Here is a 72,089-nt window from a genome sequence, read left to right on the forward strand (position 1 = left end):
CCTACACTTTTTACCATTTGCCAATGTTCAGAAATCAAATTTGGAATGTGTTAAAGCCCATTTTCGTGCATTAACATGCACCCCATGCAACTTGAGTGGTTTTTAGCAAAATACCAAAACACTTCATTTAACCAAATTGTGATTACCATTCCACTAACCAAACTTAAGGATGTTAAACAGAGTATATATTGGACATTTTCTGATAGAAAACCCTAGCCACACTTTGCCAAACCAGATCTAAAATTCATTTTTCTCTCAAAAATTCTCATTCTCTACTTGAAACTTTTTCTGAAAATCTTAAAAGAACTCGTGTTCCTGAGCTTTGGTCCATCACCCACCATCATTTTTGAGCCTTTTGCAAGCAACAATCTACAACTGTAGAGCTGTTTTTATGGACTGTTGGAAGAAGCACCTCACATGGCAGTTTTCGATTTGAGCATAACCCAGCATTGTTGAGCTAAAATTCTTCTTCCATTCATCATCTGGAACATCACTAAGCATCTGTTTCAGCTTGTTGTGACCAAAGAACCACTGTTCCATCATTGTTCTTCAAATCTGGTAAGATTTCGAACCTCTTTATTTTCAAAATCATGCTATGCTTTAGAAAGGTATTGCCATGCTGAGTACAATGAAACTTAAATCGTGGAAAATGGTTGAATATTGAGAGAGAAACATCGATTTAAAGTTTGTTGGTTAAATGTGTTTGTGCTTAGTTCTTCCTTGTTAGCTTGAATTAATGAAAATGAATGTTGGAATGTTGATGTACTCTGTTAGATGAACACAATGGTATGTCGATTTTTGATTTTTGTCGCATTTCGTTCTTGCTGAAATCTGGAAAGATGATGATGAACAGTGGCGATAAACCCTAATTTCTTAAACCCAGAAAACGTGTTTTGGTTGCTGGAATTTTTCTTTTTTGCATGCAGTCACTATTCCATTGCCATGAAGCGAATCCCTGGACGCCACCTCACTAAGTGAAACGCGGCGTTTCACTTAGTGAGTCCAATATTTACCCAAATGCCACTGCCGGTTTTATATTTCATTTAATTCAATTTCTTTTTTATATTTATTTCATTTTGTATGTCAAACTTAGAAAATTCATAAGTCACTCATTTTTTATCCAAATTTGATGGGATATTTTGTGAAATGCTCCTCTTGATTTCTAGTTTATTATGATGATTTTTCCAGATTTTTTGCACGTGTAGATTTTTAAATGTGCTAGGGTTTGTTCATGTTGTCAATTTTGTGTGTGCTATGCCAATTTGCTTGTGAAATGTTGATAGATAATCCAATGCCTTTGAAACTTTTTGTGCTTAAACTAGACATGTTCATGGTGATTTTGGTGTAGAGTTTGTGAATTTATCATTGCTGGTTGATGAGATATGATTTTTTGAATAGGGGTGTGACAATTTGTGTCACACCATTCATGTCCAACTTCATGATTTTATTTACCATGCTTATTGAACTCAAATTGGTCTGGGTTTTTGCATGAACATACTTGTGGATGTTGAGAATACATGTGATATTTTCTGGAATTATTGATGGCATTTCCTATTTGATTAGAATTTTCTCCCCTGTTTGGTCATTTGTTGACTTTTTGTGATACATGTTTGTATTTGGTTTGTGAAATTCTAATGCTTAATTGGATGGACTTGAAATTTGACATGTGAATTGTAGACATCTTAAAGTTTGTCATGGTTTTAGTCCCATTCATTTATCATGTTTTATCACTGTTTTATGATTTATTGAAGTTGGTGCATGTTTTGATGCTTTGTATGAGTTTGTTTGAACTTGCTTTGACTTTCTGATTTTCATTGACCTACTTCCTTTGATCCAAATGATCTGAAATTTGTTATGCTTATCATGTTATGGATGATGTTTGGTCATGAATTATTTGAGGATTTATTGAAATGTTTGTGATTGGATTTGACTTGAATCTTTCTGTTGACTTCTTTGAGGTTCTATATGACATGTTTTGACCTAATTTGTTTGTGAAATGATAATGATGAATGATATGAATGTGAAACCACTTGGGTTTGTTTCTTAATTGTTTGAATTTGATTTTGAATAGCTTTCACTTGCTGTTTTGGATTTTTTATCTCCTTTTGACCCTAGGCTTATCCTAGTGGTCTTGTTGCTCATGTTTGAGTTTGGTTTTTCAGGTTAAGAAGCAAATGCCTTAAGGAGACTTATGCAAGTTGATTAAGTTTGATTGATTATCATGAACTAACTTGTTTGTTTTGTAGGATGCTTAGCTCATATGCTTTGAGCTTTGTGCATTGCACATTTGACTGATTGTGTTGACTGTTGATCCTTATCTTATATTGGTTTTGAGTTTGAATTGTATACTGATTTTGTTTGACTGGTTTCAGGTACCATTAGTTGCTCAGTTCTTTTAAGAACTTGCTTTGCTTTGCTTGATAGCATTTTCATTGAGGTAGAATCCTTTTTCTTCATGTAGTCTGGAAGACCTGGCCTGTTACTTGGCCAGGCAACTGTCTGAAGTCCTCCTTAAGAGGCGATGTTTGTGCTTGTTTACTTTTGTCCCAAGCAGGAAAAGTCCTCATTTGAGGCAATTGGTAGACAAAAGAGATATGTAGCCTATCTCCTACTATTCTGTGTGTCACTCACCTTGCTCACACCACATGTGTTGATGCATAGTGAGTAAAAACCCAAGATCTATAGAGTCTAATCTGTGGAGAGAGTTCCTACTTTCTGAACTCCCACACCTTCTATCATTTGAAGCTCTCCCTGACCAGGGATAAGAGCATGAGGCACACCCCTCATATCCTTTCATCTGCTTCACTTTGGCTCTCAATGTCAAGGTTAAGAGCACCATTAACCCTATTCCAATTGGCTTCAATGCCTAACCCTTTGTATGAGCCTCATTGATTGCTTATTTCATATGCACATGTTTGCTTGTATGATTTATGCATTTATCATCATTAATTGCTCATTAGTGCATGATGATTTCATTTGTCTTTGTGACATATCTTTGTTGTTTGCCCATTGAGGACAATTGTAAGACCATTCATTGGCCATTGTTCCTATGATATGGAAGTGAGTATAAGACCATTTCATTGGCCACTCATCTTCTCTTTGCTTGATGCATTTGTTTGTTGTGTGTGAGGATACAATTGTAAGTCCATGTAATTTGGCATTTGTTTTCCCATGATCATATGTTGGAGGTTAGAATAAGCCCAGATAGATTGGCATCTGACATCCAAGTGTTTGCTTTGTTGTTGGAGATTGGTATAAGTCCAGATAGATTGGCATCCGGTATCCACTTTTTATTTCTTTGTTGAGGAGATTGGTATAAGTCCATAGAGTGGCCTCTGATATCCAGTTCTGTTTTAGGAGATTGGTATAAGTCCAGTGATTGGCATCCGGTATCCGCTTTTGTTGATTTCCCTCTTTTGCTTTGCTTGTTTATTACTGCTCATTGCCTATTCCAAAGGACACACTTGAGTCATCTTCTATATGATTTCAAGAGATGAACCTTCTAGGAAGTTTTACACTCCATCTTCATCCATTCATCCCATTTTGTCCTAAACCTTTTCACACATTACTTTTAAAACATGAGATAGATATTGTGCAAACATCTTCATGCTTTCAAATTAAAAACCTGGACCCCAAGTCCTTGACCTTTTTTTCAAACTCCATTTCATAGTACTTCTTTTGAATCAATCTTAATCATACTTTGGCCCTCCTTTTGTGAATAATCATAATCAATTAACTTCACCCATTCAATTGTTTTGTGGCTTTGTCCATTCTTGTTAAGCTTTCATACATTAGCCGTAGGTTTGATTTATCCTAGTTGGTTGATGTTAATCTCACCTATTTGTCCTTAGTTGATTGAATTGTAAGTCTTCCTTGCTTATTATAGGGTTAACCCCTCACTAGCAAGTTGAAGCTTTTCTCACATGGTGGACTTGTTGTTGGTATAAGGTTGAGTTTTCTCCCGTGGATAACGTAAGACCTTAAGGCTTGTGTTTAAAATTGAATCCACTAACTTTTAGAAATCTTTTAGCCGAACTACGACGTTTTGATCCTTACCTTTGATGGAAGGTACGTAGGCAACGGGTTCATCCGTTCGAACACAAAAATAATAAAATTGTATATTCTTTTCTCATCATCCCAATCATGTTTGCACAATAAATATTTCAAAAACAAATAAACATTTTTGTACAACAAGTGTGAAAAGGGCTCCCTAGGAGTACCTAGGACGTTTTGGGTGCCTAACACCTTCCCATTGCGTAATTTACCCCTTACCCAGATTCTCTGATCTTTTTATTAGTTTTCTACGCGTAAAACTTCTTAGGCTTTTGTTCGCTTTTTAGCCAGTCCTTTGGATAAATAAAAGTGCGGTGGCGACTCGATTCATTGTATGCTTTGCTTTTGATTTAATCAATAAATCATATAGCGACGAATACACCGCTACAGAAAAGTGGCGACTCTGCTGGGGAGATCTATCCCTGGTTGTATTGCCTACTTTTCACCCTTGTTGTGTGCTATATTGTTATTTGTTATATGACATATTTTTGTACCATTTGGGATAACTGTATTGATTGTAATGTTTGAATTGCTTGATATACAATTGCTGTTTGCTTTGGTGATCTGTGAGATGAGTTCTATACCCGAACTCGAGTGCACTCTAGGATAGGAGAATGGCATAGTCTTGTTGACTGGTGTGGAGTATTCCTTAGCCAGTTGACTTGCGAGTCCATTCACTTGGTGGAGGTCATGTTGATTTAATAATGTCACACAAGTTATTTGTGGTTAGGCATTATTCTTTCAATCATGTGCCGCAGAAGCCAAGGACCGTAGTTTACCAAACCCATCTTGGCCTATTTTTAGGAACGTAGTGCGGAGGTCGTTCAGATGTAAGTTCTGATGCGATTGTTACGCGATACTACACTCATAAGAGTTTCTCTTGAGAATATTTTTGGAATACGAGTATTCGTTCCTCCGATAATATTCGAAAGATGGAATGATGATTATGGGAACCTCTGATAGAACATGTCTGGCAGGTTTAAACCCTAGTACACTCCATTTGGGTGGTTCTTAACCGAGACTCCATGCTCGTGACTCTCAACAAACCCGTGATTCGTGGTTGAGTCGTTCAGACAACCTTAATATCAATGGAACCTGGGTGTTGATCAGGTGTAAAACCTAAATCCCCCAAAACGGATGGTTGATATTAAGGATGTTTGAGCCGGTTCATGTACCATTAATATCAATGGAACCTGGGGGTCGATAAGGTGAAAACCTAAATCCACCAAAATGGATGATTGATATTAGGGATACAATGAGCTTTCCCATGACCTTTGTTTGGTGTGACTTGTTTGATCCTTGAGCGTGATTGTTGCATTCATGCATTCATGCATTCATGCATTCATCTGCACTTCATGTCATCAGAAAAGAGAAAATTTTCAAGGAACTTAAAAGGGTTTATTTGCAAAATTTTCAGACATGGAAAGACCAAAAAGGCATACGAAGAAGTACAGCTTTAAACAGCCCGATGTAAAAGAGTTAAGGAATCTGACATCTTATGTATTAGATCCCTTGGGTTTCAAAGCTCGCTATGGGAAGCTTCTACCTCTGCTGACTACTCAGGTTGACGAAGGGTTGATGAGTACTCTAGCCCAGTTTTATGATCCGCTGTATCACTGCTTCTCTTTTCCGGACTTCCAGCTGTTGCCAACCTTGGAGGAGTATTCTCATCTCATTGGGATTCCGATTCTGGATCAAGTGCCGTTCAGTGGCCTAGAGAGTATTCCGACTGCTCGAGAGATTGCCAACTTGTTGCACATAGATGAAGATTTGATTAGGGCTAATCTGACTACCAAAGGCGGAATTCAGGGTTTTCCTTCCGAGTTCCTCATTGCTCAAGCTACCTTTTATGGGAAGGCCATGAGTGAGGATGCCTTTGAGGCTTTGTTTGTGCTGCTCATCTATGGATTGGTGTTGTTTCCCAACTTCGACAAGTTCGTGGACATGAACGCCATTAGGATCTTCTCAGTTCTTAATCCCGTTCCGACTTTGTTGGGCGATGCCTATGTCTCTTTGCATCTGAGAAACGCAAAAGGTGGAGGAGTTATTGTCTGCTGTCTACCTCTGCTGTACAAGTGGTTTATTTCGCACTTGCCGCAGACAGTTGCTTTCAAGGAGAACAAGGGATGTCTACGGTGGTCCCAGAGACTCATGTCTCTCACCAATGATGATATCACTTGGTATGATCGCGTGTATGATACCGTCCAGATCATTGACTATTGTGGTGAATTCCCTAATGTGCCTCTTCTTGGCACATGTGGTGGGATTAGCTACAATCCTATTCTCGCACGACGTCAGCTTGGGTTCCCCCTGAAGGATAAACCTCATAACATTCTGTTAGAAGGTGTGTTCTTCCAGGAGGGTAAAGATCCCCAAGGCCTGAAAGCCAGATTTGTCCGTGCTTGGCGCAATATTCACAAGAAGAGTAGGAACGAGTTGGGACCAAAGAACTGCATTGCTTTGGAGCCATACACCTCTTGGGTCAGACAGAGAGCTGCCGTGTACTTGATGCCATATGATCATCCGAGACCTACACCGTTGGATGTGGCTGGGCCTTCAACCCTCCCTACCCAACGTGTAGAGGAGTTGAGAGAAGAAGACCTTTCACGTGCTTGGATTCGTGAAAGAGAAGAATTGCTTCAGCAACTTAAGGAGAAGGACGCTATGATTGAGTTCCTCGAGCATCGAGTGATCGACAATCCGAACGACACTTGGACCTCTCTGCTTCCTCAGTCTTCCAAATTCTGGAAGAGGAGGTATGATCGACTTGCAAAGGAGAAAGCAGACATGGAAGCGGCCTATGAGAGAGAGATCAAGAAGCTGTGTACTTCTCGTTGTCGCATTACGCGAAAAACCGGCGGGAAAAGAAAGAAACAACAGAGCCGCCACCGTGCGTTATTTATCCCAAAAGAGGGAAAGGAAACGCTCGAAGTAAACCTAGGAAAGAACATGGTCTCGCGACCAAAGAGAATGGGTTCAGGAGTCGGTTATGCGAAGGGAAGGTATTAGCACCCCTACGCATCCGTCGTACTCGACGGGATCCACGCACAATAGGAAGGGAAAATGGTTGCTAAAACACTGCTCAAACACACACACACTGGCTGAAAGAGACACAAGAAAAACAGACAAGAAACTGACTCGGCAGGATATCGCATCCTGGGCCTACTTAGTCTATCAGGCATAGACATCAGAGTCGAAGTAGTTCGGACTGGGGAAACGACACGTGCTCGCTAGGATATTGCATCCTATGCATACGTATCTTCTCGGACGAGAGAAGAATCAGAGCATTCGTAGCTCGGCTGACACGCACACAAACAAACAAAGGCAAAGGCAAACGTGGAGCCTGAATGCCAATCGCTGGACTTACATCAGCATCCGAACCAAAACACACCCACACTGGAACCCGAATGCCACTCGATGGTCTTACATCAGCTTCCAAGCACACAACAACACAACAAGTTAATAGGGAGTCGGGGACTCGAGCCTATAACTGTCAAACAACACACAAAAAGCAAAAAAAGCGCCCGGAGAGATCAGCTCAATCTCCTGCCTACATACTTCATCTGGTGTGAAGATCAGGGCGATGTAGTTCCCCTACGCAGGGAAAAAGGACTAGCCTAACCAGATAACAGAGGGAGACACAACACTAGGGAGACTACGACTCGAGCCTAGATGTTGTCATGCAAAGTCGACCCTAAGTTAAGGTTTCTAGCTAAATGGCACAAGGGCCAACCTATCCTAGACATGACTTGCACAGGAAGCAAGCCACACCTAACCTAACTTGCACAGGAAGCAAGGGTCTCGATTGCAACTAGGGCAAGAGAAAGGGGAGGTCTCAATCGCAACGAGGGCGAGAGAAAAGAATTAGTGTTAGTGGTTAGTCAAACTCGACAAGACATCGCATCTCGTGCCTACGTATCTCATCTGAACATGAGAATCAGAGTTGCCGTAGTTCGGCTACGGAGAGACAAAGGTCTCGATTGCAACTAGGGCAAGAGGAAGGGAAAGTCTCGATCGCAACGAGGGCGAGAGAAAGGAAAAGGCTCGATCGCAACGAGGGCGAGAGAAAGGAAAAGGCTCGATCGCAACGAGGGCGAGAGAAAGGATCGCAACGAGGGCGAAAGCAAACGAGGATTAGTCTAAACTAAACCTAACTTGCACAGGAAGCAAGTCAAACAAACATACAAGCACAGGTAGCACACACTATATACACACAAGGGGCTCACACAAGGGTTAGGTTTTAGTCGAGGGGTCATATCAACCTCAACAAACAAACCTCTGGAAATGGGTGATGGTGCTCTTAACCTTGCCATTGAGGGGCTAAGGTGAAGCAGATGAAAGGTGAGTGAAGATGAGACTTCACAGCTTCTATCCCTGGCCTGGGAGAGCTTAAGACAAGAATGTGTGGGTTCAGAAGGTGGGAACCCTTCTACACATTTGATACTGACTCAACTGTACAATTGTACAAGATCTTGGGTTTGTATCTGCAATGCATCAACACAGTGGTGTGAGCAAGGCAGAAGACACACAGAATAGCAGGGGATAGGTTGCTTATCCCTTGGTTCTGCCAATTGACTCTTCACTTAGGAGGTCTTTGACTCTTGTACAAGGACAAATTAAACATACACAAACATTGCCTCTTAAGGAGGACTTCAGACAATTGCCTGGCCAAGTAACAGGCCAGGTCTTCCAGACTACATGAAGAAAAAGGAATTATACCTCAAGCAAGTTGCTAAATAGCAAAGCAAAGCAAGTTCAAAGAACTTAAGCAACTAATGGTACCTGAAATAGTCAAACCAATCAGTTCACAGTCCACAAACAAAACAAAAGGAAACAGACATCGATAGGTAATCAGAAGCAAATGAATGTGCAAGGCACAAGACTTAGGCATGTGAGCCAAGTCACCTACAAAACAAACAAAGTTAAACAATGCTATTCAAGCAAGCTCAATCAAAAGAAATTGATCTCATTGGTCACTTGGTGTTCAACCTGAAAACATAAGCTCAAAAGTGAGTACCAGGACCACTAGGGCAAGCCTAGGGTCAAAAGAGAATGAAAAAGTCAAAACAGCAAATGAAAGTCAACCAAAATCAAGTTCAAACATTTAAGAAGCAAGCTCAATTGGGTTCAAGTTCAAATCATGCATCATCATCAATTCATAAGCAAAAGAAGTCAAAGCATGGCAAGGGAGGGCTCAAAGAAGTCAACAGAATGACTTGCATCAAAAGTCAACTCAAACATTTTCAAAAATCACCAGATAAATCATGATCAATCCTAACACCTAGCATGGTAAGCATGTCAAATTTCATTGCATTTGGACGAGTGGAAGGCAGTCAATGAAAATCATAAAGTCAAAGCAAATTCAAGTATGCACAAAGAAGTCAAACAAACATGGGTCAACTTCAAAAAAACATAACTAAATGAAAACAGATGAGAAATGAATGGGATCAACACCAATGCAAAGCTCAAGATGTCTAGTATGCACATGCAAAATTTCATGATCATACAATAAGGTATGGGAATTTCCCAAATGAAATGGCAAGATGTGTCACACAAAGTCAACAATTGACTAGGCAGGGAAGAAAAATCTCAAATAAATAGGAAATGGCATAATTAAATCCAAGAAAATTCACACACAAACTAGACATATGAGATATGGTTCATGCAAGATTTCACATTAATTGGAGGCCAGGAAGCATGTCAACAAAAATCATGAAATTGCATATCATTGGTGTGACACACATTGTCACACCCTAGTTCAAAAATTCATATCTTAACAACCACATAAGATAAATTCAAGAACTCTACATCAAGACAAACATGAATGAGTGTAGATTAACCACAAAAAATTTCAGATCAAATGGATGCATCATCATCATTTCACAAAAGGATTGGCAAAAGGTACAAAATGAGCATACATGTTAAGAACCCTAATGCCATTAAAAATCCAGCCGACCAAAAATTCAGCAAAAATCATGATAAAATAATAGACATTCATGTGAATATGATGGAAAAAATTTCATGAATTTTGGAGTTGAAATGAGTGAGAAATGATTTTTAGAAGTTGAGTAACAATTTGGAACAAACAAACAAAATGAACATGGAATACTAGGTCAACATGTTGACCGAGTGGCATTCTGGTAATTAACGCCCTCATTAATCAAAACGCATCGTTTAGGGGCGAGGCAACCAAATGTTTTGATTGGCTAGCATGGAATGGAACAGTAAGCAAGCAGAAAATCCAACAACAACAGCCAATAGCATTCACGAGTTCTGGGAAATGGCCATTAGGGTTTAAGGAATCTTAGGGTTTTTAAAACAGCAGCTTCAACTTCATGTTATCACCATAAAAACGAACTTCAAACAGAAATACTCAAACAGCATGGCAATGATATTTGTGCAACATCAAACAAGCAACAAATCAAACACGGTTTCATGTGAATTTCTGGGTTCTTCTAGGGTTTAAACTACAGGGTATTCATCATCTTCTTCAAAATCGTGAAGAACAAGTGTGCCCAGAAATGGAAGTTAAACGTGGCAATGTGATCATCAGACATCATACATACATAATCCAACATCCAAATTCATCAAAACATGTTAACCAAGATGAACTAAGCAAAAACAAGTTTATACACCAAACTTTCAAACAGCATATCTTCCTAAATAACCAACCGTTTGACATGATTCGAAGCTTAAAACAACCAGCTAAGTAGGTACTACATGATGTATAGCAAGATTTGGAAAAATAAAGAAGTCGAAAAACTCACTTGATTTGAAGAACTCAATGAAACAGTGTTGTTTGGATGATGCAAGCTCGAACAGATCCTCCTTATGCTTGATATTGATGGATTCTTGAAGAAATCGAGCTCAGCAAGGCCTGGAAATATTCAAATCAAGATTTGCCATTGTTGTGCTTTGGAGAAAACAGAGCTCGAAAGGGAGTTCCAACTGTGATTTGATGGTTCAAAATGCTTCCAAATGTTGGCCAGATGATGGAAGAATCAATGGATGCTCGAGCTCTTTGAGAGTTTTGGCAAAAAAGTGCAAAGGTGTGAAAATGGAAAAATGAGAGAGTGAGAGTTTTTTTTCTGTTATGGCTGCTCGCTAGGTTTAAATCTCACAGAAAATGACTTATATATGGACTGTTTAGCATTAGTTAATGATGTGCTAAGCTTGGTTAACTCAAATGAATCCAAATGCCAATTTGCTAATTTTCCAATATATGCATATGGGGTGTATGGTTCTGGCCGAGTTTGGGCCTTGAACAAACTTCAAATGTCATCTTAAACAAGTTCCAAATGGCCACAAGTGTTAAAATTGCTTAAATCACAAAGTCCCTTTTTGCACATACTTGAAATTAATGAAGGAAAGTCAAAAAATGCCATTTTGATCCATAGATTTTTGGTACATGAAAATTATATTTTTGGAAAGAGGAGATGAAATGTGGTTTGTAGGAAAAAAACCCCACCAAAATTGGCCAAATGGTTTGAGAGATATGGCCTTTTGAAGTTCAAGATTTTGTGAAAATGATTTGATCATATCTTGACAACCATGCATGGGAATTGAGAGTTCTTGGACTTTTTGGAAATGGGAGAACCAGATCTTCAACTTTCATGTTGGGCAAAAATTCATTTGGAGCTTGTATCATGATGCAAGTTGAGGATCAAGAAGTTTCCATTTTTGGCAGTTAAAATTACAGGTCCAGTTTCTATTTTTGGAAATTTTCTGTTTGGCTTCAAATTCTTCAATGATGTTGATTGCCATGATATATGAGGCCTATTGGGACATGAATAAGCTCTCTCAAACCAAATCCATCCATCAAAACCATAAAATCAACCACAGTTGACCAAGTTTGACTTTCTAGGGTTTCTGACTGACTGTGCATGAACTGATGACTTCTGAACATCCAACCCTTGACTTAAACACTTCAAATGGACCTCCAAGTCATGTGAACATGATGGATAAACCCAAGGGTCTTGGCTCCTTGAGAAACAATCTTGCTTGCTTGGTTGACTGATCTCCTGATCAGTTTGACCTAATTTCTTGACTTGCTTGCACTTGAGGCAAATGGGGCAATGCAATGCTATGCAGTGGACCATGATATGCTATGACCTAATATGAGAATGCATGTACAATGATGGGTGCAAATTTGAGGTGCTACACTCGTCTTCCGGCATCCCGAGCTTCTAGGGATCCATAGGATGTTTATTTCCCTTTTCTCTTTGTAATAATCAAAAATGCTGTACTTCTTTGTCTCGATATATTGAATGAAATATTTTCCATGAGAAATTAAAATGTTTTAACTATTAAAAATATTGCAAATAATACCCTAAGGGTTCCTTGAAAATAAACAAAGCATCTGCACAAGCATTTCATGCATCATTTTTGCATAAGCAGGTACCCTTTGTTTCTGGTCTTCTTGTCCTAACTCTTTGTTCTTCATTTATTTTGAAGACAAGCTGACTCACCGGTATTATACTCGAGTCAATTCTGCGAGAGTTATGGAGCAGCTAGAACAAGAGAACAGAGAACTGAAAGAAGAGGTCGCCAGACTTGGCGCTTTGATGGAGCAACTCCTCGCTGCTCAAAATCAACCTGCTCAACCGCCTGCAATGCCTGCCCAAAGGACGGTCATTTCAGAGGTCTCCACTTCGACTGTGCCAGCCAGTGCTCATATGCCCAATGCTATGCCAGCCGGGTTCCCTTGGGGGATGCCTCCAGGTTTTATGCCTGATCGGCCTGCTCCAACTTTTGCTCACATGCCGGCGTCTAGCCCGGTCCCTGTTCCCGCTCCTCCTGTCGTGCATACCATGCCAAGGGTAGACGACACCATCTATCACTCCGAGTCGTCTGAGGGCCCGGACGTTTATGAAAAGATGGACGCCATGAACGACCAGTTCCTTGAGCTGAGAAAGGAATTGAAGACTCTTCGAGGTAAAGATTTGTTCGGCAAGTCTGCTGCCGAGTTGTGCCTTGTTCCCGGAGTGAAGATTCCGATTAAATTCAAAGTACCTGACTTTGAAAAGTACAAAGGGAACACCTGTCCACTCGCTCACCTGGTCATGTACGCCAGGAAGATGTCTACCCAAACTGATAATGATCAGCTTCTGATTCATTATTTCCAAGACAGTCAGTCTGGTGCCGCGCTCAGATGGTACATGAGCTTAGACAGTGCCAATATCAGATCCTTCAACGACCTTGGCGAAGCCTTCGTCAAGCAGTACAAATATAACATCGATATGGCGCCTGATCGAGATCAACTCAGGTCCATGTCGCAGAAGGACAAGGAAACGTTCAAGGAATACGCCCAGAGATGGCGAGAGCTGGCAGCTCAAATCACTCCACCGCTTGAGGAGAAGGAAATGACCAAGACCTTTTTGAAGACTCTTGGCTCATTCTATTATGAGCGGATGGTAGCAAGCGCTCCCTCTGATTTCACCGAGATGGTGAACATGGGGATGCGTCTTGAAGAAGGTGTCCGTGAAGGACGATTGGCGAAGGATGAGAGCTCTTCCTCTAAACGATATGGAGCGTTTAAGAGGAAGGATGGGGAAGCACATGCTGTGCAATCCCATCCCAAGCACAGAAGACCCTCTGCTCAGAGGAAGCCTGCACGTCGTGCCGGTCATCAGCATCAGGTGGCTCATATAGCACCTGTCTTTAAAGACAATGCTCAGCAACATCAGCAATATCAGCATCAGCAACAATATCAACAGCCTCAGTATCAGCAACAACATCGTCCACAGCAACAGGCTTACCAGCCTCGTTGCAGTACAACCAATCAAGCTAACTTGGGTTATGATAGGAAGAAGATCAGCTTCGATCCAATTCCTATGACATATGCAGAACTTTATCCTTCCTTGTTGGAAAGGAAATTGGTTTCTCCCAGGGATCCTCCTGCCATTCCTGCAAATCCACAATGGTGGTACAAACCAGATCAACATTGTGTTTACCATTCCGGTGCTCCGGGCCACAACATCGAGAACTGCTACCCACTCAAGACTAAGGTTCAAGACCTTATGAGGTGTGGAATCTTGAGTTTTGAAGATTCAGGCCCGAATGTCACCAAGAACCCATTGCCTGCGCATGGGAAATCTGTTAATATGGTTCAGGAATGCCTTGGGAAGTACAAGGTCAGATATATAAGCCACATTAGGTAGTCGTAGGTTGAATTACATCGTTTGCTGTGTCAGTACAGCTACTTGGAGCATAACCACGACAAGTGCCGCGTCTGCTCGGTTAACCGCTTGGGTTACGATCAAGTACGAAGAGAACTCCAAAAGTTGTTGGATGAGGGTACCATTGAGATTCTGCAGAATCGCAATGTTGATAAAGACGAGCCTGAAGTGAATGTTATATCTCCAGTGTTCAAGCTGCCCGAGCATGTTGTTATCCGCTATGATAGCAGCAAGCCGAAGGCTTCCCCTTCTTTGGTCATTAAACCTGCCGGCCCTGTGCCCTATTCATCTGATAAGGCCGTTCCATTCAGATATAACCCTGTTGCCGTGCAAGATGGGGTAGAAGTGCCTTTGCCTTCAACTTCCGTGACCAACATCGCTGATGTAAGTGGGTTGACCCGAAGTGGTCGTGTGTTTTCTGCGCCTCCTAAGGCTGTTGCTTCTGATACGGTTGAGCGTCCGGGTGGGACCGCTGTGAATGTTCAGAATCAGGCACGTGATGTTGCCAAACCATCCTCCTCTGTACAAAAAACTCCCGTTTCTTCAGTTGGCCCGAGTGGCATTGTAGATGAAGAATCTGATGAGATGCTGAGGCTCATCAGAAAGAGTGAGTACAACGTTGTAGACCAGCTTCTACAAACGCCATCCAAGATTTCCATTCTTTCTCTGCTGCTGAATTCGGAACCCCATAGAGAGGCTCTGCAGAAAGTCTTGGATCTGGCGTATGTTGATCACGACGTCACCATTGAGAAATTCGATAGTATTGTTGCAAACATCACCGCTTGCAACACTTTGAGCTTTTGTGACGCTGATCTCCCTGAGGAGGGAAGAGACCACAACATGGCTTTACATATCTCCATGAATTGCAAATCTGATGCAATGTCCAATGTGCTGGTGGACACTGGATCTTCTTTAAATGTATTGCCAAAGACCACACTCTCCAGATTGTCATATCAAGGTCCTCCTATGAGGCAGAGTGGGGTTGTTGTGAAAGCATTTGATGGGTCGCGTAAGACCGTGATTGGGGAAGTCGATCTCCCAATCAAAATTGGACCAAGCGATTTCCAAGTTACCTTCCAGGTAATGGATATCCACCCATCTTATAGTTGTCTCTTAGGCAGACCATGGATTCACGAGGCTGGCGCCGTGACATCCACCCTACACCAGAAGTTGAAATTTGTCAAAAACAAGAAATTGGTTGTAGTAGGGGGAGAAAAGGCTCTCCTGGTTAGCCATCTGTCTTCTTTCTCGTACATTGACGCTGAGGATGAAGTTGGAACGCCATTCCAAGCTTTGTCTATTGATGAACCAATCGAGAAGAAGTCTCCTTCATTCACTTCCTACAAAGATGCGAAGCTGGCCATTGAATGTGGTGCAGTTGCTGGATTAGGGAAGGTGATTGAACTTGAAGACAATAGATCCCGGGCTGGCATTGGCTACTGTTCTGGGGCATGTAATGAGCAAGGTTTGTTCACAAGTGGAGGATTCATCCATGCTGATCAAACTGAGGAGGAAGCTGCTGCTATCTTGGAAGAGGATGCAGAAGACGTGAACAACTTCGTTATTCCTGGTGGTGTCTGCCACAATTGGGTCTCTGTAGATGTTCCTACAGTCATCCATAGATCAGAGTAATTGTTCACTTTGTTTAAAACCCTTCTCCCATGCCAAAAGGAGAAGTGATGACATTGTTGGCAAAGCATATATACAATGATCTTTTCATTCAATTAACGCATTGTTAAACATTTGTTTTTCCTTTGTTTTCACTTTTCGCTTTTTTGCATGAAATCGGTGATCACAAAAAACCCATAAAAAACAAGAATAAAAGCAATCTTTTTCATCTGCATAATGGTTTGCTTGTTTAAATTCTAAAGTTTTTCATTAACCAAAATCATTATGCAGGTTGATCCTAAAACCCATTGAACATAATGATCCAATGCCATCTCCCAATTTTGAATTCCCTGTATTTGAGGCAGAGGAAGATGACGTTGAGGGGATTCCTGATGAGATTACCCGTCTCCTTGAGCACGAAGAGAAGGTCATTCAGCCGCATCTCGAAGACTTGGAAACAGTCAACTTGGGGTCTGAAGAGTGTGTTCGTCTGGTGAAGATTGGGGCACTTCTTGAAGGGTCTGTCAAGGAAGATTTGATTAGTTTGCTACGAGAATATTCAGATATCTTTGCTTGGTCCTATGAAGATATGCCGGGTTTAGATACAGATATTGTGCAACATTTCCTGCCTTTGAAGCCTGAGTGCGTGCCTGTGAAGCAGAAGCTCAGAAGAACTCATCCAGACATGGCAGTAAAGATCAAAGAGGAAGTTCAGAAGCAAATTGATGCGGGGTTTCTGGTGACTTCTACATATCCTCAATGGGTGGCCAATATTGTGCCTGTTCCTAAGAAGGACGGAAAAGTCCGTATGTGCGTTGATTATAGAGATTTGAATAAGGCTAGCCCGAAAGATGATTTTCCTCTACCACACATTGATATGTTGGTAGACAATACAGCTAAATTCAAAGTCTTTTCCTTTATGGACGGATTTTCCGGATATAACCAAATCAAGATGGCACCAGAGGATATGGAGAAGACAACATTCATCACACCTTGGGGAACATTCTGTTATCGAGTGATGCCCTTCGGTTTGAAGAACGCCGGACCCACGTATCAACGAGCTATGACTACCTTGTTTCATGATATGATGCACAAGGAGATAAAGGTCTATGTAGATGATATGATTGCTAAGTCCCGAACGGAAGTTGAGCATATTGAGCATTTGTTGAAGCTTTTTCAGCGTTTGAGGAAGTTTAAACTTCGCCTGAATCCGAACAAATGTACATTTGGAGTCCGTTCCGGCAAATTGTTGGGTTTTGTGGTAAGTGAAAGAGGTATTGAGGTTGATCCTGCAAAGGTCAAAGCAATACAAGAGATGCCCGCACCCAAAACTGAGAAGCAAGTCCGAGGTTTTCTTGGCCGCTTGAATTACATTTCCAGGTTTATATCCCACATGACTGCCACATGTGCGCCGATATTCAAGCTCCTCCGGAAAGATCAGTCTCATGATTGGACCGAGGATTGCCAGAAAGCTTTTGACAGTATCAAAGAATATCTGTCTGAACCTCCGATATTGTCTCCGCCTGTGGAAGGAAGACCTCTGATCATGTATTTGACAGCTCTTGAAGACTCGATGGGTTGTGTACTCGGTCAACAAGATGAATCAGGGAAGAAGGAATTTGCTATATACTACCTCAGTAAGAAGTTTACTGATTGTGAGTCTCGGTACTCTATGCTTGAGAAGACGTGCTGTGCTTTAGCTTGGGCTGCTAAGCGTTTGCGCCAGTACATGATAAATCATACAACTTGGTTGATATCCAGAATGGATCCAATTAAGTATATCTTCGAGAAGCCTGCTTTAACTGGGAGGATTGCCCGTTGGCAGATGTTGTTGTCTGAGTATGATATTGAGTATCGAGCTCAAAAAGCTATCAAAGGTAGTATCTTGGCTGACCATTTAGCGCACCAGCCGATCGAAGATCATCAGTCTGTCCAGTATGACTTCCCTGATGAGGAAATTCTGTATTTGAAAATGAAAGATTGCGATGAGCCTACACTTGATGAAGGTCCGGAACCTGGTTCCAGGTGGACGATGGTGTTTGATGGCGCTGTTAATCAATATGGAAATGGAATTGGGGCAGTGATCATTACTCCTCAAGGTTCACACATTCCGTTTACAGCAAGGCTAACTTTCAAATGCACGAATAATATGGCGGAGTATGAAGCCTGTATTATGGGACTTGAAGAATGCATTGATTTGAGAATCAAGTATCTAGATGTGTATGGTGATTCGGCCCTGGTTGTTAATCAAATCAAGGGAGAATGGGAGACGAATCAACCTGGTCTCATCCCATACAGAGATTATGCAAGGAGAATTTCAACATTCTCTTACAGAAGTTGAATTTTATCACATTCCTCGAGAGGATAATCGGATGGCAGATGCGCTTGCTACGCTTGCCTCCATGATTGTAGTCAGATGGTGGAATGATGTCCCCAATATTACTGTGATGCGCTTGGACAGACCAGCTCACATATTTGCAATCGAAGAAGTGAAAGATGACAAGCCTTGGTATTTTGATATCAAGAATTTCCTCCAGAACCAGGTATACCCGCCTGGGGCATCTGTGAAAGATAGGAAAACTTTGAGAAGGTTGTCAGGCAGTTTCTACCTCAGTGGTGAAGTGCTGTATAAGAGAAATTTTGATATGGTTTTGCTTAGATGCATGGATAGACACGAAGCAAACCTATTGATGACTGAGGTCCATGAGGGTTCATTTGGTACTCATTCCAATGGACATGCCATGGCTAAGAAGATGTTGAGAGCAGGCTACTATTGGCTGACAATGGAGTCTGACTGTTGCAAGTATGTGAAGAAATGTCACAAGTGTCAAATTTATGCGGATAAGATTCATATTCCTCCGACACTTCTGAATGTGATTTCATCACCATGGCCTTTCTCTATGTGGGGATCGACATGATCGGCATGATTGAGCCGAAAGCGTCCAACGGACACCGGTTTATTCTCGTAGCAATTGATTACTTCACCAAATGGGTTGAAGCCGCTTCGTATGCGAATGTAACCAGACAGGTGGTTGTGAAGTTTATCAAGAACCAGCTGATTTGCCGTTATGGTGTGCCAGAGAGGATCATTACTGATAATGGATCTAATCTGAATAATAAGATGATGGATGAGTTGTGCGCTGAATTCAAGATTGCACACCATAATTCCTCTCCCTACTGACCTAAGATGAATGGGGCTGTTGAAGCTGCTAATAAGAATATCAAGAAGATTATCCAGAAGATGACTGTCACGTACAAAGACTGGCATGAGATGCTGCCATTTGCTTTGCATGGATATCGTACGTCGGTACACACTTCAACAGGGGCAACCCCTTTCTCTCTTGTTTACGGCATGGAAGCTGTTCTCCCAGTAGAGGTGGAGATCCCCTCAATGCGAGTCTCGATGGAAGCCAAGTTGACTGATGCTGAATGGATTCAGAGTCATTATGACCAATTGAATTTGATTGAAGAAAAGCGGTTAACTGCCATGTGTCATGGTCAGTTATATCAGCAGAGAATGAAGAAAGCATTCGATAAGAAGGTCAAGCCTCGTGTGTTCCGAGAAGGTGACCTCGTGCTCAAGAAAGTTTTGTCTTTCGCGCCCGATTCCAGGGGCAAGTGGACTCCAAACTACGAGGGTCCATATGTTGTTAAGAGAGCCTTTTCAGGCGGAGCTTTGATGCTTACAACAATGGATGGGGAGGATTTCACTCGTCCTGTGAATTCCGATGCAGTCAAGAGATACTTTGCCTAAAAAAAAAGTAGTATATGCAAATGAAAAATAGAATAGCTCGCTAAGTTGAAAACCCGAAAGGGCGGCTTAGGCAAAAATGAGCGTCTCGGTGGAAAACCCGCAAGGGTAATCCAGGCAAAAATTAGAGACTTGAAAAAAAAGAATATTTACATCCCGCTAGATTGAGTACCTCACTCTGGGGCAATCTAGGCAAAAATTGGGGATTTGGCAAGTAACTGTATCCTGACAAGACTTTCTGTTCCACAGCTGTCATTTCGTCAGAGGATTCTCGATTCGTCGTCAAACTGAAGCTTCGAATACGTCGAGATTCAAATTGGTAGAGAAAGGATCATTATGTTCAATGTAGCCCTCTTCCAATATATATCACTGATTTCAAATTTGTACATATCTATGGAGTCTTGCCATTTGCAGGCTACCATTCCATCAAATGAATTTGAGCTTTTATCCAATTATTTGCACTCTTATTTGTTTCAATTCAACAAATGTTTTGCATGTTTCAATTGATAAAATATCATTGTTTTAAACAAATCAAATTTTTCAAAAAATTGTTGTTTTAAACAAAGTGAATATTCACAAGGTTGAAAGGATACTCAAGAATATCTCAGTGCTCTCCCAAGGGTGGCATGATCTCCAACAGGTACGACATTTGGTTCATATTCCTGGTTTGGTTGTATCTCCTTTCTCCAGATCTTGTGATGGGGTTGTTCCCCAGCATAGTTGCAAGCAGAGTGTTGTTGAAGACTCAGTTTTCTCCAGCAGCTGTTTTCCCCAGTAGAGTTGCTTATGCAGTTGGATTCTACTTGGATGATGTTCTTCTCCTTCAGTGGGTTGTTCCCCGGAGTTGTTTGGAGTTGCAGAACTTTTTGTTTCTCAGTTGATGCTGAGATCCCCTGCGGATCTTCGAGATTTTCTCTTGTTCCCCAACGGATTCGTCTTGGTGGCTGTTTTGCCCGTTGTGACTTTCTGTACCCTGGTTGGGTTGTTTGCTGATCCATCACTCAGAGATTTGGCGTACCCTGATATCTTTGATCCTCTGCTTTCCCAGCAGTACCCGTAGATCTATGCTTTATAGCATGTAGATCTCCGCAGATTGGCTTTCCAGTTGGTTCTCCCCTGGAAGTATAATACCGGGCGTTTGATTCCCGGACCTGTTTGTGTTAGATATGTCTGTTTTGTCAGCATTCATCAAACATAAATCACGCATATTCATGCATAATCATAAACATTCAGATATTCATGTTGCATTTCTCGCCATATATCTTTTGTTGATTGTTCCTTGCTATGGTGGTGCAGATCCCTAATAGATCTCCCCTAGCAGATGTCGGGTGTTAAATCTCTCCATGTAGAGTCAGCCCCATAAGCAGAAAGTGTCTTTCGTCTGTCCTTCTGCAGTTCCCCACTGAGATATATCCTCGTGGATGACGGTTTCTTCCGTTTCCTCCCAACATATATATTGGGATGGATTTTCCTATTTGAGTTACATCCTCATTAGGACGTGTCTTGATTCAGTCTGTCTTTTCGGATTATTCCCGAATTGGCTATTTGTCAATTGCCTTGTGCTTCCCAGTGGGTTGTTCCCCAGCGGAGTTTTTCGGGCCTCTACCCTCATACTGGTAGTTGTAAGTCCTATTTTCCTTGCCCTTTTGATGGAATTGGTGGTTATATACCTTTATTCCGCGGCAAGAGTTTTGGTTTTCTACCTAGCAATCGGTAGTTGTAAATCCTTTTTTCCTGCTCTCCAGCAGTTTGTGGTTTGTTATGAGCCCTATTTTGGTTTCCCGTGCGGATTTGTGATTTATTCTATCCCCACGCAGAGTTGTTGGTTTTCTACCCCGTATTCGGTAGATGTAAACCCTAATTCATGGTTATCCCCACCAGAGTATGGCTATTACCCCGTATTCGGTAGTTGTAAGTCCTATCTTTTTTTCCCTAACAGAGATAACCTTTGTGGTTCGTCCTGATTGTAAGTGGATTCCTGTTGTAGTGGTTTCATCCCTAACAGAGTTGGTGTCTCCCTGTGGTGATTTCTATCCCCAGTTGAGTCTGTGGTCTTCTACCCCGTATTCGGTAGTTGTAAATCTCAAGTGTTGATGTTTCTCCCCAGCGGAGTTTGTGCCTTGTGGTACAGTTGGATAATTGCCGGATGCTTGCAATTTATCCCCAGCGGGTCTCCTTTCATTTACCCTTGTGTTGGTAATGTTGTTGTTCCCTTTGATTGGTCATCATTATATACCTAGTTTGGTATCCCGATACCTTTCTTTTCGGTTGATTTATCCTTTATTAACCCTTATACCGGTTGTGGATAATCTTCCATGCGAGTATGTTATTCACGGTCTGCCGGTAATGAATAATATATCTCATGCACTCTTCAATCGAAGCCTTTTGTGTTTCCCTGGTCGAGTAAGTTTCGTTATCTCCCTTTTGCGGAATCAAATATTCTTTGGATAATTGCCGGATGCTTGCAATTTATCCCTTTGAGTTGTCTTTCGTTTACCCGGATGCTTGGTATCGATTGTCTCTCTTTTCGGTTAGTCACCTATTATATACTTCGGTATCTCTGGTGTCTTTTCCTTTCGAGTATATTATTCACGGTCTGCCGGTAATGAATAATATGTCTCATGCGCTCTTTAGTTGGAATCCTCTGTTGATTTTCCCCAGCTGAGCAAGATTCGTATTCTTTGTAGAATCGAATATCCATCCTTTAACCAGTTTGTGTTTCGGATGATGAGTGTTTTGGCATATATACCAATCCACGTTTTCGGTCGGTCACCTATTATATACCTCGGTATCCCTGGTGTCCCTTCCTTTCTACTCCCTATTATGACTTCGGTCCCCTGTGGAGTCAAATTTTCCTGAGTTGATGTACCTTTTTCAGGTCTCTCTCAAACGTTTGGTTGATTGATATCTCTCACCCTTATACCGGTCTTAGATATTCATTCTTCCTGAGTTTGTTACCCTTATACCGGTAACATCTCATTCTTTGGTGCTTCCCCAGTGGAGTTTCCTATTGCTTTTTCCCAGGAGTCAGCTTGTGTCTCTCCAATGGATGTTTTTTTTCTTTGGAATTTTCTTTTCCCCAGTGTGAGTCCTTCACTCCTCAGTGAGGTCTCCAGTCTGATTTCTGTTATTACCCTAATCAGAGTCGTGTCTTGTTCACGCTGTGTCAGTTTTGTTTTTCCCCAACTTGAAGTCGTGCCCTGCTCACGCATTCTTTTTCTTTTACTATCCCCAATGAGAATCTTGTTAGAGTCTCTGTTCCTGGTGAGTGTATTACTCCGACGGATCGTCTTTTCTTCTGGGTGAACCATATTCCCCACAGAGTTTGTGTCTTTTGCATGCATACATTTGCATCATGAGGTCTCTTAGGGACCAAAATTTGTCTCATTACTGTTATTTAAGCCCATTCTACCGCGTCGAGATGAAGATTTCTAAACTTCACTTCTCCGGCTAGAATGACCTTAAATAGGGGCATCTGTAAGACCCTAATTTTGTCCCTAAGATCCCTCATGGCATCATATCATACCATATCATTGCCTCAAGGATCTTTGTGCACCTATGCTTCCCTCATAGTGGGTGGGTTATCTTGTGAGTGTGGTTCTTGATCACCAAGCATGTTTTGCATTTGTGTATCATTTCTTTCCATCTATCTATTAACCAAAGGTACAAAAATATTGTCATCTAACCATGTTACTTGCAGATGAAGCCAGCTAGGTCAAATCAGTCAAACCAGTCATTGAGCAATATATGGTGGCCATTCTTGAAGAATTTGGGCACCATGATCATTCATCAAGAGTTCATATGAGTTACGACATCATTTTGAATCAAGATATCAAGTGGTAGGGGCTTGGAATTCATCAGAACATTGTTCAGTCAGCCAAAACCCTAGCAAAGTCAACTGAAGTCAACTATGGTCAACTGTGCATTTAATAAGTGATTTGATGGTGGGAATTGGTTTGAGAGGCCTAATTCATGTCCATATAAGTCTCATATAACATGTCAAACATCCACAGTGAAGAATTTGAGGTCAGACAGAAAATTTCCAAAAATAGAAAGTTGACCTGTAATTGGAATTTGCCAAAAATGGAAAGTTCTTCTCCTCAAAATTACATCATCATTCAAGCTTCAAATGAATTTTTGTCCAACATGAAAGTTGAATATCTTGTTCTCCCATTTCCAAAAAGTCCAAGAACACTCATTTCTCATGTGTGGTTGGCAAGTTATGATCAAATCATTCTCAAAAAATTTTGAACTTCAAAGTGGCATATCTTCCAAACCATTTGGCCAAATTGAGTGAGATTTTTTGCTACAAGTCATATTTCATGTGCTCTATCCAAATCCTTCATCACAATTCACCAAAAATCAACCAATCAAAATGGCCTTTTTCAAGTGGCTTGAATTTAAAATGAGGGAGGTGAAAAAGTGGATTTTCAAATTAACCATTTCCTACACTTTTTACCATTTGCCAATGTTCAGAAATCAAATTTGGAATGTGTTAAAGCCCATTTTCGTGCATTAACATGCACCCCATGCAACTTGAGTGGTTTTTAGCAAAATACCAAAACACTTCATTTAACCAAATTGTGATTACCATTCCACTAACCAAACTTAAGGATGTTAAACAGAGTATATATTGGACATTTTCTGATAGAAAACCCTAGCCACACTTTGCCAAACCAGATCTAAAATTCATTTTTCTCTCAAAAATTCTCATTCTCTACTTGAAACTTTTTCTGAAAATCTTAAAAGAACTCGTGTTCCTGAGCTTTGGTCCATCACCCACCATCATTTTTGAGCCTTTTGCAAGCAACAATCTACAACTGTAGAGCTGTTTTTATGGACTGTTGGAAGAAGCACCTCACATGGCAGTTTTCGATTTGAGCATAACCCAGCATTGTTGAGCTAAAATTCTTCTTCCATTCATCATCTGGAACATCACTAAGCATCTGTTTCAGCTTGTTGTGACCAAAGAACCACTGTTCCATCATTGTTCTTCAAATCTGGTAAGATTTCGAACCTCTTTATTTTCAAAATCATGCTATGCTTTAGAAAGGTATTGCCATGCTGAGTACAATGAAACTTAAATCGTGGAAAATGGTTGAATATTGAGAGAGAAACATCGATTTAAAGTTTGTTGGTTAAATGTGTTTGTGCTTAGTTCTTCCTTGTTAGCTTGAATTAATGAAAATGAATGTTGGAATGTTGATGTACTCTGTTAGATGTACACAATGGTATGTCGATTTTTGATTTTTGTTGCATTTCGTTCTTGCTGAAATCTGGAAAGATGATGATGAACAGTGGCGATAAACCCTAATTTCTTAAACCCAGAAAACGTGTTTTGGTTGCTGGAATTTTTCTTTTTTGCATGCAGTCACTATTCCATTGCCATGAAGCGAATCCCTGGACGCCACCTCACTAAGTGAAACGCGGCGTTTCACTTAGTGAGTCCAATATTTACCCAAATGCCACTGCCGGTTTTATATTTCATTTAATTCAATTTCTTTTTTATATTTATTTCATTTTGTATGTCAAACTTAGAAAATTCATAAGTCACTCATTTTTTATCCAATTTTGATGGGATGTTTTGTGAAATGCTCCTCTTGATTTCTAGTTTATTATGGTGATTTTTCCAGATTTTTTGCACGTGTAGATTTTTAAATGTGCTAGGGTTTGTTCATGTTGTCCATTTTGTGTGTGCTATGCCAATTTGCTTGTGAAATGATGATACATAATCCAATGCCTTTGAAATTGTTTGTGCTTAAACTAGACATGTTCATGGTGATTTTGGTGTAGAGTTTGTGAATTTATCATTGCTGGTTGATGAGATATGATTTTTTGAATAGGGGTGTGACAATTTGTGTCACACCATTCATGTCCAACTTCATGATTTTATTTCCCATGCTTATTGAACTCAAATTGGTCTGGATTTTTGCATGAACATACTTGTGGATGTTGAGAATACATGTGATTTTTTCTGGAATTATTGATGGCATTTCCTATTTGATTGGAATTTTCTCCCCTGTTTGGTCATTTGTTGACTTTTTGTGATACATGTTTGTATTTGGTTTGTGAAATTCTAATGCTTAATTGGATGGACTTGAAATTTGACATGTGAATTGTAGACATCTTAAAGTTTGTCATGGTTTTAGTCCCATTCATTTATCATGTTTTATCACTGTTTTATGATTTATTGAAGTTGGTGCATGTTTTGATGCTTTGTATGAGTTTGTTTGAACTTGCTTTGACTTTCTGATTTTCATTGACCTACTTCCTTTGATCCAAATGATCTGAAATTTGGTATGCTTATCATGTTATGGATGATGTTTGGTCATGAATTATTTGAGGATTTATTGAAATGTTTGTGATTGGATTTGACTTGAATCTTTCTATTGACTTCTTTGAGGTTCTATATGACATGTTTTGACCTAATTTGTTTGTGAAATGATAATGATGAATGATATGAATGTGAAACCACTTGGGTTTGTTTCTTAATTGTTTGAATTTGATTTTGGATAGCTTTCACTTGCTGTTTTGGATTTTTTATCTCCTTTTGACCCTAGGCTTATCCTAGTGGTCTTGTTGCTCATGTTTGAGTTTGGTTTTTCAGGTTAAGAAGCAAATGCCTTAAGGAGACTTATGCAAGTTGATTAAGTTTGATTGATTATCATGAACTAACTTGTTTGTTTTGTAGGATGCTTAGCTCATATGCTTTGAGCTTTGTGCATTGCACATTTGACTGATTGTGTTGACTGTTGATCCTTATCTTATATTGGTTTTGAGTTTGAATTATATACTGATTTTGTTTGACTGGTTTCAGGTACCATTAGTTGCTCAGTTCTGTTAAGAACTTGCTTTGCTTTGCTTGATAGCATTTGCATTGAGGTAGAATCCTTTTTCTTCATGTAGTCTGGAAGACCTGGCCTGTTACTTGGCCAGGCAACTGTCTGAAGTCCTCCTTAAGAGGCGATGTTTGTGCTTGTTTACTTTTGTCCCAAGAAGGAAAAGTCCTCATTTGAGGCAATTGGTAGACAAAAGAGATATGTAGCCTATCTCCTACTATTCTGTGTGTCACTCACCTTGCTCACACCACATGTGTTGATGCATAGTGAGTAAAAACCCAAGATCTATAGAGTCTAATCTGTGGAGAGAGTTCCTACTTTCTGAACTCCCACACCTTCTATCATTTGAAGCTCTCCCTGACCAGGGATAAGAGCATGAGGCACACCCCTCATATCCTTTCATCTGCTTCACTTTGGCTCTCAATGTCAAGGTTAAGAGCACCATTAACCCTATTCCAGTTGGCTTCAATGCCTAACCCTTTGTATGAGCCTCATTGATTGCTTATTTCATATGCACATGTTTGCTTGTATGATTTGTGCATTTATCATCATTAATTGCTCATTAGTGCATGATGATTTCATTTGTCTTTGTGACATATCTTTGTTGTTTGCCCATTGAGGACAATTGTAAGACCATTCATTGGCCATTGTTCCTATGATATGGAAGTGAGTATAAGACCATTTCATTGGCCACTCATCTTCTCTTTGCTTGATGCATTTGTTTGTTGTGTGTGAGGATACAATTGTAAGTCCATGTAATTTGGCATTTGTTTTCCCATGATCATATGTTGGAGGTTAGAATAAGCCCAGACAGATTGGCATCTGACATCCAAGTGTTTGCTTTGTTGTTGGAGATTGGTATAAGTCCAGATAGATTAGCATCCGGTATCCACTTTTTATTTCTTTGTTGAGGAGATTGGTATAAGTCCATAGAGTGGCCTCTGATATCCAGTTCTGTTTTAGGAGATTGGTATAAGTCCAGTGATTGGCATCCGGTATCCGCTTTTGTTGATTTCCCTCTTTTACTTTGCTTGTTTATTATTGCTCATTGCCTATTCCAAAGGACACACTTGAGTCATCTTCTATATGATTTCAAGAGATGAACCTTCTAGGAAGTTTTACACTCCATCTTCATCCATTCATCCTATTTTGTCCTAAACCTTTTCACACATTACTTTTAAAACATGAGATAGATATTGTGCAAACATCTTCATGCTTTCAAATTAAAAACCTGGACCCCAAGTCCTTGACCTTTTTTTCAAACTCCATTTCATAGTACTTCTTTTGAATCAATCTTAATCATACTTTGGCCCTCCTTTTATGAATAATCATAATCAATTAACTTCACCCATTCAATTGTTTTGTGGCTTTGTCCATTCTTGTTAAGCTTTCATACATTAGCCATAGGTTTGATTTATCCTAGTTGGTTGATGTTAATCTCACCTATTTGTCCTTAGTTGATTGAATTGTAAGTCTTCCTTGCTTATTATAGGGTTAACCCCTCACTAGCAAGTTGAAGCTTTTCTCACATGGTGGACTTGTTGTTGGTATAAGGTTGAGTTTTCTCCCGTGGATAACGTAAGACCTTAAGGCTTGTGTTTAAAATTGAATCCACTAACTTTTAGAAATCTTTTAGCCGAACTACGGCGTTTTGATCCTTACCTTTGATGGAAGGTACGTAGGCAACGGGTTCATCCGTTCGAACACAAAAATAATAAAATTGTATATTCTTTTCTCATCATCCCAATCATGTTTGCACAATAAATATTTCAAAAACAAATAAACATTTTTGTACAACAAGTGTGAAAAGGGCTCCCTAGGAGTACCTAGGACGTTTTGGGTGCCTAACACCTTCCCATTGCGTAATTTACCCCTTACCCAGATTCTCTGATCTTTTTATTAGTTTTCTACGCGTAAAACTTCTTAGGCTTTTGTTCGCTTTTTAGCCAGTCCTTTGGATAAATAAAAGTGCGGTGGCGACTCGATTCATTGTATGCTTTGCTTTTGATTTAATCAATAAATCATATAGCGACGAATACACCGCTACAGTAAGCATGTCCCTGACATTGTCATGACAACTGGAGAAACATCCAGTGTTAGCCCCCAACCAGATAAAGCTGTTGTCATTGCTGTACTCAGAGAGACTTGCAAAGAGCTGGAGGCTAGGAAGCTCACGCTGGAAAAGCTGATTATCCAATTGGAAATGTCTGATGATGGTGTGCTTGGTGAAGCTGCCGAGACTACAGATGGAGCTGCAAGGCAAAGTTCAGAGGGTGAGGAGGAGGCCAGTTATGATGATGGCACTAATGATGAGGCTGACTCTAAGTCAGATGAATAAATCATTTTCTGTAATTCTGTCATTTGTGTGTAATTCTGTTTATGTTATGTTGGTCTGTAATTTAAAGTGTTGCTTTGGCAACATTTTTGACAAAAAGGGGGAGTAACACCTGTGATGCCCCAGGACAACAGATTGTTTTGCTAAACAGATATTCAGGACAAATATTCAAGATCCTCTAATCCAGAGGTTGTGCTGCAGCTGATGTTCCACTTCCATGAGTGTGATTGTGTTTATGTGTGCTGCCATTAGAAGTTTTTATTTAACTTCTGTATGTGTGCTGATATGTGAAGTTTTTATTTAACTTCCATGTCTGTGAGTGTGTTGCTACTCTGAGTGTATTAACTAGGTTAATTTCCTGCTAGATGTGTGTTTTCCGCTGCTGTGGACTCTGTTGTGAGGCCAAAGTGTTTTAGCCAAAAATTTGCCAAAGGGGGAGTTTGTAGATGTTTGATTGGATGCATTGTATGGTAAAACACTAGCTGGATTCTAATGTCTTGACTGATGTCATGACATGCTTGGAGATGACTGTTTGAGTGCATTGTATGTTAGAACATCTAACTGTACTCTGATGTCTTGACTGATGTCATGACATACTTGAGTTGTATGCTGCAGGTTTAGCTAATACAGGATCTACTGAATGTCAAACTATATGTTATGACATTCATCCTTGTCAGCAGTTACTGAGGAATAGAACAACTGGTGTTCTTTAATAACTCAGTATTTGTTTCCAGTCTGTTTATCAAGGGGATAACAGACCTGACACAAAGCCTACTGTCTGAATGTCAAACTGGAAGTTATGACATTCATCATTGACAGCATACACTGAATAATAGGCAGGTTAGTTGTCTGCTACAGTTCAGTATATTTCTCATTCTGCTTATCAAGAGGATAACAGACCTGTAAGGCTCATTGTGTAAATGTCAAATTGGATGCTTTGACATTTATGAATGTACGCTGTTACTGAAGTATGGACAGATTGATCTTGTACAGTACAACAAATATGTACAGTCTGTTTTTAGGAAGATAACAGACTTAGCATATGGTCTATGCTTTGGATGTCAAACTAAATGTTGTGACATTCACTCCAGGCAACATATGCTAAATTGTAGGTTGTTTAGTTTTTTTTGTTTCAGCATTTTTCTCAGGCTATTCTTTAGGAAGTCAACAGCTGAGCTAAAATCCAGGAAACCAACAACTAAGCTACAATAAATGAACCTAACAAATAGCCTATTTGTTAGTAACCTAGTTGTGGAATTTAGGTTAACTCGCTTGACCTTAAATTCAGGAAATACAAGTACAAGGCCCAAGTGCTGCAATATAAAAGGATGGCAATCCTTCTTTTAGAACTCGAGGATTTTAGGCGTGAGGATTTTGTGTGTCCATCATACTTCACTGCTGTATTTTTGTGTGTCTTATATTAGGTGTATCGTGTGAGCCAAGCAATTATCACTGAGATGATTGCATTGGTATAGGGTGTTCATTGAGTTGTAAGTGTTGTGTCACTCTAAGCTTTTAAGCGTGAGTGTTGTGTATCTTGATTAAAGCTGTTAAGCACAATCAAGAGTTGTTTGAAGTGTGACTTCACAATTGTCTTTAATCTTAATTAAAGGTTGTAATCACTGAGGTGATTGAGGGGGAGTGAGTAGGAACTCTGATCTTAGTGTAAGATTGAAATTGCATTGGGTAGGTATTAAGTGATAGGGTTAAACTGTTGGTTTAAGGTCTGAATTAATACTACTAATAGTGGATTTCCTCCCTGGCTTGGTAGCCCCCAGACGTAGGTCATGTTGGACCGAACTGGGTAAACAATTACTTGTGTTATTTACTGCACTTACTTTTTAAGTTCTGCATAATTCTTGTCTGCGCAGAATTGGATGTCATAACAACCCGTGTGACATCGAAATCTGATAACTAGAATTTCAATATCTCAAAGTCCTAAGGCTAGTTGATTGAAAAATCAACATAAGTATGGATGAGATTAGGCCACCTCTTTTGCATATTATGTTTGTGTGTGGTATGTTTCATTAGCATAGTCCATTATACTATGTCTCTAACATACATTAACACCAAAATTCTATTGCCCGACCTCAAACAGTTGTGAGTTTTACATAATTCCAATTATGATTGCTTAACATAGCGCTAAATTTGTGACACAAAAGGCATAACATTCTAGTTAGTGAGATTGTAAGTCTCCCCTCTTTCATGGTATTGTGTGGAAACTTGGCCTTTTTTCCTTCCTTGGGAAGATGTCTTGGCTCAAGGATCCATGCTTGTGATAAGTGGGTTGAGTGTTCTCCAAAGAATGTCTTAAAATGAAAAGCAAAAGCAAAACAATACTAACTTCTAACTCATTAACAACTGACTTTTAATTTCAAGCCATTTACTTTAATGTCATTTAATTTTAGCCTTTATTCATTTGCCATTATTCATACCATTCTAATTGTTTATGTTAATGCAATTTTTCACTTTGTCCATTTGGACCATATTGTGTGATATATCTTGTTTATGTAGACGTTGCTTGTTTGTGTGGTCTTTGGCCATTAATGTACATAATAACAACAAAAACCCTAAAAAACGTTTGTGTGGACTGTTGACTTGATCTTGGACAAATGGACTTAGAACTTAGGCAACATTCCTATGCTAAAGGACTTGGCCAATGCCAACTTTCTGTGAAACTAAGTACTTGCAATTTGAAACTTCATCTGATACATCATTCAAGACCCCTCTGAGTTCATCTGCAACATGATCATTATGAAGTTGTTATTTTGAACCTGTGACTTGTGGAGTTCATCTGTTACATGGGCTAATTTGAAGAAGATCATGGAGTGGCTAAAGCTTGGATGTGGCTATCTTTATTTGATGCCTTGCTCTTCAAGATAATATAATTGTGCATTTGTGTGTTGCTTGATTTTAAATGTCCAAGGGAATCTGGGTTTCTATTGACATTCTTGTCTATTGGATTGCTACCCATTGGTCAGAACTTTTCAACCCTTAACTTTTAATTTTGTGCATATGATTAATATCTTCATCTTCTCCCCATTTCTTTAATTTCAAAATCTCTCCCTCCCTTTTCAAAATCTTCTTTGATTGAACTTATTTTGTTCTAAACTTTGACCACTTCGCAAAAAGATAGAAACTTTGGCCTTATGCCATTGCATTTTCAAACTTCTTTTCTTAAATAAACTTGTAAATAAACTTAACTATACTTGACTTAAACTTTCAGAAAAGCCAAAAAGAACTAACTCATTCAAACCATTTTTAGGCCTTTGTGCCTTTCAAACTTAATTTTTAGGCCTTTGTGCCTTTCAAACTTAATTTTTGTTAAAAGCAATGTATCCACTTTTAAATTTGTATCACGAACTACGAGGTTTTGATCCCTCATTTTTATGTTGGTACGTAGGCACAAGTCTGAAGGTCTTGTCAAACACAAAAATATAACTAATGAATTCTTTTCTCATCCCCCCATTCTATTTGTTTGTGAACATCATTTTTGTACCAAATACATATGCACACAAAAAGGGCTCCGTAGGAGTACCTAGGACACTTTGGGTGCTAACACCTTCCCTCTGTGTAACCAACCCCCTTACCTGTAATCTCTGAAATTTTATTAGTTTTGATTTGAAAACTTCTTACTTTTGGGTTTTCTTTGTACTTTTTCCCTTTCCCTTGGAAACAATAAAAGCGCGGTGGAGACTCTTGTTATTTGATGTCTAGCTTATCCATAGCTTGATGATCATGAATTTATCGCTACAGAAATTAAGTGGCGATGACTTTATAAAATTTCATCAAGGCCACTCAGATTGGTTTAGAGCAGGCAAATAGGAACCATGAAATCTTGGCTAGAAACCATGATGCGTCAATCAAGAATTTGGAGACTCGGATTGCTCAATTATCTAGACAAATAGCATCCTTATCTAGCTCAAGTGGAGGATTCACCGCAAATGCCATGGATAATCCCAAGAATGAAACTTGCAAAGTTGTGGAAGCGGATTTTGGGTTAGTTACTAGAAATGAGAAAGTATAAAAAGTTCAAGAGGACAAAATTAAGGAAAAGATAGGTGAAAGTGAAAAAGAGGAAAGTAGAAATCAAGGTGACGAAGAGGAAAGAGGAGTCACCCTTGATTACTTCATTGATACAAATTCTCCTTAGAAGAGAACCAAAGATCAAATTATGATTGAACCAAACTCACCTTTACCAGATTACGTGAAACTACCATATCCCATCATTAAAAAGAAACCGATAAAAGAGGATGAGGCCAGAATGTTTGAGAAATTTAAAGAAATGTTAAATCAACTTCAGGTAAGTCTCTCATTCTGTGAAATTTTAGAATTAGTTCTCAAGTTTGCTAAGTTTATGCAGGTATTGCTTAAAGGTGGAAAACAGAAACTGAATGAAGAACATGTTAACATGGCTGAAAAGGAGGAGATGATAGAACAAGAGGAAGTTCCACCAAAGATGAATGATCCTTGAGAGTTCAACATTACTTCTACCATTATGGGGATGAAAATCCCACACGCTTTAGGTGACTTAGGATCAAGCATCAATGTCACGCCGCTGAGAAAATTGAAGGAAATAGGAAAGATTATACCAAGCAACATGACCCTAACTTTGGCCGAATCATCTGTGACTCATCCGCTTGGTATTGTACAAGATGTGCTAGTTCACGTTGATGGATTGACCTTCCCTGTAGAATTTGTAGTAGTCGGCATGAAAAATGATTCGGAAGGGTCAGTGATTCTTGGACACACATTCTTGGCAATCGGGAAGACAAAAATAGATGTGGAGACCGGTGAGTTAATTTTGAAGTTTAACAAGGAGAAAGTGGTATTTCATTCCTATCAATGGGCATAATATGCGGAGGATATTGAGACATGCTATCAATTGAAAGATAAAGCTAGTAAAGTTCCCAAGAGGATGGAAAAAGGTGTTTTTATCGGCGTAAGGGTATCCCTTACGACTTATGTGTTTTGAGCATTAAGCGTCAAGCTATTGACGTAAAAGAAGCAATGGATGAGAGGAAACCCATCAATTTTTTAAATTAATTTTTGTTTTGAATAATTTCTTTTATTTCTATTCAAGGCCAACCTATGAGGAAATAGCTACTCAAGCATCAATATTTTCCATGAAGATATCTATGTCCTTAATAAATTTGTTTGTAGCTCCTTATATTTTTTTCAATTTGCAAGTTCTAACTTTAACATTGAACAAATGATCCAAAAAATAAAAGGGGAACTTGATCATAGTGAAAGCAACTAACAACTTGAAGTCAAAGGAAGATAAAAGAATCAACAAAATTATACTCAAACTTCAGATACCTCATCTGATAAGGTTTAAGCCAAAATATTCCCATTATTCACTTTTTCTTTCTTAGAGTGTATCCGTTCAATTTTATTTTATCTGGTTTGATTTGTTTCCGATGAAGTTTTCTAGTTTGATTGACACATATTGAGGCACATTCTTTGTTTATAACTTTGAGCCTTTGTAGTCACCTTGTATTATTAGGAACATCCTTTGCTAGCCACTTTAAGCCCATGCCTTTCTTTTCGGTGACGTAACCTATAACTCTTAACCATTTGACTTGAAATATTCTTTCATTCCACCCTCTCTTTGGAGTTAGGTAGAATTTTGTTTCTTAAAGTTGAATGAAAAAGATTAAATTTGGGGTTGCACTTGGAAGTGAGCAAAGTTCTAAGTTAGGGGTTAGGGTACTAGAGTTAGGTGGTCAAAAATTCAAAAATATTGAGAAAATAAGAAGTTGAAAAAGTCCCTTCTTCAAAATAAAGAAGAAGAAAGAATAAAAAAGAATGACTGAGACTCTAGTACCAACAAGAAGGAACAAAATAGTACGACAATATGAGGAGAACTATGTACCTAACTCTAAATGTTTAAAGCTACTTTGCTAAAAATATCTTACCCGAGCATACGCCAAGTTACAACCTGAAAAGACCTCTTATGTGTGTGTTATTATTTCTTTGATAAACTATATTAGAACATGATCAAGTTAAGTATAAATGATTTTGCATGTTGATTGAGTGATAACCCTATCCATTTAGCGAGTAAAGTGAGCTAAGAGACAAGTCGAGTACTCGTCAATGTTGAGGATATTTTCTGAATTTTTCTGGATAGAAGTTGGAAGTTGGAACAATGGTCAGGTAATGACAAAATATGGTGATGTTTAATTGTTATTGTGCGATTTGTTGTCTGTTAAAATAGGCAGTTACAGGTGAGTTTCTTGAGGACAAGCACGGATTCGAGCTTGGGGTTGTGATGACAGTCCGTCATTGCATAGAATTAGGCGAGGAATCGGTGGAAAATGAGCGAAAGATGAGCCAAAATGAAGAAGAAAGACCCAAGAATAAGTGAAAAATAACCAAGTATGGAAGAATATGACTTAGTGAAAATTCTAGTTAAAAAGGGTGAATTTTGACATAGCTACTGGAATAATCATGCGCGCCATCGCATGTGCAATAAAGTTGAAAATTTTACATTACATGCGCGATGCTTATATAATGCACGCGATGGGTGCTTTTCTGGACTTTTTTTTGATGTGTTCTGACCCGTTTTGAGTGCTTTTTAAGGGGATTTTCAGTAGTTTTGCATGGGTTATGAATTCTTGCACTGGAAGCACGATTTTACAACATCAAAGGGTGATTTTAAGAGCATTGAAAGCCATTGGAGGCCAATCCTTCAAGGGAATTCGTATGCTATTCTTCTTTATTTAATTGGTATTCTAATTTTCATTATGAGTAACTAAAGCTCCTCTAGGTTAGGTTATATGATGATGAACCTTATTCACTATTGCTGGCATTATATGTTAGTTTGACTTTGTATGAATTCTTTGAATTATAATTTTATTCAGTTGTTGCTTATTCTTAAAGTTTTTTATTTGAGATACTCTGTTAATCTGACATTAGACACATAGGGATTACTGACCCTTAGCTTATATGTTGAACCTAAGGAAACTAGTCTACTTACGTTGGTTGAATAGGAATAGGATACCCCAAGTAGTGGTATAGGGAACTAACATTTTATACATCGCCTAACCCTGGTTATGCTGGCAGACTAGGGATAGAAAGCTCCGAGTATTGGTTAGCGAGTTATTTTGTGGGGGATTGACTATAACAATTTTGTTAATGCACCGTGAGATTATAAGGATAAGACCATTCATATAAGGCATCATACATAAACAAGAGAGGATAAGGGGATTTTAATGCACAACCTAACTCGTAATTTGTTTTCCATCTAAAAACCTACCCCCATTTAATGTTTTTCCTTTACATTGCACAATTGTTGACTTGTTCGAACATAATCCTTGTGGCTTCGATCTTTTTATTATTGCGACATGATCGATACACTTGTCGAGAAGTCACCATTTACCATAGAAGGCTGGATTAGGTGCCTACAAGGATAATAGAGATAAACCGGTATAAATCATAGTGAACTATTTCTTTCTTTCCTCTCTCTCTCTCTCTCTCTCTCTCTCTCTCTCTCTCTCTCTCTCCTTTAGAGTTCTTTATTAATTTTTTTATTTGTTAGAATTATTTTTTAATATAGAATTTCATGCTTCTTAGGTTTATTGCATACATAAAATTAAATTGTATAAGCATACGTTTGATTAGAATAAATTTTCCAAATAATACCATTGATTGGTTATTGTGTGTCTATGCATGTGTGTGTGTGTGTGTGTGTGTGTGTATGTGTGTGTGTGTGTTGTGTGTGTGTGCGCGTGTGTGTGTGTGTGTGTGGGTTATGCGTGTGTGTTTTGTGTGCGTGTGTGTTGTGCATGTGTGTGTTGTGCAAGTGTGTGTATCCGCATGTGTGTCTGAGTTGTGTGTGTTTATTTTTATGTGTGTGTGTGTGTGCATATTAATATAATTATCTTCCAATTATTAAAACCTTTTAAAGTCAAGTCTTCACCAAATTCGCTTTCGTGCATTAATCTGATTATTCTAAAACAAAAAGAAGGGAAACCAAAAATCAATGTCAAGAGATTGTTCTTTTAAGAAGGTTTAACAACTCCAAAAGTTATTGAGTCTGGCGTAAATTAATCCAAAGGAAACATATAATTGAGCCCCAACTTTCATTGGTGAAAACTACGCATATTGGAAGAATTGCATTTACGTACACCTTATATCTGTGGATTTACAATTGTGGTTAGCCATCAAAGAAGGGTCATTTGTTCCTCAAAAGACGATGTATCCATTAAGAAACCACAAAAGGAATGACATGAAAGTGAAGTTAAAAAGGCATCTTATGATTGAAGCGAGAAATATACTCATCTTTTTATTCAGTGTAAATGTATATTTTTGAATATCACATTGTAAGACGACTAAGGTAATGCGGGATGCTCTTCAAGTTCTCCATGAGGGAACTGAATACGTAAAAGTGATGGAAAAATATTAACTCTTTCGCATGGAACTAAGTGGAACTGTGGTCTCCATGCATATTACATTTTTGCACATAATCAACAAACTAGATAATTGAGGAAAAACTACTAATCAAGATTGTGCTAACAAAAAATTTCAGTTATATGTGCACAGAATGATAACCAGAAGTAACAACCATAAAAGAGTTGTAGGATTTGAAGACTTTGGATATAACAACGCTATTTGGAAATCTCATCGAGCACGAGCGTGAATTAAAAAGATTAACTACAAGAAAAGCCAATGCAAAGAAGAAAGACAAAGTAAAATGAGAAAACAAAATCATCTCCTTCGGTCTGCCCTTCCAACGCCAAGATAGAGGAAGATGATGAGAGTACCAATGATGACTCCTTTAAAGAATAAGAAGTGAATTTTTTTGTTAAATGTTATAATAAGTACATAAAAAGACGTCTCAAGCATTCAAACAAAAATTTGATCAACTTTTGAGAGTCTCATGTGTCAAAGAAGATGGAAGATAAAGGAAAGATGACAAGCACATGATTTGTTTTAAATGTGGAAAAATTGGTCATTATAAAACCAGTTGTCCAAGTTTGATTAAGAAAAAGATGATGAAGGCTCCTCCTTATCAAGCTCAAGTTCATATGACAACAAAATTGCCCATCTATGTTTAAGGGCATGTCATAAGGAAAAGAACACCGAGGTAAAAAACTCAAATTTATATTTTAAGCCTTCATATAATCAATTCTCTAAATAATTTAGAGGAACGCATGATGATGCTTCAAATTCTTTTAAGAAGATATCTTCAAAATAAAATTATTTCAAAACTTGGGAGAGAAATTTGAAGTCTTAATAGAGCTTTAGAATTCTTGAAAGAGGAACATTTATATATAGTAAATGAGAATTTATGTATTTCTAGACCTTTAGAAAAAAAGGGTCGTACTAGGTGATTATGTTACTTTCCCTAATTTAAAAATTGAAATAGAAAATAAAAAAATACAAATAAAGAAACTCACTAAAACACCTATTGTCACTTCTATTAAGTGTAAGTGCCGATGAGCAAAGTTTTGGAAAAAAAGATGCTCGTGTTGCTAGAAAGAATAGAAATAACATTTCTCTTAGAGTTGTGTGCCATTATTATGATGAAAAAGGACACATTAGGCTTAAATGTCACATTCAAAATATAAAATTTACAAATGGTCTCATGGCATGGAAACCTAAGAGTCATAATACTAACCCTCTAAGGACCCAACATTAGCTAGAGACCTAAATAATCATGTTTATTGTATCGTATGAATTCCTTATAAATGTAAATAGGACGTGGTTCCTAGATAATGGTTGTTCAAGGCATATGATAAAAGACATGTCGTTATTCATTGACTTTGTCAAGAAAGAGCCCAACTTCATGTATGGAGACAACAATAAATTTAATGTATTAAGAGAAGGTGTTGTAGAAAATCCCTCCATAACTACCATTGATGGTGTTTTATTTGTGAAAGGGCTTAAACATAATCTCCTTAACATTAGTCAGTTATGTGATAAGAGCTATTCTATAATATTTGACACCCTTAATTACATAATTGAACATAAAAGTGACAAGAAGATAATGTTTAAGGGTTCTAGAATTGATAACGTTTAGATGCTAAATCCATATGACATATTAAATATTGGTATCAAGTGTTTAGTCATTCTGAGTTAGGACTTCTGGTTGTGGTATAAGCGCTTAGTTCATGTGAATTTTGACTTAATCAATAAAATAAAATCTAAAAAATTAGTTAATAGTCTACCCAAAATAAAAAAATTCTAAAAAAATATATATATGTGATGAATGCCAAATAGGAAAGCAAGCAATAGCGACTTTTAAACTGAAAAATTAGGTTACCACTTCGAAACCTATTAAGCTTCTCCATCTAGATCTCTTTGGTCTCTCAAGGACTAGGAGTCTAGAAGGAAATTAATAGGGATTTGTGATCGTAGATGATTTTACCACATTCACTTGGACTCTATTTTTAAGTGAAAAGGGGGGAAGTTTTAAGGTATTTGTGAATTTTTCTAAGCTTGTCCAAAACCAAATTAATTTGAAAATAGTCAATCTAAGAAGTGATCATGGTGGTGAGTTTGTTAACCACCAGTTTCAAAGCTTTGCAATGAAAGCGATATAACCCATAACTTTTCATGTTCGCGCACTGCACAACAAAATGGTGTTGTGGAGCGTAAAAATTGTGTTTTAGAAGAATTAGCGCACACAATAATATACGAGACAGGTATTCCTAATTACTTTTGAGCGGATGCGATTAGCATCGCATGCCACATCTTAAACATAGTAGTCATTTAAAATATCCTAGATAAGACCTCATATGAGTTACTAAAAGGTAAAAAAACCTGATATTTCCTATTTTTGTTTTTTGGTTGAAAATGCTTCATTCTAAATAATGGAAAATATAAGTGTTAGGTCTGATATGTAATGATTTGCTGCATTTTGGAAAAACAAGTTTTATTGTCAGATGTTGAACAAGATGTCCTGACATGTTGATTCAACATTGGAGTGTGACCTATTTTAATATCATGTGAGTTTTGTTTTCTTTTATGGTTTATCTGAAGATACACCAAAGATTTAGTTCACAAAATATGTAGAGTGTTTTCTAAAAAGCAAAAGACTATTTTTCCTTGACTTGGTTACGAAGTATAAATGTCAAAACATTTTAGGAAACATCTGATCTAATTGAAATCAAATATGTCGAAGATTGTGCAGAGTCCTTGGACCTCATGTGAATCAAGCCCGAAGCCCATGTCTTTCCACTACTATTTATAAATTGTTTCTAAACCTAAGAATGTATTGAAGTAGTGTAGAATATAGTCTAAATTAGGGATTTGTGTCTTTGTATTATATGAGCCATTCAAGTATCTTCTCGATACTTGAATTGGACATGGTTTATTGAGTTGTAACTGTCAATCCCTTAGAAGCTTTTAAGCAAGTGTGGATTGTATTTTTATGTTATAAGTTATTGTATGGTTGAAGGGAAGTGACATGGGTCTCATATCTAGGAGTGTCTTAGATAGAAACATCCACGAGTAGAGATTAGGTGAGAAGTTTGTAAAACTTGAGGTTGTTTAAAACTTAAAACTAATTCTATGCTAGTGAATTTCCTTCCTGGCTTGGTAGCTCCTAGATGTAGGTGACGCTGCACTGAACTAGGTTAACAACTACTTGTGTTATTTCCTATCATGTTGTTATTTAAATCTTAACATTGTTTGTGGTGTGATAATATGATGACCTTGGTGTCATGACATCGTGTACGACATTCAGGATCTGCTTACCAAAAATTCAATTGGTATCAAAGCAGGCATCCTACTCTGTTTCTGAGTGAGATCCGGGGAATATACTTTCTGGCACCATGGACAAGGAAGGATGATTTATTAACAGACCCCCCCATCTTAGATGGATCCAACTATGGCTATTGGGAAGCAAGGATGATGGCTTTCCTAAAATATATGGATAACAAGACATGGAAAGTTGTCATCAAGGGCTGGGAACATCCTGTCGTGAATGACAAAGATGGAAAAGCTACAACTGATTTGAAGCCCGAAGAGGATTGGTCTAAGGAAGAAGATGAACCGACTCTTGGAAACTCCAAAGCTTTGAATGTTCTTTTCAATGGTGTTGACAAAAAACATATTCAGGTTGATAAACACCATACTATAGCTAGAGATGCTTGGGAGATTCTCAAAATTACTCATGAAGGCACATCTAAAGTGAAGATGTCTAGACTTCAGCTCATCACTACCATATTTAAGAATATAAAGATGAAAGATGATGATAATATTCAAGAGTTTCACATGAGTATCCTTGAAATAGCTAATTCATCTAGTGCCTTGGGAGAAAAGATGTCAGAAGAAAATCTGGTTAGAAAAATTCTCAGGTCCCTACCTAAGAAATACGACATGAAGGTCACAACCATTGAAGAAGCTCAAGACATCAACACTATAAAAGTAGATGAACTTATTGGGTCTCTATAAACCTTTGAATTGGGTATTAGTGACAAAATTGAAAACAAAAACAAGAGCATAACTTTTGTATCCAACACTGAAGATGAAGAAGACCAATGTGACTTGGATACTGATGAAGGAATGACTAATGCTATTATACTACTTGGAAGAAAATTCAACAAAGTATTAAAGAGAATCGACAGAAAGTCAATACCAAATGTCATGAACATTCCATCCGACATCAAGAATAATAATGACTTTCAGAAAAGAATAAGAACTAAATAGAGATCTAATCAAGGTAAAGGCATTTAGTGTCATGGGTGTGAAGGATTTAGACACATTAGATCAGAATGTCCTACCTATCTCAAGAAACAAAAAAAAGGCTATCTATCTCTTGGTATGATGATGATAACTCTGAAAGTGAACCTGAGGACGAAGCTGCCAAATGTGTAGCTGCTTTAACTGGAAGATATGAATCTGATGGAGATTCATGTGATGAAGAATTATCCTATGAGTAACTTTCTGCCTCCTATAGAGAACTATGCATCAGAAGTGAAGAAGTGTGTCAGCTGGGAGAAAAACAAAAGAAAATTATATCTCAATTGCAGACTGAAAAAGAGAGATATCAATCTACCATCTCTGATCTTCAAGATGAGGTGATATTGTTAACATCCAAACTTGATAATATGACAAAGGTTTTAAGAATGATGAACAAGGGATCTAATGTATTAGATGAAGTTTTACAAATTGGAAAAGTGACTGGATATCTGAGGGGGATTGGCTTTGATTATCAATCTCTGGACAAACAAGGAGAAAGCTCTATGACCAACTTTGTTCTTCCTAAAAGGGAGCCTAAGCCTGTAATGTCTAAACATCTGATTTAACATCATGCCCGACATCAGAACTCTCAAACTGAAGGCAAGTTATTGCACTGGAGATGTCATTACTATGGTAAATATGGTCATATAAAACCTTTCTTCTTCAAACTATATGGCTATCCCAGGTATCCAACACAACCCATGGCCAATAAAATGGTAACCAACACTAGGAAGGAGTGGATACCCAATCCTGTCAACTCTAGGCTCATAGCCCACACCTCTCTTAGAGCTTCAGCTCAAGAAGACTGGTATTTTGATAGTGGATGTTCTAGAAATATGACAGGTGTCTAGAAGTTCTTGGAGAACATCAGGTCCTACTCAACCCATTATGTCACTTTTGGAGATGGGGCTAAAGGTGAAATTAAAGGAGTTGGAAGACTAGCATGTACATGTATCTCGAATCTTGATAATGTCATATTGGTAAAAGGCCTGACAACTAATTTGATTAACACCAGTCATCTATGTGATGAGGGTCTTAAAGTCAATTTCACAAAATCCGAGTGTTTGGTCACTGATGATAAAAATGATGTACTGATGAAGGGAGTCAGGTCTAAGGACAACTGTTACTTATGGACATCTCAAGAAATTAACCGCTCTTCCACATGCCTGATATCCAAAGAAGACGAAGTCAACCATTGGCACCAAAAACTTGGACATCTACATCTGAAAGGCATGAAAAGATTGTATCAAAAGAAGCCATCAAGGGTATTCCGAAGCTCAAAATTGAAGAAGGTAAAGTCTATGGTGAGTTTCAAATTGGAAAGCAAACCAAGATGTCACATCTAAAGTTACAAGATCAGGCCACTTCAAAAGTTTTAGAACTTTTACATATGGACTTAATGGGACATATGCAGGTCGAGAGCCTTGGTGGGAAAAGATATGCCTATGTAGTTGTTGATGATTTTTTAAGATTCACTTGGGTGAACTTCATCAAATACATATCAGATGTCTTTGAGGTGTTCAAAGATTTATGTCAAAGGCTTAAAAGAGATAAGGAATGTGGAATTGTCAGGTTTCAAAGTGACCATGGGAAGGAATTTGAAAATAGAAAATTTGTTGAATTCTGCTCCTCTAAAGGTATTGGTCATGAGTTCTCTCCTCTCATCACCCCTCAGCAAAACGATGTTGTTGAATGCATGAACATAACTCTACAAGAATCAGCTAGAGTCATGCTTCATGCAAAGCAACTACCCTACCACTTTTGAGCTGAAACAATGAATACTTCTTGCTATATTCATAATAGAGCCACTCTAAGAAATGGTACTTCAACTACTCTTTTTGAACTATGGAAAGGAAGGAAGTCTACTGTCAAATAATTTCATGTATTTGGAAGCAAATGTTGCATTTTGGTTGATTGTGAACAAAGAAGAAAGATGGATCCCAAGAGTGATGAAGGAATATTTCCGGGATACTCTACAAACATCAGATCCTATAGAGTTTTTAATTCCAAAACTAAAGTCATGATGGAGTCAATCAATGTTGTAGTAGATGAAAATATAACAGAAAAAGAGATGGATATTGATGAAGATGTTGACACATTATCTCAATAGATTGACACTTCTAAAAATGAGGAAGTTATTGAGGCAGATACTGAACTAGGAGGCACTAAACCAGACAACCTGTCAAGTCAACAAAGGTCCCTCTATCAGAATTCAAAAAGATCATCCAACATAACTCATTATTGGAAATCTCAATGAAGGAGTCACCACTAGATCTAGAGATGTGATCTCAAATGCTTATTTTGTCTCTAAGTTTGAACCAAAAAATGTGAAGGTAGCCTTGACTGATGAATTATGGATCAATTCTATGCAAGACAAATTAGGATAGTTTATAAGAAATGAAGCATGGGACTTTGTTCCTAAGCCTAAAGGAATAAATGTTAATGGGACAAAATGGATCTATAAGAACAAATATGATGAAAAAGGATTTGTGACTAGAATCAAAGCTAGACTTGTTGCTCAATGATACACTCAAATTGAAGTGGTTGATTTTGATGAGACTTTTGTCCCTGTTGGTTGTCTTGAGTCAATAAGACTACTGTTAGGGGTGGTTTGTTTTCTTAAATTTAAGCTATTCCAAATGGATATCAAAAGTGCCTTCTTAAATGGGCACTTGAATGGAGAAGTCTATGTTGAACAACCCAAGGTGTTCATAGATCCTAACTTTCCAGATCATGTTTACAAACTAAGGAAAGTTCTATATGGATTAAAGCAAGCACATAGAGCATGGTATGAAAGGCTCACTAAGTTCCTTGTCAATAATGGATACAAGAAATGAGGAATAGACAAGACATTGTTTGTTAAAGAAGATCATGTTAAACTCATGATAACTCAAATATATGTTGATGACATTATGTTTGGAGGGATATCGAACCATATGGTCCAACATTTTGTCAGGCAGATGCAATCTAAATTTGAAATGAATCTTGTTGGTGAATCGACTTACTTCCTTGGACTCCAAGTCAAACAAATGGATGACATTATCTTTATCTCTCAAAGCAAGTATGCTAAGAGTATAGTAATGAAGTTTGGCATGGAAAATGCTAGTCTTAAAAGGACACATGCACCAACCCACTTGAAATTTACTAACGATGAAAAAGATGTAAATATGGACCAAAGTTTGTACATGAGTATGGTTGGTAGTTTACTGTATCTTACAGCTAGCAGACCCGGCATTACATTTGCTATATGAGTATGTGCAAGGTATTAGTCTGAACCCAAAATCATTCATATTACTCAAGTGAAAAGGATCCTGAATTATATCAATGGAACTAGTGACTATGGAATGTTGTATTCTCATAATGCAAATCCCTTGCATATAGGGCACTGTGATGTAGATTGGGCAGGCAATACTGATGATAGAAAGAGCACTTCTGGAGGATGCTTCTTGTTGGGAAATAATATTATATCTTTGTTCAGCAAGAAGCAAAATACTGTGTCCTTATCTATGACTGAGGCTAAAAATATTGCAGTGGGAAGCAATTATTCTCAATTAATCTGGATGAAAGAAATGTTAGAAGAGTACAATGTCCAACAAGATGTCATGACTTTGTATCGTGACAACCTAAGTGCTACTAATATTTCCAAGAATCCTATTAAGCTTAGCAGAACTAAACATATTGATATCCGTCATAATTTTATTAGGGATCTTGTTCAAGATAAAATTGTGACTCTTGAGCATGTAACCACTGATAAGCAACTGACAAATATTTTTACTAAAGCCTTAGATGCAATCAGTTTGAAAAATTAAGGGGAGAATTGGGTGTTTTCATGCTTGAAGAATTATAGCAATTACTGATATGGAGATATGGAAATCAAATTTTCTCTTCCCTCCACTTAATGGTGCACAAAACTCAAGGAATATCATTACAACATTTCCTTATTTTCCTAATGCGTCATCCTAGCTATTCTATAAACATCATTCACACCACCTTCTTTATTCTCTCTCTCTCTCTCTCTCTCTCTCTCTCTCTCAAACTTACTCTCGACCACTCTCATCTCTCTATCTTCTATTTGCATTCCATACCTATAATCTCCAAAATGTCCCAATCTTCTATCTTAACTCCTAGCAAGCACACCAAGGAACAATCGAACCCTAAAAAGGTCGGTACTGAGATAGATCTCTCTGATGTCATTACTGATGTTGTTCCCTTCTCGATAGTTCTTCTCCATGCAACCCCTATAAGGAAGGCCAAAACATCTGTTTCGCGGAAAGGCAAGCCCTCTAAAGTAAGTACATATTCCTCTTCATCCATGGCTACCAAATGTAAAAACTCTTGAACCCCATTCTATGACGATCTTGATCCCATTAGGGTTGAACCTAATATTGGTGTTTCTAAATATGGTAATGTTATGCCAGATGTTATGAAAGATGTTAAAGCCTTTGAAACCAATTATAGACCTAGGTCTGTTACTACTTTGAGTAAATCCAGAATGATCATTGCAGACAGAGACGACGTAGACAAGAATATTCGTGTGCTGATCTCTCAAGTGTTAGGTATTGAACCCAAGACTAATATTCGTGTGCTGATCTCTCAAGAGGTGTATGAAGGGATGACTAGTGATCTGACTAAAAAAATGACAACTCTATTGAGAAAAAGGATCAATCCACTATCATAGTAAATATAGAGGATCTGGACTCTAATGATGTACCTATCGGTCAAAGACTTACTCTGGGAATATCTAAAAGATTGAAGAATGGAAAAGTTTAAGCTATTGAATCCTCCAACACGCCCTCCAAATCTCTCAGAAAAAGAGCTAGTGTTGGCCCTACAAAAAGATGGAGCAAGGTTGTTACTCCTGTTTCTAAGAAGAAATCCCTTAAGAGGAAGGAAGTTCCTTCTGAGTCTAGTGATTTTGACCATGATGTTGAACATAATGTTCTAGACACCGTGTCTACTGCCAGAAAGCAAGCATATGGGAAGAAGATTCCAACAAATATTTCTGAAGTTCTAATTGACAACATTTTGTTTCACTATGTGGAGAATGTTGAAAAATGGAAATTTATTTATAAAAGAAGATTAGCACTTGAAATGGAACTGGGCAAAGATGCTTTTGAATGCAAAGAGGTGATGAGTCTGATTCAAGAGGCTGGATTAATGAAAACTGTAATTGGATTTGGAAAGTGTTATGAAATGCTTGTTAAAGAATATATTATGAACATCTCTAAGGAATGTGATAACAAGAGGAGCAAGAAGTTTAGAAAAGTGTATGTTAGAGGAAGATGTGTGCATTTTTCTCCTGAAATAATAAACAGGCTTTTGGGCAGAAATGAAGAAGAACAAGCCGAAGTAGAAGTCTCTGAAAATGTTATATGCATTGAGATTACTGCTAAACAAGTAAAGGAATGGCCAAGGAAAGGGAAGCTGTCCGCAAGTGCCTTAAGTGTGAAGTATGTTGTACTTCACAGAATTGGAGCTGCTAATTGGGTACCAGCCAATCACGCTTCCAACATTGCTACAAGACTAGGTAAGTTTATTTATATTGTAGAGACCAAGTCAAGTTTTGATTTTAGATCCTATGTCTTTGATCAAATTATGAAGCATGCTGTCTCTTAAGTTGTGAAGATGGCAATAGATTTTCCCTAATTGATCTGTGGTGTTATTTTGAGTCAACACCCAAGTATCTTAATTAGTTCTGACAACATCTGCAAAAGGGACCCTCCTCCCTCATTATATTATAGGTTGTTCATTGGGAAACATGTTCCATACATTGTCATGACATCTGGACATGCATCTTTCAGCCCTACTACTAGAATAGGCATCCTTGCTAAGCTAAAAGATACATGCAAGACCTTGGATGAAACTATCAAAAGTTATATTGAGAGGAAAAGTAAGATTGAAATGTTGATAAAGGCCTTGTCTGAAGAATAAGGAATTTTGAAAGGTGATGGAACAAGTGAAGATGAGGAAAATGAAGAAGGTTTTGATACAAGTGATGATGAAGACACTACCAGCAGTGATGAGGACCGAAACACTTTGTTTTTTCGGTGTGTTGGTTGTTGTTCTATTTTTTGTGGGCTATGCCCTGATTTTTTTCACTTTAAAGTACTTTTGGTTGTGTTTGGTTTGTAAACTCTCTTTTGACTAATCTGGTAACTCTGATGTTTGGTTCTTCTTGTCAACTTTATGGCTAAAAAGGGGGAGTAGATAGTTGTGATTATAGTTATGATTGATTGTTCTGATTATTCATCTAATTAGTTACTCTTTCCCACTAAAGGAGAGCATGTATGGAGGAGGAGTAACTCTTGGGTAACTCTTACCCCTGGATCTGCTACTCAAGGGGAGCGTTTTTGTGTGCTATTACGAATGGGCTGCTGATTTTAATATTGACAGGAACAATATCCCGACATCATGACTAAAGAGAATTTATTTTTCTCTTAGACAAATTCTTTGTGTAAGAGTTTATTTCTCTAGTATGAGGCAATGGTTTTTCGTTATGCCTGCCTCTAGTGTTCTTTGGGAAAAAGGTTTTGGTTGTTTGCATAATGTAGCGGTGTATTCGTCGTTATATGATTTATTGATTAAACCATAAGCAAAGCATACAAAGAATCGAGTCGCCACCACACTTTTATTTATCCTAAGGAATGGCTAAAAAGCGAACAAAAGCCTAAGAAGTTTTACACATAGAAAACTAATGAAAAGATCAGAGAATCTGGGTAAGGGGTAAATTATGCAATGGGAAGGTGTTAGGCACCCAAAACGTCCTAGGTACTCCTAGGGAGCCCTTTTCACACTTATTGTATAAAAATGTTTATTTGTTTATGACATATTGTGCAAACATGAATGGGATGATGAGAAAAGAATGTACATTTTTATTGTTTTTGTGTTTGAACGGATGAACCCGTTGCCTACGTACCTTCCATCAAAGGTAAGGATCAAAACGCCGTAGTTCGGCTAAAAGATTTCCGAAAATTAGTGAGTTCATTTTAAAACACAAGCATCAAGGCTTTTCATTACCGATGGGAGAAACTCAACCTGAATTCAACAATCCACCATGCGAGGACGACTTCAACATACTAGTGAGGGGTTAACCCTATAATAAGTATGGAAGACTTACAATCAACTCACTAAGGATAAGGTAAGATTTACATCAACCACTATGGTAATTGAAACCTAAGGCTAATGTATGAAAACATATTAACAATGGACAAAGCCACAAAACAATTGAATGGGTGAAGTTAATTGATTATGAGTATTTACAAAATATGGTCAAGGTATGATTAGGATTGATTCAAAGAAGCATTATGAAATGGAGTTTGAAAAGTCAAGGACTTAGGGTCCAGGTTTCTAATTTTGAAAGACATGAAGAAGTTTGCACAATAAGTCAAAGTTTTTGAAAGCAAAGTGTGAAAAGGTTTAGGACAAAGAGGGTATGGAGAATGGATAATGGAGTGTAAAACTTCTCAGAAAGGTTCACCTCTTGAGATCATATAGAAGATGATTCAAGTGTGTCCTTAGGAATAGGCAAATGAGCAATAACAAATAAGCAAAAACAAATGATACCGGAGGCCAATTGCTGGGCTTATACCAATCTCACAACAAAGGTGGATACCGGATACCAATAGATGGATTTACACCAGTCTCCTAAAACAAACAAGGATGTCAGATGCCAATAACTGGACTTATTCTAACCTCCTAAAGTAAAACAAAACAAAATGGTGGATACCGGATGCCAATCTATCTGGGCTTATACCAATCTCCTTAAAGTAAAACAAAATGTGGATGTTAGATGCCAATCTATCTGGACTTACTCTAATCTCCAACAGATGATCATAGGAATACAAATGCCAACAACATGGTCTTACAATTGCATCCTCACACAATACAAGCAAACAAGCACTAAGCAATGGACATGAGTGGCCAAATGAAATGGTCTTATACTCAATCCCTTCCAAATCATAGGAACAATGGCCAATGAATGGACTTACAGTTGTCTTCAATGGGTAAACCAAAGATGGATCACAAAGATATGAAATGATGATCATGCAATAATGAACAATTAATGATGATAAGTGCACAGAGGCAAACTAGCAAACATGTACAGATGCACCAAACACTCAATCAAACAAAGTCATTTAACACACTCTATAACCAAGCAATTAGGCTCAAGCAAAGGTTAGACTTTTCAGTCAACTGGAATGGGGTAAGTGGTGCTCTTAACCTTGACATTGAGAGCCAAGGTGAAGCAGATGAAAGGATATGAGGGGTGTGCCTCATTACTCTTATCTCTGGTCAGAGAGAGCATTGAGTATTAGAAGGTGTGGGAGTTCAGAAAGTTGGAACTCTCTCCACAAGTTAATGACTCGATATATCTTGGGTTAGGATCCACAATGCTACAAACATGTGATGTGAGCAATGGGAAGACACACAGAATAGTAGGAGATAGGCTACATATCTCTTCTATCTACCAATTGCCTCATAGGAGGTCTTTTCCTGCTTGGGGACAAAAATAAACAATCATAAACATTGCCTCTTAAGGAGGACTTCAGACAGGTGCCTGGCCAAGTAACAGGCCAGTTCTTCCAGACTACATGGAGACAAGAGATTCTACCTCAATGCTAATGCTATCAAGCAAAGCAATAGCAAGTTCACAATGGAACTATAGCAACTAAGGTACCTGAAATCAATCAAATATAATCAGTACTTCATCACAAAGTCAAAACAGACAAGATAAGAACCAACAGTCAACACAATCAAACACATGTGCAAAGCACAAACTCAAATGAAATGAGCTAGCATCCCACAAAACAAATCAAGTTAGTCCATAACAATCAAGTAAACCAAACTCAATCAACTTGAATTAATCTCCTTAAAGCAATCTTCTTTAACCTGAAAATCAAACTTAAACATGAGAAGCAACCCCTAGGACAAAGGCTAGGGTCAAAGGAGGAGAAATAAACCAAAACAGAACCTAAAAATTGACCAACATCAAGATTAATTAAATAAGAACAAATTCCAATTGGTCTCATGTCAAAATCATACACCAATTGCATTTCACAAACAAATCATGTCAAACTAAGCAAGTTGGGAACTCAATGATGTAAACAGAATGAACACAAGCATATCAATACCAAAATGGCTCAATAAATTCCAAGGAAAATCATGCTTAGCCAGAACACATTCAATGAGCAACATACCAAAATTCATTGCATTTGGATAAGTGGAAGTATGTCAATTAAAATCCCTAAGTCAAAGCATGTTCAAACAAGCTCATACAAGGCACTAAATCAAGCATCTACTTCAAACAATCATAAAACAGAAACCAAACATGATAAATGAATGAAACCAAAACCATGGCAAACTTCAAGATGTCTATAATACACATGCCAAATTTCAAGTCCATCCAATTAACACCCAGGATTTCACAAATCATATAAGATCATGACTCAGAAAAGGTCAACAATTGGTCAAACAGAGGGAAAATTCTCAAACAAATAGAAAATGCCTTCAAATATTTCCAGGAAACATCACAAGCAAACTTAACATCCATAAGTATCAACATGCAAAAATCCAGATCAATTCAAGTTCAATAAGCATGGTAAAAAAAATCAAGAACATGAACAAGACATGGTGTGACATACATTGTCACACCTCCAAAGATCACATCATATCTCACAATCCAGAAATGCAAAAATAGCAAACCATATACCAAAATGACCAGGAGTGAGTCTAGATCATGTATGTAAATTTTCATGTTCATAGGTTCAAGCATCATGATTTCACAATCAAAATGGTAAAGCATAGGCAAAAAGCATATATGAACAAAACCATTAGACAAAAAGAAAAACAGGCCGTGCACAACTTTTGCCATCATGCTAGTAAAAAACTAGAGGAAAAATGGAGATCAATGCAAAAATTCCCACTCAATTTGGATTAAAGATGAATAACTTATGATTTTTTTGAAGTTGCATCATGAAATGAAATAAACATTTGGAAATTAAAATGAGATAATTGAAGCGCATGGCATTTTTGTAATTAAGCCGAACTATTTGAATCTGGCGCCAGTATGAAACGATGCGTTTCATTTAAATGAAACGCTTAACCAATCAGGTCGTGACAAATGGACCACTACATGCACATAAACACGAAATAACATGCTGAAACGCGGGGAGATGGATCAAAATACGAGCTGGAAAGCAAACCTTAGTGTTCTTCACCAAACTCATCGTGTTCATCATCAACATGAACCAACATGCACAGAAATCATCAAGCCATATATCAATCGAAACCTCTCACTTCATACATCAACAATCCAGCATCATTTTCAATTAATTCAAGCTAACACAAACGGATCGAGCTAAAACAAATTTCACATGCATAGGTTCAAAACAACATAACTTCCTCAAAACTCAACGAAATTGCACGATTCAAAGTTTAACATGACCTACATGCCAAGATCTACACGATGCATACATTTATTTCACAAATTAGGAGCATCGAATTCTTACCTTGTTGATGATGCAGAGCTGAATTCGTGCAAATCAAGGCTTGGAAGTGTGAAACAGATAATCTATGATGATGAGGAAGATGAATGAATGCTGCAGAATAGCTCAACAATGCTCGATCTTCATGAAAACTCCAACTGCCATGTGAGGTGCAAGGTTCCAACAGTCAAGATTCAGCATGAATTATCCACGATCTTGCTTCAACAGATCTTCACCATACCTGCAAATGATGATTAACACAAGGAACAAGCAAAAGGAATCAAGAATCTTGATGGAAAAAGTTGAAAAAAGTTTGAGAGAATTTGAGAGAATTTGACAGAATTTGAGAGATTTTCGAGTTTGGATCTGAGATTGTGATGTGTTTGCGATTTTCTGTTATGATTAGGTTTAAATACCCCTTGTTAATCAGCATTGTTAAACATGATTAGCAAAAATGCAAGGGATTAGTGAATTGATCATGTTATGCAATTTGGCCAAAATGCCCTTTTTCAAATGCAACCAATGGAACATTAAAATTCCACTTGCAGCAAATTCAACTTTCATGTTGGACAAAATTTGATTTGAAGCTTGCTTGATGATGTTAAGTTGAGGAGAAGACCTTTTCATTTTTGGCAGTTGGAAATTACAGGTCACTTACTATTTTTGGAAACTTTTTGTTTGACCTCCAATTCCTCAATGTGGGTGTTTGACATGTTATATGAGGCTTGTATGGACATGAATAAGGTCTCTCAAACCATCTCCCACCATCAAATCACTGATTAAATGCACAGTTGACCACAGTTGACTTTGCTAGGGTTTTGGTTGACTGAGCCATGCTTTGATGAATTTCAAACCTCTATCACTTGAGATCTTGATGCAAAATGATGTCACAACTCATATGAATTCTGTGAATGATCAATGGTGCCCAAATTCTCAAGAATGGCCACCATCCATTGCTCAATGGCTGCATTGACTGTCTTGACCTAATTGCTTCATCTGCAAGTAACAAGGTTAGATGACAATATTTTTGTACTTTTGGGTTAATAAACAAGTGAAAAGCAATGATATACAAATGCTAAACATGCTTGGTGATCAAGAATCACTCTCAAAAGACAACCCACCCACAGGGAAGCAGGCAAGGTGCACAAAGATCCTTGAGGCAATGATGTGATATGATATGATGCCATGAGGGATCTTAGGGACAAAATTGGGGTCTTACACATAAGGGTTTGTTGTTATGATCCTTACCCTCATTCCTATTGGTATATGTAAACGTTGTTTTAGCCAAAAAAATTCCAAAGGGGGAGATTGTTAGGTCTGATATGTAGTGATTGGCTGTATTTCGGAAAAACAAGTTTTATTGTCAGATGTTGAACAAGATGTCTTGACATGTTGGTTCAACAATGGAGTATGACCTATTTTAGTATCTTGTGAGATTTATTTCCTTTTATGGTTTATCTGAAGATACACTGAGGATTTAGTTCACGAAATATGTAGAGTGTTTTCTAAAAAGCAAAATACTATTTTGCCTTGACTTGGTTACGAAGTATAGATGTCAAAACATTTTAGGAAACATCTCATTTGATTGATATCAAATCTGTTGAAGATTGTGCAGAGTCCTTGGACCTGCTGTCAATCAAGCTCGAAGCCCATGTCTTTCCACTTCTATTTATAAATTGTTTCTAAACCTACGAATGTATCGAAGCAGTGTAGAATATTGTCTAAATTAGGGTTTCGTATATTTGTATTGTGTGAGCCATTCGAGTATCTCCTTGATGCTTGAATTGGACCTGGTTTATTGAGTTGTAACTGACAATCCCTCAGAAGCTTTTAAGCAAGAGTGGATTGTATTTTCTGTTATAAGTTGTTGTATGGTTGAAGGGAAGTGAGAGGGGCCTCATATATAAGACTGTATTAGATAAAAATATCCACGGGTAGAGATTAGGTGACAAGTTTCTAACACTTGAGGTTGTTCAGAACTTCAAACTAATTCTATGATAGTGGATTTCCTTCCTGGCTTGGTAGACCCTAGATGTAGTTGACGTTGCACTGAACTAGGTTAACAACTACTTGTGTTATTCCCTATCGTGTTGTTATTTAAATATTAACATTGTTTGTGGTGTGATAATATGTTGGCCCTGGTGTCGTGACATCGTGTACAACATTTACTAGAATTTCAATAAGCTTGGTAAATTTGATGTAAAAGATCTTAAGAGAATCTTCCCTAGATACTCATGATCTAGTAAGGCATATAAGGTATTGTTGATTGTAATTTTAAGTGTCGGGTTTTTGTTATCGTATCCACAGGGATTGTGAGATATCACCGCCTTTCGACAGTTGTATTAATTCTTAGCTTAAGGTAATAATGGGGTTTCGGTATTTGTCACGGTATCTTGCATGAAAGTATAATAAAATGCGGTAAAAGTTTTGGTTTGAATATTTGAGAAATATTGCCAAAGTTAGGGTTCGACGATCACTTTGCATGTATATGTTCGATCAACAAAACTTATAAACTCCTTTAGATGATAAACTATTTCACAAAGTCCTCCCAATGTGTTTATCTCTAACACACATTGTGAGTTTTCCCATTTTTATCCATTGTTTATCTCTAACACAATCTATCAAAATGACAACTTTTTGGTTAAACCTTATGGTGAACAAAATCATTCATTACTATCTCTAGCTAACAAAGAAGATTGGATGAAAACCTAGGTTAAGAGTTGGTAAACATCTCTCGATCATAAACCAACACAAAGAGTTTTCAATAAGAACAAAGTTTTCACCATATATTCACCATTAAAGAGTTTACAAATGAAGATCCTTACATTTACACACAAAGCTAATGATCATCTACATCTAACCTTGACAAAATGAAGGACTTAGCTACTTATTTTCATGGTAGCTTGGTCAATAAGTTTCGGAAGAAGGTTGATCAACATCCGAGTCGAATAATCGAGATTGGATGGGAATCCACCTTCTTTTTGTGGAAGATGGTTAAGAGATGAAGAAAAATGGTTTCTAGGTCACAAAAGATCCTTAGAACAATGTTGTAAAAATATCTAGAGAAAGTACAAAAGTATGGAAAAATAAGGTATGGCTCCAAAAAGTAGTCGTTGCTACTTATAGAGCTGTTACTGGGTTGTCATGCTCGCTAGGCGAGCAGAATGGCTCGCCTAGCGAGCCCCTAAATGAGGCAACTGAGGCACCTGCGCCCAGAGAAACAACCATTGCCAGACTGTCATGTTCGCTGAGCGAACAAAACCTTCGCCTAGCGAAGGACACGCTTCAACCTTCGCCCCAGCGAGGTTGAGAGGTTTTGCTACTGGAATGCTCGCTGGGAGCTCGCTAAAGGCTCGCCTAGCGAGTGAGTGCTGGCTGCGCTTTTCACCAAGTCTGGACGTGTTCGCCACACACCTCGCTGGAAGCTCGCCTAGCGAGTGTGGTCATGTTTGCCACTGTAAAATACTGGAGCTTTTCGCTGGGCTTTCGCTGGAAGCTCGCCTAGCGAGTCCTTCGCCACAGCCCTCGCCTAGCGAGCAAGCTGATGAATGCTTGTTTTCTTTGATCCCTTTGCCAAATTTCTTGTGTCTTCACTTTCTATTATTTCATGCCTACTTCCTGCACAATAACACACAAATCAAAGGTACCAAGATCGTTTATCATTGAATTGCATTTCATCCAAAACAAAGGTGGTTTCGAACACTTTAGCAAGGAAATGGAGTGAAAGATGCCCACATTTGATAGCTTAAATAAGCACTTTTGGGCATCTAACAACTCTCCCCAACTAGATTCTTGCTTGTCCTCAAGCAAAGTATGCCCCTTGAAGGACAAGAGGATTTGCTTTAAGAAAAAGGTTTCTCCGAAGTCGGATAAACCGGCTCAAACACAAGCGAATCAGCAGATACAAATTTCCAACGGTTCGAATAAAATAATACACAAGAACTAAAACTTAATAGTAATGCGAAATATGTATCTATCTACAACAATATTATTTTGAATGAATCACCCTATCTCTCCTCTTCGAATAAGGATTGAAGAATTTACGCATTTGCAACCGCGGGAATAATCTCACTCTCTAACAAATAATGAAGAAATCAATTCGATTCATACAATGTCTAACAATTATAAACCGTAATGTGGAAGCACGAAGATCACTAAGGGCTTTTCGGTTGAAGCTTGGTAGGTTAACAAACAAGGGTCATTTCTAAGGCCATTGAAAACGAAATTGCCGATGCAAAAGAGACATTCACTGTACATTATTCACACATCTCAACTTCGTTCCATTTGTTTCTCATTTGAAACCTTCACAACTCTTATTTCACAACTCAATTTTTGTTTTTCACTATTTTTCTTCCAAGCAAGCATTCATTTTTATTTTCTCTATATTATATTTTTTTCTCTTTTCTTTCACATCATATTTACAAAACAGATGTTTTTCTTTTCTAATTTTTATTTTCAATGCTTGCTCGGTTTTTCAAGAGTTGTGGCACTTACTGATTCTCATTTTCGTTCTCCCCAACTTATTTCTTACTCACCCTAAGTGAATGCTCTTAACTTTTTACGGCAAAAGAACAATAATCAAGATTTTCCGGGTTGTAAAAAGAAGATTTTTGAAATCTTGCTTTATATCAAGATGAGATTCAACTGTTTAAGCTCAAAGGGGTTAACGAATACTCTCTCTGCTCACAGGTAAGTTGTATTTGGAACTGGTTGTGCTCGATAGAAAACAAGTGCCTTGATCATTTCTAATTGCTTCCACATATTCACAATAATAAAAGACAAAGCATGAATCAAATGAATCAACAAAACTTATTAGAATCCAGCATTTTAAGTGTACAAAGGAGGTTTCCTCACAATTTGTGGTTTTAAGTCCTAGATGAAACATTCATTCAATTATGTTTCAAAAAGACAATACTCAATTACAAAAAAGAGTAAAGTTCTTAGTGCATTCTAAAATTCTAGCCGGAGGTAACCATGTACCTTAGCCTTATTCACTTGCTTATTCTTATCATTGCCATCCAAGCTCGGATGCATCTTCATTGGATACTTCTTTGAGGAGCAACCAATCTAGAAGGTTTGCCACTTAACCAACCAAAAATTTATTAAAACACACAAAATTTAAAAACATAAATAATAACATTAACTCAAAATTTAAATTTGTTCATGGGGGACAAAACACCCCAAAAGTACAAAGCCAAAATCAAAATACAGAATTCTGGAAATACAATCAAAATAAAACATAAAATAAAAAACAAAAAACTTAGCCCTCCAAGGACTCAGAACCCTCCTCACTACCGGCTTCAGAACCGGTAGCCTCATCATCATCATCATCACCATCAGCAGTACCACCAGAAGACGCACCAGCACCCGCCCCCTCACCAAACACAGGCCTGTCCACAGGCCAGTTAGCGTTAAGCACAAACTGCTCATGCGTTATCAATGAGTGATCACCGGTGGGGTCACTTCCCTGCAGTTGTAACCGCTGTATAGAATCGTGCATGTCGAGCATGACATGCTGAGTAGCCGCCATCCAGTCCCAGTTGTAATTGCAGACAGCTTGCTGGTAAGGATCTGGTCCGGGAGTAGAAGTACCAGGACCATCAGAAGCCCGGGTACCCTCAGCAGCTGCACTACCTCTAACATTCTTCGCCCTGCAATACTTGGCCACGTACCTGTCATCAATGGGCGACGGGATCCTTACCTGACCCCTAGAAGGTAGCCTCACCCTCGCTTGTATGCATAAACTCATGATTAGGCAGGGGAAAGCCAGGGGACAATTCACACGAGCCCCCGACTTTAGCCCGCTTTCAATCACGGACTTAAGCTCATAAGCAATAATCCTCGCCACATCGATCTGGACGTTAGTGAGGATAGAGTGTACCAAGTGTGCCACTGGGATCGGCACTGTAGAAGTGTGGGACTTGGGTTGGATGTTTGTCAGAACCAACAGCAGGATCAGTTGAGCCAAGGGAATCATGTCCTCCCTGTGGTATCTCATAGGAACCCCATATGGGTTCAGCTCAACTGATTTCCCTCTTAACAGCAGGGCAGCAGAGATCACATCAATATCCCAGTGAAGCTGTAAGTCTGTGTGGTAGGTGTCTCGCTCCTCGGCTCCCAGTTGGAGCGGTTCACCAAGGACGCGGTTAATAGCATCCCGATCAAAAGCAAGTGGACGACCGGCCACTCTAGATGTCCAAGTAAATGGCTCGTCATCATCCGGAAGTGCGTTCGCATAGAACTCACGCACCGTTGCAATATCATAATGCTCAAGTGGGGAAATTAACCGATCCCACTTCTTGGTGTCAATCAACCCGGCGAATGCTCTGTTCGTGCCTTGAGGGTTGATGATGAATCTCTTCTCCGGTAGAATTTTCCGCTTCTCCAAAGCAATGTACCTTGCGGCTTGCTTCGGCCCGACAAATTTGTCGGTATCAAATTGTATCGTTACGGGACGGGAAGTGTTCCCTCCCTTTCTCTTCTTTGAAGCGCCGGATCTAGATTCCATCTGCAAAATAAAAGAGGAAGCAACACACACAAAACAGATTAGACAGCAAAACCATAATTCACAGTACTGTCATGCTCGCTGCTGCTTCGCCTAGCGAAGTGGCAGCGAATGCTCGCCTCTGGTTCGCCTAGCGAGTTGCTAGCGAACCTTACGGGTTTTTGGGTTCTGCAGTATTTTCAGTAAAATTTTCCCAAAACCCACATTCTAATGGTTTCAATTTCAGAACCTAATGATATATCAAGAAAAGAAACGTTCTATGCTATTGGTAATTACAAACTCACATGCAAAACCTAAAATTCCCAATTGCAAAACCTAAAATCCCCACATGCAAACCTAAAGTTTCCCATACCAACAACTTCATCCTAAATGACATTCAAATCAGGAATAAACAAAGCTTAAGCATAAAGAAATGGTATTAGGGCAAACCTTAGCAAAATAGAGTGATTGGATATGAAATGCAGTGAGGTTCACAATCCTCCAATTTAGGGTTTGAGTGTTTGTGAGAGAGATGAAAATGAGAGAGTGAGGTGAGTGTTCGTGCAAATGCCTCAGCAGAGTTGTCAAACAGAAAATTGTGTTTGGGCCCCAAATGAGTGGCCTGCTGAGAATTTAAATAACTGTTGTCACGCAGCGCTCGCTGCTGCTTCGCCTAGCGAGCAGCTAGCGAATCTGTTCGCTACTGCTTCGCCTAGCGAGCATCAAGCGAGCATGACAACATTTGCCTTTTCAAAGGCAGCATTCCAGGTACATTCAGCATGGTTTTAACAATTGGAAACCCAATACAACAGAACAGGAAAACAGTAAATACTTACAATGTTGGGGTGCCTCCCAACAAGCGCTTGTTTAACGTCGGCTAAGCTCGACGGTGTGATGCTCACAGAGGAGCATCCAACGGAATAGCACAGCTCTCGCGATCCACATGACCGCCAAGATAAACCTTCAAACGTTGGCCATTAACGGTCCAACTGTCCTTCTTTTCCAGGTCCTCAATGACAATAGCTCCGTACTCCTTAACTTCTTTGACCCGAAATGGCCCGGACCATTTTGATTTCAACTTTCCGGGGAATAACTTCAACCTGGAATTGAACAAGAGGACCAATTGTCCGGGCACAAATTCTTTCTTTCGGAGCTTTTTGTCATGGTATTTTTTTACCTTCTCTTTGTACAACCAGCTTGAGTGGTATGCGGCATTGCGCATCTCTTCCAACTCAAGTAGTTGCACCTTCCTTTTCTCACCGGCCAAATCATTTTCAAAATTTAAAAATTTCAGAGCCCACAAGGCTTTGTGCTCCAATTCAACCGGAAAATGGCAAGTTTTACCAAACACCAATTGAAAAGGAGTTAGGCCAATTGGAGCTTTAAAGGCGGTACGGTATGCCCATAACGCTTCATCCAATTTCTGTGACCACTCTTTTTTCGAATTTGACACAGTTTTTTCGAGGATTCTCTTAATCTCACGATTAGAGACCTCAGCTTGCCCATTAGCCTGTGGGTGATACGGAGTTGCCACTCTGTGTGATACACCGTAATATTTTAAAATGTTTTCCAACGGTGCATTACAAAAGTGTGACCCTCCGTCACTTATCAACACTCGGGGGGTTCCGAAACGGGAAAATATGTTTTTCTTCAAAAAATTTATCACCGTTTTCGCATCCGCCCGAGGTGAGGCAATTGCCTCAACCCACTTAGAAACGTAATCAACTGCGACAAGCATATACTCGTTACCATAAGAGGGTGGGAATGGTCCTACAAAATCAATGCCCCAACAATCAAATACTTCGACCTCTTGGATGTTTTGGAGAGGCATCTCGTCTCTCTTACCAATCCCACCGCTTCTTTGGCAACTATCACAACTTTGCGCATGGGTATGTGCGTCTTTGAAAATAGTGGGCCAATAAAATCCTGACTGAAGGATTTTAGTGGCCGTTCTCACCCCATTATAGTGTCCGCCGTAAGGCGAGTTGTGACAATGCCAAAGGATGCTCCGCGCTTCATCGCCAGTAACGCATCTCCTTAAAAGGTTATCACTACCCAACTTAAACAAGTACGGGTCATCCCATACGTAATACTTGGCATCCGAAAGAAATTTCCTTTTTTGGTTCGAAGTTAGGTCGGGAGGCACAAAACCACTAGCCTTGTGATTTGCAAAGTCTGCAAACCACGACCTAACTTGAACTTTGAACAGTTTTTCATCAGGAAATTCTTCCCGGATTTCCTTCTCCGACGCGGTAACCTCCACATTCACCAAGCGGGATAAATGATCCGCCACCAAATTTTCCAATCCTTTCTTGTCTTTGATTTCAACATCAAATTCTTGCAACAAGAGGATCCAACGGATGAGCCTTTGCTTCGAATCCGGTTTGGTGAGCAAATATTTAATCGTCGCGTGGTCGGTATACACTACGACTTTAGACCCTATAAGATAAGATCTAAACTTTTCAAGCGCATACACAATCGCAAGTAATTCTTTTTCAATTGTGGCATAGTTAATTTGAGCCTCATTAAGAACTTTACTTGCGTAATGTATCGCATGCAATTTTTTCTCTTTTCTTTGGCCAAGTACCGCTCCAATTTTATAGTCGCTTGCATCACACATTAGTTCAAAATTTGAATTCCAATTTGGAGCGACTATAATCGGAGCGGTAACCAATTTTTCTTTTAAAGTTTCAAAAGCTTGCAAACATTCCTCGGTTAAGAGAAATACCTGGTCCTTAGCTAGCAAATTGCTCAAAGGCTTAGCCACCTTTGAGAAGTACTTGATAAAGCGCCGATAGAACCCGGCGTGCCCCAAAAAGCTTCGGATTCCCTTCACATTCACCGGAGGAGGTAACTTTTCAATCACTTCAACTTTAGCTCGATCAACTTCAAGCCCCCTTGAAGAGACTTTATGGCCAAGCACGATCCCCTCGGTCACCATGAAGTGACACTTCTCCCAATTAAGCACAAGATTGGTCTTTACACATCGTTCAAGCACCGTTTTCAAGTTTGCCAAGCATAGACTAAAGGATCCACCAAATACCGAGAAGTCATCCATGAAGACTTCCATTGTTTTCTCAATAAGGTCGGCAAAAATGGCTTGCACACATCGTTGGAAAGTCGCCGGTGCATTCTACAACCCAAAGTGCATTTTTCGGTATGCGAACACTCCAAACGGACATGTGAAAGCCGTCTTTTCATGATCGGTCGGGTCAACCGCAATTTGGTTATATCCGGAATAGCCATCCAAGAAACAATAGTATTGTTGGCCCGAGAGTCTTTCGAGCATTTGATCCATGAACGGGAGTGGAAAATGGTCCTTTCGAGTTGCGGTATTCAACCGCCTATAATCAATACACATTCGCCACCCCGTTGCAACTTTAGTAGGGATCAATTCATCCTTGTCATTCCGGATCATGGTAATTCCACCCTTCTTCGGAACCACATGCACGGGACTAACCCATGGACTATCCGAGATCGGGTAAATCATTCCCGCATCTAACAGCTTTATAACTTCTTTTCTTACAACCTCCTTCATGGTAGGATTTAAGCGGCGTTGAGGTTGAGCTACCGGCTTAAAATCCTCTTCCATCAAGATCTTGTGCATGCAATAGGAAGGGCTAATTCCTTTTAGATCGGAAAGAGTCCAACCCATGGCTTCTTGATTTTTTTTTAGCACATGGATCAAGCGGGCTTCTTCATCATTTGTCAAAAGGTTGCTTATGATGACCGGCTTTGCTTCAGTCTCATCTAGGAATACATACTTCAAAGTAGAAGGTAGTATTTTCAATTCAAGAGGCGCTTTTTCGTCAGTAACCTCCTTCTTCAAGTCTTCTTCCTCAACTTCCCACGGTTGTAGTTCGTCTAAACTATCAAGTTCCTTTAAGCATTCCTCAAGAGCTTGCTCTTCTTCAACGGTGAAAACCTCCAATGAGTCGTCAAGAGCTAACTCCATAGGAGATATCTCATGAATATGCTTAGAAACCTCCAAAACTGCTTCTTCGATCACATCGATGCGAAAACTATCATTTCTATCTTTTGAATGCTTCATTGCTTCGAATAGATCGAATGTTACTTCCTCATTTTGGACTCTTACCTTCATTAAACCGTCATCAACGTCTATCATCATTCGCGTGGTTTTCATGAACGGTCGGCCCAAGATGAGCGGAGCATCATCATCTTCTTCCATATCAATAACAATAAAATCGACCGGGAAAAAGAATTTGTCGACTTTAACCAAAACATCTTGGGCTACGCCATGAGGATGGGTTGTCGACTTATCCGCCAATTGCAACGTCATTCGGATGGACTTAATTTCAATGTTGCCAAGTCTCTTAATAACAGACAAAGGTATAAGATTAATGCTTGACCCCAAGTCAATTAGTCCCTTCCCGACATAGACATCTCCAATTTTAACTGGCAAAGTAACTCTTCCCGGATCAACCTTTTTTTTCGGAAGTGTCCTTTGAATAATGGCACTACAGCTCGCATCTAGGACGATGGTCTCCGGTTCCGTATACCTCCGTTTTTTTGTAAGTATGTCCTTCATGAATTTGGCATACTTGGGCATTTGCTCCAAGGCTTCGGCAAACGGAATGTTTATTTGTAGTTGTTTAAAAATATCCATGAACCGGGCGTAATGCCGTTCATTCTCCCTTTTGGACGGGGCATGAGGATAAGGAAGGTTTTGGATTGGAGTAGTGCTCACTACCTCCTTTCCCTTTGCAACTCTAGAACTCCCCCATCTAGGATTTTTCACTTCCTTCCCCATTACTTCATCACTCGTATTTTTCTGAATCTCCACACTTTTTTTCTTTTCAACTTCACCATTCTTTTCGTTATTTTCAACTTCTTCCTCCTCACTCCACTCCCCCACTTCACCATCAATATTTTCCTCCACTATTTCCTCCTCATTTTCTTTCTTTTTCTCTCTTTGTTCACTCTCAACTCTTTTGTTATTCTCACTCATCAACTCCTTCCCACTTCTCGTCATGATCGCTTTACAATGCTCCTTAGGATTTATTTGCGTGTTTGCCGAAAAGGAAGGACCGGTTTGTTGTTCCGCGAGTTGCTTAGCAAGTTGCCCAACTTGAGTCTCGAGATTTTTTATAGCCGCGTCGTTGCTTTTTTGATTTGCCATTGACATTTGCATGAATTGCGTCAATGTCTCTTCCAACTTAGAAGTTACGACCGGCGGTTGTTGAGATTGATAAGGATTTTGGGGAGGGTTTTGATGGCTAGAAGAACCACCTCCATAACCTTGGTTATGGTAATAGTTACTTCTAGGTTGGAACCCTTGGTTCCCTTGGAAATGTGGTTGTTGATTTTGAGGGTTTGGTTGATAAGGTTGTTGTTGTTGTTGTTGTCTCGGTTGGTAGTCCCTTTGGTTTGCCATGTAGTTTACATCTTCGAACCCCGGAGGTGGACAGAATCCGGTGTCATGCTCACCTTTGCAAAGCTCACAACAAGCTATTTGTTTAGCTTTAGAAGGTTCCCTCAACTCTTTTATTTGCTGCGTTAAGAGTTCCACTTGTTGTGAGATGAGCTTGTTTTGGGCAAGGATGGCATCGTTCGTCCCTAGTTCAAGCACTCGCGGCTTTTTCAAAGAGTTGCCTCGACTTTGACTCTAAAGATCATTTAGAGCCATTCGATTTATGATATTTGTAGCTTCTTCGGCACTTTTAGACAATAAAGAGCCACCCGAGGTAGCATCCAACAACGTCTTGCAATTTGGTTGAAGTCCATTTTTGAAAATATGGATTTGAGTCATCTCATCAAATCCATGCCCTTTACATTTCCGAAGCATGGATTTGAATCTTTCCCACGCTTCATTTAAGGATTCATTGATTCCTTGTGCAAACACTGAGATGGCTGTCTTGGATTCCATGAACCGGTTATGGGAGAAGAATCTTTCGATGAACTTCTCTTCTAACACGTTCCAGTCTGTCATGACGGCAGGTGTCTGATCTAAGTACCAATCTTTTGCTTTGCCGAGCAAAGCGTGGGGAAATAATCTTCTGAATAACGGTAGCTCCTGAGCCTGATCCACTCCAGCCGCCAATGCTATCTCATAAAATTTTGTGAGGAAAACAAAGGGATCTTCATGGTCCATTCCGGTGAATGGACTTCCATATAATAAATTGAGAGTTCCCGTTTTCATCTCAGCTTGCCTTCCCGTTTTCATCTTCATGGCGCCATTTTGTTGATTATAATTTTAAGTGTCGGGTTTTTGTTATCGTATCCACAGGGATTGTGAGATATCACCGCCTTTCGACAGTTGTATTAATTCTTAGCTTAAGGTAACAATGGGGTTTTGGTATTTGTCACAGTATCTTGCATGAAAGTATAATAAAATGCGGTAAAAGTTTTGGTTTGAATATTTGAGAAATATTGCCAAAGTTAGGGTTCGACGATCACTTTGCATGTATATGTTCGATCAACAAAACTTATAAACTCCTTTAGATGATAAACTATTTCACAAAGTCCTCCCAATGTGTTTATCTCTAACACACATTGTGAGTTTTCCCATTTTGATCCATTGTTTATGTCTAACACAATCTATCAAAATGACAACTTTTTGGTTCAACCTTATGGTGAACAAAATCATTCATTACTATCTCTAGCTAACAAACAAGATTGGATGAAAACCTAGGTTAAGAGTTGGTAAACATCTCTCGATCATAAACCAACACAAAGAGTTTTGAATAAGAACAAAGTTTTCACCATATATTCACCATTAAAGAGTTTACAAATGAAGATCCTTACATTTACACACAAAGCTAATGATCATCTACATCTAACCTTGACAAAATGAAGGACTTAGCTACTCATTTTCATGGTAGCTTGGTCAACAAGTTTCGGAAGAAGGTTGATCAACATTCGAGTCGAATAATCGAGATTGGATGGGAATCCACCTTCTTTTTGTGGAAGATGGTTAAGAGATGAAGAAAAATGGTTTCTAGGTCACAAAAGATCCTTAGAACAATGCTGTAAAAATATCTAGAGAAAGTACAAAAGTATGGAAAAATAAGGTATGGCTCCAAAAAGTAGCCCTTGCTACTTATAGAGCAGTTACTGGGCTGTCATGCTCGCTAGGCGAGCAGAATGGCTTGCCTAGCGAGCCCCTAAATGAGGCACCTGAGGCACCTGCGCCCAGAGAAACAACCATTGCCAGACTGTCATGTTCGCTGAGCGAACAAAACCTTCGCCTAGCGAAGGACACGCTTCAACCTTCGCCCCAGCGAAGTTGAGAGGTTTTGCTACTGGAATGCTCGCTGGGAGCTCGCTAAAGGCTCGCCTAGCGAGTGAGTGCTGGCTGCGCTTTTCACCAAGTCTGGACGTGTTCGCCACACACCTCGCTGGAAGCTCGCCTAGCGAGTGTGGTCATGTTTGCCACTGTAAAATACTGGAGCTTTTCGCTGGGCTTTCGCTGGAAGCTCGCCTAGCGAGTCCTTCGCCACAGCCCTCGCCTAGCGAGCAAGCTGATGAATGCTTGTTTTCTTTGATCCCTTTGCCAAATTTCTTGTGTCTTCACTTTCTATTATTTCATGCCTACTTCCTGCACAATAACACACAAATCAAAGGTACCAAGATCGTTTATCATTGAATTGCATTTCATCCAAAACAAAGGTGGTTTTGAACACTTTAGCAAGGAAATGGAGTGAAAGATGCCCACATTTGATAGCTTAAATAAGCACTTTTGGGCATCTAACAGGTATTCAATAATAGAACATTAGTTGTTAAAGAATATGTTCATGTTGCTTTTGATGAAACCAAAACCTTAAAGACAATGAGAGGTATTTCTTCTATTATTTTAGGTGTGAACACAAAAGATACAATCAAGGATAACGTTCCAAAAGTAGATCCTCCAAAGGATGAAGACATTAAAGATGATGAAGAGGAAAGTGAACATAAGGATGATAAAAAAGGAACATCAAACCAACTTCCTCGAGATTGGAACGTCACAAAGGACTATTTATTGGATAAACCTTCAAGAGATATCAAAAAGGGAGTAAGCATATGTTTACAACTAAATAATACTTGTAATTACTCTACTTTCACATCTCAAGTTGAATTGAAAACTGTTAGTGATGCTTTTATGACTGAAGGTTGGATTCTTGCTATGCAATAATAACTTAACCAATTTAAAGTGAATGATGTATGAGACTTAGTCCAAAGTCCTACAACAAAACAATGATAGGTACTAAGTAGGTCATTTGGAATAAACTAGATGAAAACAAAATAATTACTAGAAACGAAGCTAGGTTAGTGAAAATGGTATAATCAGTATGGAGGGATAGACTACAAGGAGACATATGTTGTTGTATTCCATCTTTAAGCCCTTATATTCCTCTTGGAATTTTCTTGTTTCCTTGATTTCGAGTTATACCGAATGGACGTTAAGTCTAATTTCCTAAATCGATTTATAAATGAATAGTTATGCATTTCTCAACCTCTAGGATGTGAAGATCATGACAATCCCGACCATGTTTTTAAACTTAAGAGATCCTTCTAAGACCTATAACAAGTTCCTAGGTCTTGTTATGAGCGCCTTAGTGATTTCTTATTAGGGGAGAGATTTAGTCGTGAAACTATAAACACCATTTTATTTATAAAAAGTTAGAGAAAACATGTTTCATTGGTTATATATATATATATATATATATATATATATATATATATATATATATATATATATATATATATATATATATATATATATATATATATAACATTACTTTTGGATCTAGTAACGAATCACCATGTAGGATTTTTTTTAAAAACATGCAAGGTGAAATTTAAATATCATTCATGGGTGAAGTCACAAATTTATTGGGAATTCAAATAAAGCATACTAATAAGGAGATTTTGATCAGTCAGACCAAATATTGCTTAGAAGTTCTTAAGAAGTAAATAAAGAATGCAAAATCAATATCTACATGAATAAACTCAAATTGACTAATTGACAAAGATTAACCAAACCAGGAAAGATGTTTGAAATAACCTAATATCGAGGTACGATTAAATCCTTGCTCTATTTAACGAAAAATAGACATGACATTATGTTTAGTGTTTTCATGTGTGCTTGGTTTCAAGATCCCCAATCATGTTTTAAGATCATTAAACCATGGTCTTTGGTCCCTAATGGAAGTTAATATAGTTTGATAGGCTTCTCTGATTCTGATTTCATGGGATGCAAATCAGAAATAAAAAGTACTAGTGTAACATGTAACATTTTTGGAAATCTTATGATCTCATGACATATCAAGAAGCAACACAATGTTGTAATTTCTACTTCCCATGCAGAATTCGTAGTTGCCGATAATTGTTGCACACAAGTCCTTTGTCTAAAGCAACAATTATTATATTTTGATTTAAAACGGAATTGCGTTCCGATTAAATGTGATAACACTAACACTATAAATCTAACCAAAAAACCGGTGTTACATTCATGCACTAACCAAATAGAGCTTAATAATCATTTTCTTCACGATCATGTGGATAAAGACAATGTAGTTTTTGAATACATGGATACCAAAAATTAGGTTGTTGAAACTTCAAGGTTAAGCGATCACTGTTAAATGTGAATGATAGTCAAAGTTTCATACATTTGTCGAAGAATTCAACTTATCATGAAAGGATAAAACATATTGATGTTAGACTACATTTTGTCAGAGGGAAGGTTGAAAAGGGAAAAGGTAAGGTGATAAAGGTTTCGACCGATCACCAAGTCATTGTCAAGTTGCAAATTCTTCCATTGTATGTGGTTGATAAAACTATATGATGATAACAAGTCCGTTTCATGGTTTGGAGTTAGTTCCAAGATGGAGATTTGTAGCTTTATTGTTAGAAGCTAGTTGGATCGAACTCAAATTCATTGGATGTAGCGGTAGTTTTTCGAAAGAGTCAAAGACTTGAGATTTCGACAGAGTAGAAATCTAGAAGATGCTGTAATCGAAGTCTGGTCATATATATTATATCATTCAACATGTATGTAATAGTTATGTATATCATATAATGGTCTAATCCTCATTCATTAGATAAAAATACTTATAAATATGTTGTGCTCTCTCATTTTGTAAGTAACATAGTTGATTATTCATTTGTAAACAATTAACATCTTTGTGATCTCTTCTCACTTTTCATTTTTTTTAATCTAAAAATTTCTTGATTTTCAAAAAAACACTCTCTTTATCAGAATATTACTCTGTTCTTGACAATAAATTTCTCAACAGATAAAATAAATCTTTAAATGTAATTAAACAATAATACTCATACCCGTTTGAATATGAGGGAATTAAGAAACAATAGTATCTAATTTTCTAGAAGCAGCTAGGGCCTATACTGCATGCCACTGCCTATTAATTGATAACAAATATGGATATTAAGTGGAGATTTGGGGGGCACATACTGCATCATATACAAAGAACATGACATGTGGTTATTGTACAAAACTTATAATTCTTTAACGCTCTAAACCACCCAATGAACACATTTTTTCATTTTCCTTGTCACAAAAAAGTCAATTGACAAGGAAACTAAAGTCAAGTTTAGTGCTTCGATGATGATAAATGGTCAACGACACATGCTCATGTATATGGAGCATATATATATAAGCAACATTATATGCATATAATTAGTTGATTTCGTGCCTATGACAATGGTTGGCAAAGTGATGCATGAAATAAAGAAGCTTACTGTTTGAGATTGAGATATGGATAAGAAATGTGGTACGGTAACAAGAGCACTAAGTTTGTTGAGGGAAAGAGAAGGACAAGAGTATTTCAAAGTGGAAGGTAAGTCACACTACCAGAACTCACATCTGTCCCACCACATGTGACTGACCAAATTCATGCCTTGTGTGTCCTGATCTACCACTTTCTAGAGATGCATAAAAATGTATTTATCAAAATTTTATGTTCAAGTAATTTTAATAGTCAATGTTTTTTATTTAATATTTAATGATCACATTTTTATATTTTTAAAAGTAAATAAGTAGTCGCGGGTTCCATCTATAATTAAGTTCGGTTTAGTAAATCAAAATTTCGAACATATAGCTTATAGTTTGTAAATTAGATAACAATTTAGATTTGTTTGATAATTTTTTTTTATGATAAGTTTATAATTTTTTTTCACTAATTTATAGCTTATTTTTAAGACGCTATTTCAAATAGCGTTTTAATTTATAGTTTATAGTTTATTATCTCTTTCATTCATTTTTATCCTTATTATTTTAACAAATATCCTCTTTTACTCTTTATAATTTATTTTTGTTTAAAATAAAATAAACATATAAAAATATAATTTTTATATCATTTTATATTTATAAGTTAGTTGAACCGTTAATTTTACCAAATATTTCAATTAGTTTACCATCTATCAGTCATCAACCATCAGCTATAAGTTATAAATCATAAATCATAAGTTATAATTTAGCTTATCAATCAATCATTATTTTTATCAAACAGAGTCTTAAATATTTTTGCGACTACCACTTGATCCGTAAAAAATATCAAAGAGATAAATTTAACAAACAATTTAATCTACCGCATATAACTATATATTTAAGATATATACCTATATATTTAAGATAAGTTGGGGGCAAAATCTAATAATAAAATAGCAATGAACATGTGTGAAAATGTAGAGAGGGTGAGAGAATTAAAGAGAATAAGATGTAGATAATGTTACTATTATTAACAACTTAAAGTGGGATATTTATATACAATTGCACAAATGTAAAAAAAAACCAATTAACAAAGAAACAATTTAACAAGGTGTAACCGGTTATTACGAGTTCGTAAGAGGTTAGAATTCACTACAAATTTGGGTGGTATCCGGTTATAAGTTGCTTATGTTTGATTCTGAACAAAGTTGTAACTGGTTACGTAGTAACCAAATACATTCTACTTGAATTATTTTTTTCAACACGCCACATTGATTCAAGTCTTTCATACTCATGTGTTTCTTCAATCTGTTGAACACTTCAAGTGATACTCATTTGGTTAGTAAATTGACCACTTGATCTTCACTTTTGCAATACTTCAACTTCAATTTTCCTTCACTCACAAATTTTCTCAAGTTGTGAAATCTCATCTCTATATGCTTGCTTCTTCCATGTGCAATAGGATTATTGGCAAGATTTAGGGCGAAAACATTGTCTATCATTAAAGTCGCAACTTCATTCTCTTTGGTGCACAACTCCTTCAGCAAATTCATCTACCATATAATTTGATAAGAATACTAAGACGATACAATGTACTTAGCCTCGCAAGAAGAGAGTGCCACAATTGATTCCTTATTAGAACACTAAGAGTCTGATGTTTCTCCATACATAAAGATTTATTCAGGAGTGAATTTTTTGTCATCTTTATCTCCACACCAGTTTGAGTCAGTATAATCAAGTGATATGCAGCTTCTACCTCTGTTTGTTGCGGGAAACAAAATTCCGCAGCCAATCGAACCTTTGACGTATCTCAGAATTCTCTTGACTGCTGCCAAGTTTGATGCCTTTGGCTTCCTGATAAAAATGCTCACTATGCCCACGATATATGCAGGTCTGGTCTCATATTGCACAAGTACTGCAATGATCCAATCAGCCTCTAGTATTGTGCTGGATTAACATCTTGCTCATTTCATTATTTGACAACTGTTATTGGGTGTGAATATGTACACAAACATGTCTAAAAGTGGGAGGGGGTTCAATAGACCTTTTCCCAAGTAGCCAATTACAAAAATATTTTAGGTCCATAAAATGAAATCAAAGATTTTAAAATACGCAAAAGCAAAACACAACACTAAGAGAGCTTAGAAGCTTCTCATTGAATTAATAAAAAAAAATCATTATAAGACATCACTAAAGACATGATTCTATCGAATGCAAGCAATTACAAGATAGCCAAAGTCACTTTAAACAAATCGATTTAAAAATACATTATGTAGAAATTCATTTAAGACATAATTGGATTTATGATGATTCATTATGTTTGATGCATCACAAACCTAAGCTTAGACATTAAATAAATATAAGCAATGTCTAACCTAAATGACGTACAAACGATGCAATAATGCAATAGCTATAGTAATGAATGCAGAAAATTAAAAGAGATCAGGGAATAGAGAAGGGTATATAGAAATATATAGCGGTTCAACGTTTGGTCATGCTTTGCCTACTCCACTCTTTAATGGTGTTAAAACCATTGGAAGATAATCACGATCTTCCATTATTTTGATAAGTTTGATACAAGCATTTTGATTACAACAAAATATCACATGATCATTTTCTCTGTTGATGCATATACTCAAACTACTAACAAACACAAGATCATCAATAGTCTTGATCCATAATGATCACGCTTCAAGTCTTCATATATGGAAATCCATATTGATCCCACCGATTTCTTGGATAAGAGATTGCTATAGCTAAGTATTTGACTGGAAAACTCCCAACTTTGTCTACAAATAGTCTTTACACAACTTTACTAAAGTTGGACAACTTCCAACCTGCCTTACCAACAATCTGTACCCGACTTTGCCAAAGTCTTCAATGGAGTATAGTGAAACTCTCATCTTGATGGATAATATACAATTCAAACTGCATTCAAGAAATAATCATTGGCCATGTTACAAACAACAAAATTCACACAAAAACATTAGATACCCTAATG

Source organism: Lathyrus oleraceus, chromosome 3, assembly GCF_024323335.1.
Source record: "Lathyrus oleraceus cultivar Zhongwan6 chromosome 3, CAAS_Psat_ZW6_1.0, whole genome shotgun sequence".
Taxonomy (NCBI): Eukaryota; Viridiplantae; Streptophyta; class Magnoliopsida; order Fabales; family Fabaceae; genus Lathyrus; species Lathyrus oleraceus.